Source organism: Eucalyptus grandis, chromosome 5 (assembly GCF_016545825.1).
Source record: "Eucalyptus grandis isolate ANBG69807.140 chromosome 5, ASM1654582v1, whole genome shotgun sequence".
Taxonomy (NCBI): Eukaryota; Viridiplantae; Streptophyta; class Magnoliopsida; order Myrtales; family Myrtaceae; genus Eucalyptus; species Eucalyptus grandis.
The window spans coordinates 53,184,336-53,255,114 of NC_052616.1; the positions used below are offsets into that span (position 1 = coordinate 53,184,336).

Consider the following 70,779-nt stretch of genomic DNA (forward strand, 5'->3'; position numbering starts at 1 on the left):
CCTTAGAGAATTTCGTCCTTGAAATTTAATATTACTTAAATCTCATTAAACAAATGAGGGTACTTTTCCTTTATCTCTTTTTCACTTTCCCAGGTGGCCTCTTCCACATCATGATGTCGACATAACACCTTAACTAGAGGAATTTTCTTCGTCCGAAGGACTTGTTCTTTTCAATCCAACACTCATACTTGCTCTTCCATGTATCTCACTTTCTCATCCACGTTGATGGCTTCATGATTGAGTATGTGACCAAGATCCGGCTTATACCTCCTCAGCATCAACACATGGAACACATCATGCAAATTTTCCAACTTAAGGGGTAATGCTAGTCGATAAGCTATGTCTCCTATCCTCTCGAGTATCTCAAAGAGTCCAACGAATCTGGGACTTAACTTCCCCTTTATTCAAAATCATGAAATTCCTTTCATCGGAATACATGGTCTCTTACATTAAACTCCAAAGGTCCTCTACGCTTATCTGCATAGTCTTTCTGACGGTTTTGGGCTGTTTTTAGTCCTTTCCTAATGATCTCTACAACCTCTGTGGTAACTTGTACCAGTTCAGGTCTTGTCAGTTTCCTTTCACCTACTTCATTCCAACAGACATGGGTCTTACATCTCTTCCCATACAATGCTTTATAGGGAGTCATGCCTATACTTTTCTAAAAACTATTGTTATAGGTGAATTCTATCAAGTTTAACTTTTCATTCCAACTTCCTTTAAAATCAACGACGCAAGCTCTCAACATGCCCTCTAGTGTTTGGATTACTCTCTCTGTTTGTCCATCCGTCTGTGGATGAAAAGCAGTACTAAACTAGAGCTTTAATCCCTAAGGTGGTTTGAAGACTTCGCCAAAGGTTTGGAAGTAAATCTCGAATCTCGAATCTCGATCAGACGTGATAGTTATAGGAACACCATGTATGCGTACCACTTGGCTTACATATATATCATCAAATTTATCCATCAGATAGTATACGCAGACTGCTAGGAAATGGACGGATTTAGTCAAGCGATCCACTATCACCCAGATAGAGTCGTGACCACTTCATGTCCTTGGTAATCCTTGCACAAAATCCATCATCACATAATCCCATTTCCATTCTGGTATACCTAATGGTCTTAACAGTCCTGCGGGTTTGCGTTGTTCCGCTTTTACTTGTTGGCATGTTAAACATTGAGACATGTGTTTAGCTATATCTGCTTTCATGCCATTCCACCAATACTGTTGGTGTAAATTTCTGTACATCTTTGTACCACCCGGATGAATACTATAATTACTCCTATGATTTTTTTGACAGAATTTCCTTTTTTTTTTTTTTTTACTTCTTTATTGTCGGGAACACAGAGTCGTCATTGACATCTTACCACTCCATCCTTAGAGACTTGAAATTCTGGCATTTTTCCTAAAGACACAGCATTTTGCACTTTCACTATTTCCAGATCGGATTTTTGCAAAATTCTAACTTTCTGGATAATCTCTGGTTCAATCCTTAATGCAGTAAGCATACCGGTGAGATAATCTATTTCCAACTTGAATTCTGAATCCGCCATTGATTCTAACAGATTCCATTCTTTTATTCTCATACTGGCCATGTCTATAGTTGACTTATGACTAAGAGTATCTGTCACCTTATTTACCTTTCCTGTATGGTATTGTATTTCACAATCATAATCTTTTAACAACTCCATCCACCTCTTCTGTCTCATGTTCAGTTCCCTTTGTGAAAACAAGTATTTCAAGCTCTTATGATCTATATAGATTTCAAATTTAAAGAATTCCACCTCTCGGCTCAATCGGACACACCATTTAGCCGAATTATTTCTCTACATTTGCCACCATCAATTCAAGCCTAGAACCATCAAAATCGACACCACCAATAACTCATCCGGTACAGTCCAATAGAGACATTCACTATGCCTTCACTGCAACATAAATTCAAGCCTAAAATATAGCACTATTCATTCGGTTCAAATATCGATAGTCCACCAAGACTTATTCAATTCAAAGATCGACAATCCACCAAGATACAACTTGTCTAGTTTCCATCGAGTATACCTTATGTCTCACCCTAAAAGATCATTACTTGGACTAATCACTCATCAAGTCCACAACTTGAACTTTCACCATTTTACCTTGGAAAGAGTTTAACCACAATTGATCATATTCACTAATTCCACAAACCCTTTTCAAACTGAGATCATCACCAAAAATTAAAAGTTGACTACCATCAATTAGACCTATTATTCCAACATATAAACCACAAGTAATTTGATGTCTCATATGACCACTCAAACTCATGACTTCCAAGATCATTCTATACATACTAAATGCTTCCATGTAATGCATCAAGACTTCCAATGAGATCCTTTAATAGGAAGTCACTACTTAGCTCAAATGATCATAACTTAATCCTCAAATTCATAACTCACTCTCCATAATTCACTTCTTAAGCTTTGCTTGCAGCACTATGCTTAGATGTTGGGCATGTTCTTTAGGTCCTTTAGAATATATCAGGATATCATCAATGAAAACAATCACATCATCAATGAAGACAATCACAATTTGATCCAAATATGGCTTAAATATCTTATTCATCATATCCGTGAATGCATCTAAGGCATTTGTCAATCCAAATAGCATAACTAGGAACTCGTATTGTCCATAGTGAGTCCTAGATACAGTCTTAGGATGTCTCTTTCTTAATCCTTAGCTGATGGTATCCTGACCTCAAGTCAATTTTAGAAAAGATCGAACTTCCTTGCAGTTGGTCAAATAGGTCATCAATTCTAGGTAATGAGTACTTACTCTTAACAATTACATGATTCAATTGCCTATTATCAATGCACAAACACATCGACTTGTCCTTCTTTTTCACAAATAAAAGTTCTATAAGCTTAACCATGCTTTCGCTGTGCCACTCTAATAAAATTATCCAAGAAGCACTGCCTTCCCAGTTCAGTTCATAGTTTGGTTCATTCATGCCCCCTTTTGCCATCCTAGAAGCTTGCCAGGAGCCGCTCATTGTTCAAGCCCTTTAACCTCAGCATCCACTCTCCGCCCTCATCGGACCGGGTTGTTACAAGTACACCATCTTTCGCCGGGTTCAAACCCAAACTACACATCCATTGGAGGGTCTCGTTTCGATAGGGACTAACTTACAGAGATATTATCTACTTTAGCCTATCCCATTCTTAGCCTCACGGTCTTATCCTTAGCACACGGGTAAGTACTATCTCAGGAGATCATCCATCCAAGTCCATTGCTTACGGAGCTAGTTCATTCTTACGATGACGTCAAAGTCATACATAACTATTACTATCAAGTCCATTTCCGATCTCATTCCCTAGGGTTATCTCACTCATCTCACATGCTAACGTAGATAACAACATGTCTTTCAGTGATGTAGAAATACGAATAGGCATATCTAAAGATTTGATTCCTACTTCTCACAATCATCTATACTTCTTAAACATAAATGAATGCGCGTCACTTATATCAAATAACGCATATGCCTTCTTATCCATCTATAGAAATCGTACATGAGATAACATTTTCGGAAGCTTCCGCTTCCTCTTGAGTGATCGCATACACCATTCCTCGTGCTGGTGGCCTCTGTGGATTCCTTGGTAGGTTTAGTCCACCGGTACTTTGTTGTACCTGTCGCACCGAGCCAACACTCAGCTGCGACCTCTCTTGTGGACAATTTCTCTTAAAATGCCCCATCTACCCACAGCCATAACATTTCGGTGGATTATTACAGAATCCCGGCCCATGCTATCCACCACACCTCTGACAGTTATTATCCTGATAGGGTACTCTCCCTTGAACCGGGCCACTTTTGGCTTTTCCAAAATTCCCAAAATAACTCCTCTTCTTAGATCCCCAGGGCTGACTCTGACCAGGATAGGGTCTCTTACCCTTTCGAATATCACTAAAGGTCGTATGTCTCTTAGATTTCAATTGATCTCTCACTAACTCTTGCTCCACCAACTATGCCCTTTAATATATTTTATTATAATCTCTTATATTTAGAGGCACAAGTTGTTTTCTGATATCAGTCCTTAGCCCTTTCAGATATTTCTTTGCCTTTTCCTCTCAATCCTCAACTAATCTAGGAGCATACCTAGACAATTCAGAAAATTTTGCCTCATACTGGTCTACTGTCAGCTCCTTCTGTTCCAACTAAACAAATTCAGTAATCTTCCTATCATTGGCACGATCAGAGAAATGCTTCCTATTGAAAGCTCTAACAAACTCATCCCAATTTATATCAGTACCTGGTGGAAAGATCGTATCTCTTGAAGCTCTCCACCAAAACTTTGCATTTCCCTCCAGCTGGTACTCTGCCAAAGTTATTTTCTCAGCATCATTACAGTCCAACAACTGGAAAATTCGTTCCATTCCATCTATCCATTGTTCCGCCTCCTCAGGACTTCCTGTTCCACTAAACTTAAGTAGCTTCAACTTCAGAAATTGTTCCACCAGTCCTTGAGGGCGACGTTCCACTCCAGGTTGTTGTTGCTCTTGCCTTTCCATCAAATTTCCAATATTGGCCAATGCCTGCAGGATATCTTCCATTCGGGGTTCAGCCCTTGCAGTAGAGGCTTTAGCCCTCGATGGATGAGCACTTCCAGCTCGCACCATGACTTTCCTGCAATTTCCAAGCATTGCCTCGGGAATAATTTGAGACTCACTGTCTCCATTTAAAAGCAACTACTACTATATAAGTAACATAAACATGTTACTGGCACCTAAAGACAACTCATGATAACTACTAGGGACCCGTTATTCAAAGTTAGTCAACTACTCTTAGTTAGTATCCTATGGTGTGCATCATTCTATCCTCAATTCCATTTGAGGCTCCTTATCACTCCATATAGACCATAGCTCTGATACCAATTACGGTTGTGTCACCCCTCGAACGGCCCCCGATTTGTCAGGGTCACCATAGTTCACTTACCTTTCTCTTTCGTGACCTGAAGGTCCATCAATCCTGGGGGGTTTATGTCTTTTAGGTTGGTCCCTCCGCAATTTATATGTCGGAAGCGTATCCAACAACTCCCTTCCCTATATTCAGAAAACAGTGCACACCAACTAAACATTTTATGTAAGTTAAAGCTGTACACTTTTATTTACATAACTTGATGGACATCATTCTTCGGTACATCAAAATGCCAAGTTTTTCTATACTCGGCTATATTTCAAAGATGACCCACATCTCTTCCAACAGTCATATACATAAAGTCCATCGATCAGTGTCAGCGTCCAAAAGTTCCTTCCTTTGCTGTCCTCCTCCTCGCGGCTATATCCAACCACTCGGTCTATTTGCTGGTGGCGATGGCGGCAGAGGTATCTTGTCTAGTCTGAAATGTTAGTCCCCAAACGGGGTGAGTACAACCACTCAGCAGAAAAAGATTCAACAAGCTATATCGAGCATAACAATCAGCATCTAACTTCATACAAGATAGACAAGGCAGGGAGACAAGGGATAAATGGATATCAATGTCATGGAATTCTTCAGTACTAAAACAATTGCAAATTCTATAAGAATCATATGCCACATAATAAGATCACAATCATGAAACCCTTCAATGTGATGACAATATATTTAGACCCCACACATTTATAGTCAAATCATTCATTTTATTTTTCAAAAGGTTTCATCCCCGGAGGACCAATGTTTGTGTCCCTCCGGCATTTGCATCCTTCCAGGCATCACGAAAGCCTCCGGCATTCAGCCATTTAAGGCCACCAGGCATCTGGAGCGAATCACGCCTCCCGGGCATCTCGTACCCACCTGGCATCACGAGGAACCTCGAGGGCCTCCCATGAAAATGATTACCCTGGCCATCCGGATTTACGTACCGACTAGCATACTACCGGGCATCCCGAAACTCCCAGGGAATAACCTCCGGCATTCAGCCATTTATGGCCACCGAGCATCCACAAGGCATCGACTCACTCGATCCTTTGGGCATCCCGACTCCTGGGGCATCATTAATCCGAGGGTTCAATGGGTAACAAATCGCATTTTAATTTCACAAATGCATCATCATAAGTCAAACAAGATATCTCATGAACCCTTTTATCAAACAAATTGCATTTTAATTCACAAATGCATCATCATATGTCAAACAAGATATCTCACAAACTTTTTATCAATCAAAATATCCTACCATCAGCATCATCAAGTCACAAACCTCCCACCATCAGCATCACTAAGTCACATGGCAATTCGAGAACTATACTTCATATAGGACAATTCTATAGAAATCTCGAAACAGTAACTTAATTTCTACAATTGCGCAGTTTTAGCAACAATTCTGAATTAATTACTAAACGGGATCAGAAAATTACGAAATTTTGACACGTTATCGATAAGACCTAGAGGAAAAAATCCCAAGCAGAACAGTAGGTCAGATTCCGTAGGCACCGAGGGTAAAAATTCGATTTTCTTCCTACCCAACATTCTGTAAAATTCCAGATTTTATATTTTTGTAGGAAAATTATTTCGAGCGTCATACTTTGTTCGTTTTCTCTGAATTTTGGATATGTTATTTATGAGGATGTGCTCTAAAACTTTCATCAACAGTTCAATATCGAATTGTGGTCAGATAATTAGAGAAAATTTAAAATGTCGCCTGAGGTCACACTGATTTTCACAAAAACAGTTCACAAGTTCACAAAACTCCTCCTATATATTAGATTTCGACCTCCCGTCATTATACTCTTTGTCCATACACACAATACACCTTACCGCAGCATGATTATCAACAAGATTCCTCATGGTCAGAATCTCAAATTCATTTGGTTTCACTTGCAAGTTCAAAAATCCAGCACTCACACTTCATGAAATTCGAAATCCAGCACATGCACCTCATCCACAACCAGTTTTCTTGATCTAACACCCTCCTACATATCAAAGACTCCACATGCAGCTCAAGTACTCCATTCTCCTCACCTATTTCACTTCTTTTCTAGGCAAAACAGCTTGCAACAACATAGATTGAAGAACAATTGCTTGCCTTAAACTCTCCCACTCGGTAGCTGTCCGAAAATGGAGGTTCGGGGTCGCGGCTTGGCCGGTCGGTGACGGGAACTAGTGGCGTCGACGGCGGCTGCACGGGCATGGCGAGAGGTGGCCCTTCCTTCTCTTTCCCTCTCTGCCTGCACCCACGATCGACCCTCCTTTTCTCCTTGTTTGGTTTCCTCTCAAACTCTCTCTCGGTCTCTCTCTCCTGTCTTCATACGAAACCCCCCCCCCCCCTTTGTTTTGTTCTTTTATTAATCAATAAGTTTAAAATGGACAGATGGCACGAGAGGAAGGACATATGTAGGTACAACAAGGACAAGTGTAATTGTGGAGGAGACAAGTGTTGGAGGGGGGCATGCAATTTCCTCCCCCTCCTCTTGCTTCGTATGACGCCCATGGGGTGTCCTTGGGCTTGCTTGGTTACGAATACTTGGGCCCAAGAGTCCATAAAATAAAGCCCAAATTTTCTCTCTTTTTTTTTTTTTACATATATATAGTATTTTATCTCTATCAAATTTAATTTAATAACAAAATTTCAGATTGCTTTATATACAAGTATATACACACATATAAATATACTCCAAATTCTTGTGGCCCGCTCAATATCCTCAAGTTCTAATTCTTTAAAGTTTTTAACGCATAAAATTCTTATGCAAGATCAAATCCCATCCTTTTGGTTCAAAGGATAAAATTGAAATACTATTCCAAATGAACAAATACAAATTAATGCCTATAAAATAAAGACAAAGTCATAGTTCGGTGATTATCACATATCCGAGGGTTGTCTAAAATTTTGGATGCCACAAGTCAGCCCTTTGAAGACCGCGAAGCAGCCCAAGCCCAAGACCAAGCCCAGCAATTATTGTGGGCTTGCAAGGCCTTTGGGCCTGGCCCATGTGTCCACTGATGCCGCCGAAAATTCGGAATTCAGCCGTTGTTGCGTCGTCGTCGCAGTGATCCAGTTTTCGCTTTTAATCAAGTGAGTTTTACTCACTAATGCTTTCTTAGTTTGTTGATTATGCTTAGGGATTGATTAGATTTAATTAAGTGCACTTATGTGGTTAGATTAGTTTAGAACAATTAAATTAGTGACTTGATGATGCATGTTAGGTGGTTAGACTTAGCCATTAGCGAGTAACTAGGCTCAAGAAATTATTGAGTGAACCTTGGAAATTTTTTAGGTCCGCCTTGGCCTCTAATTAGGCATTACGGGCTTAAATTAGATTTATTTCTATTGTATAATTATTTTCGAAATTATTTATTTATTTTTCTAGAAATTCAACTCGGATGGCCGGTGACCGGAATTTTATGTTGATTGTCGTGACGCAGTCCGTTTATTTAATTGAGCTTTATTTCATGCTGAATTGAATTATTTTTGAAAGTGTGAATGATTCTTTAATTGGATAATCATTGGTTATTAATTGAAAAATAACCGGACATCGGTTGATAATACCAAAAATATTTGAGTGGACTACAGAAAATGTGGGAGTTATGGAAAGGAAAATATTATATTTTAGCTAAGGCCGACTGTGTCCCCACACACGGCTACTTTATCGAGAATGATAAAAAGACGGAATTGGTTGTATGATTGGGATGGTATACTATATTGACTTACGGCTGATATGTCAACTTAGCAGAGAGCAGTATACTGATATATTATATCAGCCTACGGACAATATGTCAGCTTAGCAGAGAATAGTATACCTTATTAGTTTTGATGGAATATGTTGGTATACTATATCAGCCTAAGGGCGATATGGCATCTTAGCAGAGAGCAGTCCTGATATGAATGGACTTATAGATAATATGTGATGAGCCGACCAAGAAAGGGTCGAGATGACATGTAATCGACTAGGTCGATTGATCATTGCTTTAATATGATGTTGTGACTTGATTGATTGAATTGAAATGACCGATGAATGGTCCGATTGATAGGTAATCGACTAGATCGATTGATTGAAATATCAATCTGTGATGTGATTACTTGGGTGCCTATTGAACTGTGCTAATATGCAAGTGGAATCTGACCCGTGCGTGCATAGGCAGCCCGGTTAGCGCATTGATTTACTAATTGAGTCTTAGGGGGTAGAACTTATTGAGACATGGTCTCAATGGTTATTGTATAACCATTTCAGGCCCGTAGATGATCCTGAGAAGGAGGAACCAGGAGAGGACGATGAGCCAGAAAAAGATGAAGAGATTGAAGGAAACGAACTTAGTGAAGAAGAATGAGAGGAGGATCAAGATGATCTCGAGTACGACCTGGATGAGGACTGAGATCCCATCCTGTCTTGTCAAAAAATATACATTCTCTTGTTGTTGAACCTTGGAATAGCACTGCTGAGGCTGCTAATAATTAAATTTGCAAATGGCCTAAATTAAGGAGTGCATGTCTCCTAAAGCTAAATGATGATAATAATGATAATATGATTAGATATCTAAACTATACCAAAAACGTGTTGGATAAATTTAAATTAATAACCATAATTAAAATTCTATAAATATGAGGTGAACATGTGAATGTGACTCGGGAATGATGCAATAATGCAATGGGTTGTCCAAAACCGACCCTCCAGCCCATTAGGTTTGCTGGGCAGTTAGATAAATGTGCTCATTTGCCCACTAAACAGTTCCAAATAAACATGGAATCTTGGTGACAGGTGAATGATGATGTATGATTCCACTAAAATATGAGATTAAACAACGTAAGTGGCAAAAGAAATAAGGTTCATCACATCCAGGACCGATCCTTGGAGCCGGTTGACGCTGTGTCTCAAACTTCAAACATGACATCCAACATAGGAATCGACATTACATCTCAATCTATCATAGAATATAACACCGACATGAGTAAATGACGAAGAAAAATGAACTTGACACCCTAGGGCCCTCGGCCAAAGCATGGGGTGAGACACATTTACAAGGTTTTTCAACAAAAAAATCAAGGGAAACGGCTAGACAAAGCTAGTAGGGGTCACGGCCAAGGGAGGTGGAAATGGACCGGTTTAACAATGAACTTAAGTCTAACATAACCCAAAAGGTCAAATCATATGTACTAGATCCCATAACCGTGTCAATCCATCGGTAGACCAAGGTAGTGGATTTGTAATGCATGCAATGGCTATATGAGTTGCCATACCTCGGCTTTTAACTATAATCCGAAACTTGTTTATCTTTGAGAACGAGTTACAACTTGAAATGATAGAGGGATGAAAGTGTTTTACCTTGAATTTGTGAAGTAATGAGTCCTAGGCTCTCACTCAACTCACGATATTTAACAAAACCGACAAAGTTTGCTCTAGTTCCCTCAACCTTCACTTATTACTTAACGATTTTGGGTTCCTCAAATCATAGTTTTTTATTTATTTATGGTTTTTCAAGCCTAGAGAGAATTGAAGGAAATGAAGACTAGAGATGAGCTAGAGAAATGAAGGTGGAAATGAGAGGGATGAGTTTAGAGAGAGAAAAAAATGATCTTGAATCCCTTGGGATTATTGTCCAACAAGTCCTAAACCTATTGTACGGCAGTAAATGTAGTCCTTAACTTTTCGATTGTATCAATTCAGTCCTAAACTTATTGTAAGGCAACCGGTTTAGTTTTAAACTTTTTGCCATACTAAGTTTGTCCTAAACTTTTGGATAGTTTGTCAATTTATTCATAAATCTTTTAGTAATTTGCCAATATAATTCTTCCAGATAAGTTTGGTTGGAAATTGCCTAATGACTACACTAGCAAATCATTAAAAGGTTTAGGATTAAATTGATAAATCGTCAAAATTTTTAAGATTGAATTGGCATAAGTAAATGGTTTAGGACTAAATTGGTCATTGTATAATAAGTCTAAGAATTTTTGGACAAATTTTCTTCTGAATCCCTTAATCTGGTCATTGGCCAAGCCCATCCTTACCCAATGGTTTCTAACCAATATCCACTGGTTCAAAGCCCTAAAGTGCATTGGTTTTTGTCCAACATTTCAAGCTTGATCCATCGAGTCTTCGTCACTGAAATTAGTCAACTTGGGTCATCGGTCAGGCTTGGGCACACTATGCAGTCGCATGGAAAAGATGAGTATGTAGTCATTGTTCGTCCATTTTGACTGAAATTCGTAGTGAAGTGAGCTAATATGTAGATTACAATAATGTAAAATTTTCAGGCCAAACGGACATTAGAAACTCCCACTTTGATGCCCTCAGATCACTGCTTATGGACTGCCAGCCTCATGTAAGGATTAATCAATACCTTTGATTAATGCAAATTTGGGAAATTGTAACTTTTTGGAGTAAGCCATGGGCCATATACCATTAGAAGAGGGGCTCCTGCCATAAAAAGCAACATACCGGTACATTGATGCTCCATTTACCCCCACATTAATTTTTGTATAATAAAAGCTTTCAAAGTGGTAAATCAGTGTCACATTTATGATAAATTGATTTTTTTATGATAAAAAATCACAAATTAATATACTCATGTCATATTAACCTTAAATTGATGCACTCATGCCCCATTTACAAAAAAAAAAAAAAAAAATCCATATCTACCACAATTTGGAGTAAATATGATGCATGTATACTAGTTTGGGATGTGACATGACTGTACTAATTTAGAGTTTTTTTATGATACAAAATTAGTTTGGTGCTGAATATGGCACTTACATCAGTTTGAGAGTTTTTTATGAAACAAAAAATTCGTTTAAGGTATACCAGTTTAGAATTTTTGATGATATTAGCCAATAAAAAGTTAGAGTCAAAGATGTTCATTGCGATACTTAAGCTTGCAAATTTCCAAATTTTTTTTAGCCTTGAACCAAGCAGGAGAGGCTACAACAAATTAAAAAAGAAAAAGGTTGAGTCCTAGTGTGGGTTCGATTTTCTCGTGAACTCTAGCTCCTTTGTTGATAAAAGTTTTTGCCGCTGAGTCTAATATGATAAATTAGAATGCTCTATCATCGCATGCAAAAGAAATGCATTGAGAAATGTTAGTGCATGATGACACTAAGTTAGTGTTTTTAGTTAGGGGTCAAATTTTGCCATTGTTAGCGTATTAGATACTTAATCTTTATGAAATGCATATGTGATACCTATCTCTTGACATAGGGTTCAAGATACTAAGACTACAATGTTCCTAGTTTCTAATTGTAGAGATGTGTTGATAAAAATATCAATGCAAAATGGTGCACAATTGCAGTTTTTGCTAGGGGTCAAATTTTGCTATTTGATAGAGAATTTGATCTTTGAAAATTTCAAATGCATGAATAATCTTTGAGGTGAAAATTTAACTATCAAATCAACTTTAAAAAGAAGCTCTAACACTTTGCTTCTACTTACAGATGTTCTGAAACTTTTGTGCATCCTTGCCCACATAACATTGTTCTACCAGAGAGCTAGCAACTCATATTCCCTCACAATCCCTATGTTTACATCATATATCCACATAAACCTGCAACAAAATATTGCATATCCAAGCCGCTTAATTTGGTGAACACTGAACCCCTGGAAAGATGAATTGATAGTGAAAATGCATTTGAGAATTTTATCTTCCTTTTGTTGGATGTATGTCCTAAAGCTATTATGTAATAGTTACATATTAGGGATTTCAATTGTACTTTTATTATTATTATTTAATTAATGGCAATGACGTATTCATTCATTTGTTCAATTATTTTATATTTATGAATGATTCCATAAGATCGGTTGCAACTAGACCTATTCTTAAGACGTCAAGAATATATGTGACGGATTCATAGTTAGACTAAATATTTAAATTGATTATGGTCGATGGATTATTGAGTGGATATTAATAATCCTGTTGAGACCGATGTGTTCTTAATTTCGCCATTAAGTATTGGATACTTAATGATGAGTCACATGTCATTGGGTATTATGATGCTTAAGTTAGAACACAGGTGTTTGTATTAGACAAGTTCACTGAACGTGACACATATGGAACGATTAGCAATATGGAAGCTTTTAGCGTGGTCAATGTCTGATTGTTCATGCTTTGATCTTGTGTAAATAATCCTTAGACCTAAGGCACAGTGTTAACTTATGTATTGAACAACTATGGTTCACGGGTGCACATCACGCCAGATCATTGATCCGTCTTTATACTTGATGGTCATAGTTTGTTCATATACGAAGTTGCACGTGTGCGCAATATGGAATTGTCTTCTTGTTACATGCAAGGTATAATAATGATGTCCTATGCGATCTAATTATAACATTGCATTGAAATCCTCGGCCGGGGTTGTAACTGAGAATAAATTGTTTATGTCTCAAATAAAATACATGTCAATTAGATTTGTGCATATGATCGAATTAATGACTTGACAAATATTCCATGGTCTTTGTTTAATCGGGACATAGTAAGATAGAGGGATTGAATTACACTGTAGCCAAAGCTGACATGTTTATTATGTTCTTAAGATATTCATACTATCTGGGTAGTCATGACATATTGCTAGATGTCAATCATGGCTTGTAGGAACTAAAAGATTAATTGAGACAATTAATTCTTTTGGGAGTACCAAGTCTTATTACCAGCTTAGTGATGAACCTAGAGATGTCACATACCATAAATAATTAGGATAACGTGGAACAAGAGAGAAATATTGTTGCAAATGTGTTTGTAATTACTGCAATCAAATTGAGTCGATTTGAAATTAAATTAAATGAGATTTAATTTAATTTGTATTATAATCACAAGCCTACTTGCATATGATGCACACACATGCGCAAAGTAAATACATATTAATGTATTCCAAATGTACATATAAAGATTATGTTCTTTTTAGGGGGATTAATTAATTAATTAATTATTCATTTAATTAATTAATTAATTATTCATTTAATTAATTAATTAATTAAAGTTGAAATGGTCAGCAAGAATTGCTGACCATTTGGCACGAATAATCGTGCACATGCACGATCGTGCATGATCGTGCACGAATCAGAAACGGTTCCGCAACCGTTGCTGATTTCGTGAAAGTGTGCTTTTTAATAAATGCCGCAACAAGGAAAAGTGTGGGCTGCTTGCTGAAGATAGAGAGAAAAACCGTGTATGTGTGTTAGTGTGGTTTGTGTGTGTTCTTGTGTCCTTGAGACGCGAGAAAGAAAACAATTCTCTCTCATTCGGGCCGTGGCTAAATACGTAAAGGATACGGAGAATTGCTTCACAAGATTGCTAGCACAATCAAAGAGGTGATTATCCGAAAGTTCTCTCTTATGTTCAATGTCTATTGTTGGTGTGTCTGAACTAGAGGTCCGACGCTTGTGGGACTCGAACTGAAGAACATCCGAACCAATTCATTTTAAAGTGCACTTTGAAAGGTAATTCGTTTAACCCCCTTTTATATTGTGATTATTGATTAAAACGCACGAACAACGCATTTGAAGAATCATGTATAAAATATATCTTTGTTTTCGCTGCGTTTTTTTTTTTTTTTTTTTGTTAATTTTACCTATACATGATTCATGAAACCCTAACACCTTCAACCGTAGTAATGGTGATGGTATTCATGGACCGGATGCTTTCTTCTTGTGATGGGACTTTGTGAGCCAGCGAGCGTGAAAATGTATAGGTCGGTTGCTTTGGCTGTGAAAGATTAGAATCCCCATTCAGCATTAGGACCCCGGCCAACATGTTGGGTCTATCTGTGGCATGGTCTTGCGTACAGAGAAGCACTAACTGAATGCATAAAAGTTTACGCTTTTTCCACCCACTTTTTGACTTCCGATGTCCCATTTTACTTTAAATTGACCACGATATCTTTTACAGGTCCAGATTTTAATTTATTTCATACCCTTTTTTCTTCTCTTTCTTTGGAAATTCTAATGCATTTAGAATTGACAAAAATATGTATTTGCCAAAGGCTTGATTTGATTATCTTATAATGTAATTACAATTGTCATAATTTTCTTGTCAATAACTAATTATTCCACTTAATTAGTTATACTTTTCAGTTTTGCCAATATAATTCTAAACTTTCGTGCCATATTTCAATGTAGTATTCCTACCAATTGCCACCGAAAATTGTTAATGTGGTGTCTAATTATTGCCGACCGTCCTAAGTGGCATTCTGGCATGGGCAATTTCTACATCACAATTTGCGACGACAATTAGCAAGAAAGACTGTATTTAAATATTGTGCAAATGTGTAGAACTATGTTGACAAAATTGGAAAATTAAAATTGAATTAATATCTATGCTATAGGTATAAGACTAAATTGATAATTTTCCTAAATATTTAAATAACCACTCCTTCAATGCACAAGTACAAGCAGTTTTTGGATAAATACACCATAAGTGTCATAACTTTTCTGCCACTCACTTGAGTGCTATAGATTTGAAAAGTTGATTACTTAAGTGTCACTAGCACTTTGCCTTGATATGGACCTCGATTGTTCTATATGACATTGCTAATGCTAATGTGGAAAATTAATAAAAATTTCCAAAATTAAAAAATCCACATTGAAATGGAAATTAATAATAAAAAAAAATTATGTAGGACGATTTGCTTAAGTGAAATTCAAATTATCAATTTTACTCCAATGTGGTATTTAAGTGAGTGAAAGAAAATCATGGTACTCAAATGAGTGCTATACGAAAATTATAATGCTCTTGCTATTCTTATCCCCTAAAATTTAGAGCACAATAATGGAGGAAAAGAGATTTGCGCACCTAATTTGGAATCCATTTTTTTTTTCATAAGGTATATTGCCAATCCAAATATCAAGTGCTTCTCATTTATTGTCCTCTGTATCACCGACTTAATGAGACTGTCTCTTAGTTTCAGCATTCAATAAACACTCATTATGTGAGGTTATTTGTACATTATAATTATAAGAAAGACTTGAACACAATTTGTAGAGTTCTAGGTAACAAGTCCTCTGACCTCAGGGTGAGCTTTATTCAGCCCATATTAACCAGTCGAATATCTGACTCATTAAGAATCTTTAAATCTCACCTTAATGGATCAATCCCATAAAACATTGAATTACAATTTTAATTGATGTAGCCCACATCAGAAAAACAATTACAACAAATGCAAGCATGGTCGTGCCTACTAGAATCACAGTATTAACCTAATCAATTGGGAATTGACATATAGCAAAATATATTTATCATGGTGCATTGTTAATAATATCGTAGAAAAGTAACAAAATATAGACTCGTTCTACTAATGGTATGTGGTAAGAATTTATATTTGTTATGTGGGACTCATTATTCTTACTGTTCTTTAATATATGATTGATATAATTTATTAGATTAAGTCTACACAATAACTTGTTGTGTATCATGTAGTCTATAGAACTATATGTAAATTATTGTGGAAAACGAGCGATCGAATAATAAAATAGATAGAACAAGAAAATAAATCGACACTAGATTTATGTTATTTAGTTGTAGTGATCTACGTTCGCAGGGAGAGTAGCAACGAATTTTACTATAGATCAAGTGTATAACATAAATTACTTACTTGAATCATTCAAAAACTCTTAATGTTTCTCAAACCCTAATTACACCTAATAATGCATGCATTGATTAGTCATGCAATTTCTCACTAAATAATCTTTCAATCTCATGAAGAAATTACATACATATCTTGACCTCACAAGATTTAATTGAATTGAACCCTTGTATGTTCTTGGATGTAATTCACAAATAAAACCAACGCCAAGCACCCGCTTGAATAACCGCGCTTCAAGATCAACAACGGCGGCTTGCGTTTGTAACCGTTTCTTTTCTCGACCAAGCCACTCTTAAGTCAATAATCCTTTTGAAATATACATATCCACCGCCTGAAGGAAGTCCCTGTATTGGTCGGTCAAGGTCGAAGTCCACACCGAGTTGGAGAAGGAATCAGAATCCAATTTGGATTCGGTCAACGAAGTCCAACTTGGACTTTTTCAATTTTGAACCATGATTTCCACCGCTTGGATTTTATTTCCTTCTCTTTTTAACTTCTTTTCAATTATCTTTCCTTGGCCAACCCCAACTCGTCAAACGACGTTACCGAATTCTGATTTGCTCGATTTCGAACGCTCATAATAAATCCAATTAGGAATATTTAAACTTTCGCATTGGACTTAAATTCGAGATATATATTAATATAATTAGTGGATAGGATTTTATATAGTTGATTACTAGACTAAGGGCACCAAAGCGAAATCTAAGCAATTTTATGCTCAACAGCATAACTGAAAACTTGAAAGCTGAAATATCACATTTCTGAATATTTTATACAAAGCACATTATTGCAAATTGATATTTGAGGGTCAAGTTTTGAATTTTGTGACAGTTAAAGAATCTTGTGATTCAAGTCAAAAGCGATATAGCAAAATTATCAAAGAAATTAATGACGAATTGTAATGACACTTAATATTTATGTGGTTTAGTTGAGTGTGAATATTTATTCCACTAAGAGAGCTCACCACTTTTACTATGAATTTGCATAATACTAAGTATGCAATAGCTTGATACTTAAATTATTTCTCAGTCCCCAATTACTCCCAAAGTAAATATACAAATATTATCTCATAATCCCTTACAAAGAACTCATTTATAAAACTCACAAACATAAAATCTTAGCAATCTTCTTGTTTACTCTTATATGTGTGTCCATATAAAAAGGAGAAACTCCTTTTCAAAAACCTACTCAAACTAGAAAATCACTCAAACAAAAGACCGATTCAAAGTAGGAAATCTACTTATATTGGGCTCCTTGATAAACTCAAATAATATTATAAAATTCTTCTCCTTGGATCATTTGTAGCCAAGTCGTAGTGCTCGTGATTTATGCAGACTCTCTTAATGCCCCGATGAGTGCTCATTCTCTACACATGCTAATTGAGCTCCAGCAAAGCTTGAGCTTTGCCAAAGCAATGAGCTTCATCATCATGTTTGTTGGGTTCTCCACTGTCGCAATCCTTTTCACAGCCACCTTGCCATTTGCCATGAAATCTTGGATGAAATAGTACGTGATATCAATATACTTTGTCTGTATGGGATAAATTGAGTCAAAAGGGAGATTATTCCACTTTGTTTGTCATAGTGTATAGCAACATGTTTTCTTCCACACAAAGTTCAAGTGCCAGCTTCTTAGTCATATTGCCTCTTTTGCTATGAAGGTCAATGCATGCACTTTTCATCATTCGAATACCAACCAACATTATCCTATAAGAGCACTTTCCAACTCATTGCACCACCTACTGGCGCATATATGTACCCCACCGAAGACCTTCACTCATCCAAGTCACTGGCATGACCCGAATCCATGTTACCCCTAGCCACTCTATTATTGTTGTCCCTCCTAAACACTATACCAATGTTTGTTGTCTTCTCTAAACTTCTAAGGATCTACTTCACAGCTTCTCTAGCACCTTTGTTGATCAAAGTTCTTGCCGCCGAGTCTAGTATTATAAATTAGAATGCTCTTTCTATTATGTGCAAAAGAAGTGCAATGAGAAATGTAATTGCATGATCAGGCAATGTAGGTGAATTTTTCCCTTACCAATATTCAATCGCATTCAATCGCTAACATTTATGAAATGCATATTTGATACATGACTCTTGACATAGGATCCAAGATACTAAGACCACAATGTCCCAAGTTTCTAATTGTAGAGATGTGCCTATTGAAATGCCAATGCAAGATGGTAGAAGATCGCAGATTTTTCTTAGGGAGAAATTTTGTTGTTTGATAGCGAATTTGATCCCAAAAAGTTTCAAATACATGAATAATCTTTTAGGCAAAAATTTAACTATCGGCAGCCATCCCACTTTAAAAGGAAGCTCATAGAGGTTCCCTTTTCAAATACAAGTGAAACTTAAATTCCACTAAAAGACTGCAATGGATGCAAATGAAAATGTTGAGAGAAAACACTTCTATATGCAGAAGGGGTAGAAATCCCCATGCATACAAATGTTGTGAACTTTTGTGCAACCTTGCCCACATAAAACTATCCTACTAGAGAGCTAGCAATTCATATTTCCTCACAATCTCTATGTTTACATCATATATCCACATAAAAGTGCCACAAAACATTGCATATTCAAGCCGTTTAATTTGGTGAACACTGAATCTTTGAAAAGATGAATTGATAGTGAAATGCATTTGAGAATTTTATCTTCCTTCAACTGTAGTAATGGTGATGGTATTCATGGACCGGATGCTTCCTTCTTGTGATTGGACTTGGTGGGCCAACAGCCTTTGAAATATATATGCCGGTTGCTTCGGCGGTGAAAGTTCGGACTCCCCATTCAGCATTAGAACCACGATTGACATGTTGGGTCTATCTATGGTGTGGTCTTGCGTACAGAGAAGCCCTACTTGAATGCATCTCATTACTTCTAATGCCGAAAATGCATTAGCAGTGGCTGCATCCATCAGGTCCAATCCTCTTCCTTCACACCACAAGTGCCAAGCCTGTAACAACTAGTCAATTGTTAGATTATTTCAAGGACTACCTATGGTTGAACACTGATTTGGAGGTATAATAGTTTGAAATTAGATCTCACACTTACATAAGCAAGGAGATTAAGATGCTGCCCGGGGTAATCTAAATTTGTATTCTTCTTGCTGCTGATAATCTCCAATAATAGTACTCCAAAGCTATAAACATCGGATTTCTCTAAAAATGTCCCACCCATAGCATACTCGGGAGACATGTAACCTCTATAAACTAAATAATATAAGTGGAGGGTTTCCGAAGTACAATTCAAACAAAAAATCATAGACTTAAGAACGATGACACGAGAGGTGAGAAAATTAGAGGATGATAAACTTTAAACTCAGTGAATACTGTATATCTCATAACTTATAGCACATCGCTGGTCTATAATTACCTCGAAGCGAACTCACATATTGGAACCATTGGATGTACATAGAAGAGTTTTCTCGGTAATAGTATAGCAACAGTAGGAACATGTAAGAAGAGAAAGGTGAGCGCATTATATTGCTAATCTGCTTTCAAGGTGATATATTGTCTCATGAAATAAGTACTCCTAAGAATGATGTAGAAAGCTTACAGTGTCCCCACAACTTTGTGAGTATTGACCAAAACTTGACTGCTTTCGAACATCCGCGCCAACCCAAAATCAGAAATCTTGGGATTCATCTTTTCGTCCAAGAGAATGTTGCTCACTTTCAAATCTCGATGTATGACCCTAAAGCAAGAATCACGGTGGAGGTAGAGTAGCCCTCTTGCAACCCCCTGGATTATGTGGAATCATACGGCCCAGCTAAGTTTCGCCTTCTTTTCTGAATCTAAACAAGGTAGCAAACAGAAAAGCTGTCAAGTTTCAGTACTGAATTATTGTTGAAAGCAGAAATATGTCCTTCAAAGAGTGAGACAAACCAAAAAGGAAGGCGTCCAAGCTATTGTTCGGCAAGTACTCATACACTAGAATCTTTTCTTCTCTTTCGGTGCAGTAACCGAGTTTGACCAGATTTCGGTGTTGAAGTTTGGATATTAGAAGTATCTCATTCTTGAACTCTGCTATGCCTTGGCCTGAGCTACTCGAAAGTCTCTTTGCTGCTATCTCCTTACCATCGCTCATTTTTCCCTGTTTCAAACGAACAGCACTATGAGATCTTGCATGATCTCTTTATTCCCCTTGGAGAAGGCTTTTCTCTTACCTTATAAACTGGGCCAAACCCTCCCTGCCTGAGTTTGTTTTTTGCATCGAAGTTGTCTGTCGCTAGGCGTATGCTATCAAAATCATAAACCACCGCTTCCGATGCATAATCTTCCTTCATTTGCTCTTTTCATGCAGTTTCCCTTGGTAGTTTTTCTGATCTGATGGTTGCAGTCACTGACCTAAAGAGACTTGGGATTGTCATTTTCCTAAGCTTTCCTGCATTTTACGGATGGGATGAAATCAACTCAAGATAAGCATGAGAACATCGGAAGCAGAGAAGTGTTTCTATAATAGTAACTGCTTAGCTTCTAAAGCCATGGTTTTACCAATAATTCAAGATTCATATATTTCGGTTAGCGCAAAATCATCCTTAAAAAGAAACAAATTGTACATCTTTTATTACCTCTCCAGTTTGAAAGAGCACAGAGTCAAAAACCGGCTCCAAATAAGATGATTCCAGATATAGTACTGAGACTGATGATAAGTTTTGTCCGTGTAGGTACACCTGAACATGGAAAAATATTTAATATGAACCACAGGCAGTGCAAAACCAAATGCATATTAATTCAACCATTTCAACCCGTGTCCGTAACCATACCCGCAGCACCTGCACTCGTGTCCACAAGTCGAATAAACAGATCTTCGCCACCTGTGGGGAGTTGCAGAGTATCTAGGAGGTCTTTACTCCAAGTCATACATCCTATAGCATTCACATAAGAATAGGCCAAGCAAGAGCAGTTTTCTAGGCACCAACTTCGACATCTTTCCTCATCATTTATCAACAAATAATCAGCGGAATCAGGTAACTTCATCTCACTAATTTTCCTGAACATATCTTTTTGACAGTCGTTGAAGCAGCTGTGCTTGCAGATTTCTGACAATTCAATTCCAATTCCCTAAGGCATCCTTTGGTCCAGTTTCCTCTGTTCCATTCTTCATCTGATATTGGTTTGAAACCTTCTAAGCATCGACAAATAGGTGAACTAGACTGGTTGCAAACTCCAAAGGGCCCACATTTTCCATAAATTTCACAAGGTTTAGTTGGTGCCGGTGCCTCCCAGTATGTTGACCAGTGATTGGCCCACCAAACCGCCTTTAAAGTTCCTTCAAAAGAGATGAAAGTATATCCAAAGATGGAGTTGTTGTGATTATTGTTGGTATAATTTGATGTTCCCTGGACAATATCTTGCTGGACATCATAGTATGTGTTGTCCATGGTGGGTATTCCGATGAACCTGGTTTTATCCCATTGTCCACTTCTCCAGTAACGACTCAATCCATTCCAAGTGAAAAGCTGAGGTGGTGTCTCCGATGTCACTCCTACGACAAAGCTTCCGAAGGAGGGATCATCTTCGCCTTTCCAGGAAATCAAGTTTCGTTTCTTTCCTGTTTTCATGTTTACTCCAATCGTCATGTTTGGCAGGAGAGTGTCAGTTGGCTCATCAAAGCTTTCCCACAATATATTCGCATTCCTGTCTTGAAGAACAAAGTTTCCATAGTCTGAAAGGAGGGCTGCAGAATAATTTGACTTTGCCATGACATTAGTCGACCACACAGTGTTTTTTTGCCCATCAAGAAGCTTCAGATTTCCATCGTTGCCAATTATTAAACTCGCAGATTTATCTGTGTGTCCAATTGGCTTGTTCCTGTTGGCCACCCAGACTTTTTTGGAGGGAGTCATGTTCTTGTACCATATTCCTAGGTACTGCTTTGCTGATCCATTAGGCGTGAAGAATCCAAGCTCAAAGATTTGACTACTAGAGACCAGGGTTTGGTTCTGAACCAGTGGACTTGATGCAGTTATGTTGTAAATTGTGCTGCTTTGAAGTGTTTGAAGAAGGAAGATGACAAGCAAAGAACACAAGTGCAGAGTTATTGGAATAATGTGGAATAGAATCAAGAAGTATTTGCGAAAAAATGCCTTGTGAAACTTCACCTCTCATAAGAGATCAAAATGGATAAACAGGAAATGGTGAAAATGACATGACCAGTACAATAACTTTTGGACCACGCTCACATTGGTATCTTAAATTTTAGGTTGATCGCTTGAATGTTTTTTTTTTTTTTTTTTTGGGTAAAGGTAAGAATATATTGAAAAGCTAAGGACCAATGTACACAAACGGCACCAAAACTTACACTCTCAATGCGAACAAAAGAGTGGAAGGGAAGCCGCGCAAAAGCCTCAAGAGGCAAGGACAGAAAGAGAGCAAACAACAGACACAACACGACCACCAGATTCAGCCACCAGACCTCCATGGACGCCTGGGAATCCGAGAGCCAGAACAACCGCACCGGAGACGACCGAGCAAGATCAAATGTTATTACTTTAAAAAACATCAAGTTTATTTGAGTATTGCCAGAACATCCGACATGACTTTAGTATAAAACCATCTGACGTGGCAGAGAAGAGAAATGATGTCATTTGAAGTGTTTAGAGACAACATCGTTTAGCCATTCCTTGACCCAAATTGACGAGTTAAGGCTAAGTCCAACTCAAACTCTAATCCCAAATTAGGTCCAATGGTGGTGACTCTTTATCCGTGGGGTGCTGCCAAAGGAAGCCCTAGGAGCGAGGGCATTAGAGGTGGCACTGCTGCTGATTCTGAAGGGCTGCCACAATGGCAATCCTTCCAATTTGTGGTACTATAGCTTTCTTACCTTGGGCTTTAGACTGGAATTTTGGATCTGATATCGGAAATTGTCCCTTTGAGGCCGGTAGCACTCAGAGCCTTTGGTAATAGGGTTTGCAGTTAATGACCAGAAGTAAAATAGTTCCGCAGGTAACATTTGGATCTCCTAACCAATAGAAGCATTTGCAGCTTTTTTCCTCTCTTTTTTTTCCTTATAGAAAATGCGGACATGGAGACACTGAGGAATTAGGAAATTAAAGTCACATACTGAAATTGAATGTGTCCACTCTTACTGTTGTATACAAGAATAGGGTAATGACTGGCTATATGGCCCTTAATATTCGTCCTAAGCCAACAAAGCTAAAACCCATGATATTATGTTGTAAGTGTGTGTCCCTATACACACACAAGTTTGTAATATTGTAGAATTGGCTACATAAAATTGCTAAGGACTTACACGGAGGAAAACAATCATCCGTATCATTGAAGTTCTTCATTCTTCTGAATCTGTTCATCCATATTTAAAATGCTTAGATTTGGGATTGGTTTGATAATTCACAAATTTTGCTGATTCTGTTTGACTGAAAGTAAGGTTATTTCGAAATTATATTTTCATTTCAATTACTTTTTTTTTTTTGGCTCAAATCATTTTAATTACTTCGACAACTGCCTTTCTTTCTTTCTTATTACTGTTTAACTTGAAAATTACTTGTAGATTATTGCAGGCTCATCTCAATAAGAGGTATCATCTAAAATATGGAAAATTGTATTACAAGTGCCATGAATTTTCAATCCATCATTTGAATGTCATAATATTTTTAAAAGATGTGGCTCACTGGGTAATTAATATCATTAAAAGGGTGCAGAAAGAACGTCGTTTAACCCTTTCCTTGCAATTGACAAAAAAAGAAAAAAAAAAAAAAACCTTTCCTTGCGTCAAATTCACAAGCAACCGATTGCTCGAGAAATTGAAATGAAAGACATTGCCACGAGCGCACTGCACACCCTATTCCGCATGGCCCTGAGTGCTGCTACTCGAGCGCGCACCCTCAAAGGAAAATCTCCAATGTCACTACACATTATACCGGTCCATCCAACGAAGAGAAAGCTATGTTACCACAAATCAAAATGATTTCCATCGTGGCGAGCCTTGAGGACCCATAACGGCGCCTTCGCCCCAGGGATGTCCTTTGGCGGGAGTTGCAGGACAAAGACTGGTCGCCATTGGACCTAATTTCGGGATAGGATTCGGGTTTGAGTTGGACTTAGCCCCAATTCATTAATTTGGAGCAAGAAATGGCTTAATGACTAGTTTCTACATCCTTTTGATAACATCATTTCACCGGCGAGCATAATGGATAGTTTTTTTATGAAATTATTGACATGTTAGATTTTTCGACTAGTAAAATCGTTGATATTACTCAAGTGAAATTCTTGTAAAGTTATGATACTTAAGTGATCAATTAAACATTTATGGCACCGTGTACAATGGTATTTATGATGTTTTCTTCCCTTATTTTTAAAAGGTTCTCTCCACTTATTTGAACTATAAAGCAGGATAAGTAGTTCACCAAAAAAAAGAAATGGACAGATCTTTCTGTTATAGAAGTAAAATAACAAAAACAAACATATACCTTTACGTCTGGTCACGGGAGCAGGAGGAGAATGAAGGTAGGACGGCGGAGGCACCAGGGCTGCCATGGCCGAGGCATTATAAAATGGGTACAGCTCGAACCTCATGCTGCAGCTCGGAGTGAACAACCTCCCACCTTGCTTCCCCTGTGGGAGGCCCGCGATTGCCGCCCGGAGGCATGTGTTGCACTCGGACACCATCAAGTCCGGTGTGCACTGTGCGAGCGTGTACAGCTTCTGCAAACTCGTAAAGTTTGCCTCCGCAACAGCAAGTTTCTTCCCCGACTTGCCGACTGAAGCCCTCGCAGCGATGTCGTCCATGGTCTCTCCCAGGACTAGCATGAACTGTGTTGGATTGGTGATGTTCCTGGTGCGGTACGTCTTGAAAGAAGGCACTTGTTCCATGACCGAGTAGATGGACCCATCGGAGTACCTCAACATACACTCATCGTACCAGATCACGGAGACTCGCTGGTTGGGGCATCTTTGGAGTATATCCTTTTTTCCAGTGGCCATGCAGTCGCCGCATGTGGAGGTGTCGATGTCGCCACGGCAGAGGAAGAGCCCGTAGACCTGGTCGGGATGGTTTTGGCCAACAGTACCATTGGCGAAGCCATCAGCGCCATCGGCGGCAGCAGAGGCGAGGGAAGAGAGGAGGGTGTTCAGGTTGGACTGGTAGGCGGAGTTGGGAGTGAAGAGGGTGGTGTTTGGGCAGTAATGCCGTAGAAACGTGGGTGCTGATTCAGTACCTACAAAATTGATGAAGAAGAAGAGAAGAGAGAGGGAGATAGTGAAGCAAGAACTCATTTTTATGTTGATGAATCCCTAGGTCTTGCTGCACAGGCACGGAATTATGGGAAGAAGAGCCACGGTCTGCTCTCCTATATATCTTTGTCGTGGGAACTATTTGGAAAACTAAGTACGTGTATTAAATGGAATTTAACCCAGACCGCGAAATCTGTTAAATAATTATGGGGTTAGACATTCATGCCCTGAATATTTACACCCGTTGGATTGTCATTATATCTTTGTGACTGATGTTGAAATGGTTGTAATCCAATGGCTACAAATGCAAGCAAAGTCCAGCCTAGTGGTATCCCAGTGGTAAAGCTAATTAATGGGAAATTGACATGTAACAAATTCTATTTATCATAGTACATTCTTAATAATATCGTAGAGAAGTATCAGAATCTAGACTTGTTCTACTAATGGCATGTGGTAAGAATGTTTTTTTTTTTCTACTCGGGACTTGTTGTTCTTGCTGTTATTTAATATATGATTGATACAATTAATTAGATTAAGTCTACGCAATAACTTATTGTGTATCATGTAGATGATTACTAGACTAGGGGTACCAAAGTGATAGAGCAAAATTATCAAAGAAATGTTGTTTAGTTTGAGTGTCAATATTTATTCCACTAGGAAAGTGCGCCACTTCCATTATGAATTCGCATAGTACCGAGTATACAATTGCTCAATAGCTCAAGAATTTCTTAGCCCCCAACTACTCCCAAAGTAAATGTACTAGTGTTATCTCATAATCTCATATAGAGATCTCATTTGGAAATCTCTCAAACATAAAATTTTAACAATCTTCTTGTTAACTCTAATGTGTGCTCTATATATACATGATATTTATGTCCAAAACAAGAAACTCATTTTATGAAACCTACTCAAACTAGGAAATCACTCAAACTAAAAAACCTATTCGTTGTAGGAAATTTACTTAAATTGGGTTTCTTGAGACACTCAAAGTATTCTAATAAATCTCCACCTTGGATCAATTTTTGTAGCTTAGTTGTAGTGTTCATCATCTATGCCGGCTCTCCTAATGCCCCAACGAGCAATCATTCTCTACAGACCCTAATTGAGCTCCAACAAAGCTTGAGCTTTGCTAGAGGAATGAGCTTCATCACTGTGACATCTTGATTTTTGACCCTATTTCGATTAAATAAAATTGGCTTTTTATCGACACGCCTATAGTCTTTTTTTTTTTCTGAGTTAGTTACTCACAAAATAAAAAATCTATCAGGTGAAGCTATTAAGGAATATAAACACAACCACCTTGAGAATTCGATCAGAAATCGATTGCTTGACTATGCTAATCTGTAAGGGTCAATACGGCACCATTATAATCGATTAGAGACCGGAGATAGGTCGATTCGTAGGTTGATTCGACAGAGGCACGTAATTAAAGTTTGCAAAATTCTTGTCGAACGGCACTAAACCAATTTTTCTGTCGATTCTATACCCGGTACCCGTAATAGAAACTTTGAGGTTTTTAAGACAACCGAGAGTTGCCAATGAGTTGAAGATGCATAATGTGGATCGAAAATAATCAACCACGGGTCAAACGCATTAAAAATTTCTAAAAGTTACCCCGTAGGTTAGGTCGCGCTAAAATCACGTTCGATCGAAATTAACCATGAAATTGAACTCGGTTTCAGGAATCGAAAATTCCAATGTGTCACGATTTATTTTTAGGACATTGTCTCATCCTTTGAAGAATTTTTGGTGAGCCCGAATTTTGGTGAAAATTCAAAATTTTGCAATTTAAATTCAAGAAATTCGGATGACCATTCTTTGGTGGATTTTTGGCCTTCAAGTTGGATCAAATGGTGAGGGAAATTGTGGAAATTTGTGTGGGCTGCTACCTTGGCACTTTGGCCACCAAATTGGATTGAGCTGGTGAAGATTTGTGAAGAAATTGAAGATGGAACTCAGCAAATTTGTAGGGCTGTGGGGCTGCAAAATTTGGACCTCAAAAGTGGCTCATTAGAGAAGTTTTGGGAGGGAAATCGGCGGCTGGTCATGGCTGAAGACTTATGGGGTTACTCTTAAGTGTTTTAGATATTTAATCTTGACTTTTGAGGCCCCTTGTTCCTCTACTAGCAGCAGCTTCTTCTTCTTCTTTCTCAGATTCTCCTTCATTGTCATGCCCTGAACCTCGAGTGCGCGCATATCTCTCGGTGGTCGATCAAATTGCAATGTTCTCAGGTGCATCGCCGACCCATTCATTTTATTGCACATGCGGAAGCAAAATAAATAATCTTCAGACAACAAACAAATATGGGATAGAAAAACGGGATAATCAATTTAATCAAAACGCACTTTATAAACACATTTGGTTTATACACAAGAGGTCTGACTCAAAAAGAAACCTCTAGGCTATTTACACTCTGGACCCTTCAGCCTCGGGCTCTAGATCCTCCACGCCACGGTCCTGAAATTGGTAACTCACAACGGGGTGAGATAAAAATCTCAGAGAGTACACCCTAAACCCCAATTAGGAGGATAATACACCTAGATGAGGCCTAATTTTAATTTTGTTAATTTAAGAAGATTATCATTCGAGAAAAATAACTTTCCTATTATGGATATTATAAATCCTATCTATATTTATTTGACCTCCTCTATAAGATATTTTTATCCGGTTTATATTGTCCTTATATTCGACTTTATCCTATCTTGAGCAGACACCAAATGCAAGATAGGATAAATTTTATCCTAACTGTTAAACGTATCCTAAAAGAAAACAGCATTCAAAAAATCATATATTAAAACCCTAAATATTTATTCAATTTTGAATCCAATTTTCATTAACAGATTTTCATATTTTTTTATGTTAAACTAATTATAAACTAGAATTAATACTAAAATCAAGTAAAACTACTCAAAATCTATTATCTAAATTTTTCCTAAATTTCTGAATATTTATTTATTTATTTATTAATTTTATTCCAAAAGGGGACTCGATAGAATCGGGAGACCAGACCTTGTGTTGTTTGTGTGAAGACGAGTATTAGGTTTCTAAAATGATCTTACTTCTCTTTTTGTTTCTCGAAATAAAGAAGTAATTTTTTTTATTTCTTATTTTTGTTCCAAATTTATTTCTTAACCATTAATATATTCTAAAGAATTGAAAAATTAATTGACGTTACCAAACGGATTTTTATTTTTTATTTCAAAAAAAAAATAACAAAAAAAAAAAAAAGCGAAACTACCATTGCCCGCAGCGCGTAGCTGGCTTGGGCTCTCTCTCTCTCTCACGAAGAGGAGGAGTTCGAATCCCATAAGGGAATATATGAGATTCTTACTTGGTATACTGTGGTTGTGGGTCCTGCAGTTGCTCCCCCAAGGTTTGCTAGCCAGCCATTGGCTTACGGGATTCGTTGGTTTATCAAAAAAAAAAAAAAAATTAGCGAAACAGTATTACCAAACATGGCCTTAGAATTTGAAGTTTTATTTCATAAGGCATAGCTAAAAGTTTTAAAACATATAGAGTTGATAAAAGACAAAATTATCAAAAATCCCAAATTATACTCCGCAAATTTATCTTAATTTTTTTTTGTGACATAAAAAATCTTAAAGTATGCGTATTTTGACAAATTTATTCTAAACTTAACTGATATTTATGTGACATATTTAATCTTTATGAAAATTTTGTTGGATGATTTTTCAATTAAAACAATATTATTATTCATTTGGGCATCATGTCGATATCATTTGCATTCCGATACCCACAGAGATAGATTTTTAATTAGTATCTAATCATAAAGTCTCAACGAATAATAAATATATCGTATCAATACAAATTGAAAATTTCTTGGTACTTTTCCACGGTCTTGAACAGTGAAAAGACTAGTATACAGCTTTTGTCAGGTCAAAAAAGACTTTTGACAAGCCAAGACAAACCGTGTGGAATTTTAAAGACTTTTGACAAGCCAAGACAAACCGTGTGGAATTTTCCCTGAAGTGACTGGAGTTGTTGTTAGGTGGTAGACAGAAGAGTAAGACAGACAGTGAGGGTGGAAGATAGCATTTGGCATTTGCCGAGAAAATATTGGGTGGTCCGAGACCGCCACGTTAGCGTGGTCCCGGACCACTCACGTGGCGCCACGTGCAAGGGGAGGGAACCAAAGGACTTGCCCCTATCCCATCTCTCTGACACTCTCTCTCCTCTTTCTCTTCTTTGTCTCCCTCCCCTCACACATGGCGCCGCATGAATGGTCCGGGACCACACTGACGTGGCGGTCCCGGACCACCCAATATTTTCTCGGCATTTGCCCATCGTACAAGGTCGTTGACTGAAGTCAATTGCGTGGCTTGCACTCTAATTTGGCTCCACATGGAGACTGGAAGAAAGAAAAGTCGAAACATGTATCTCAGTGATGTCGTTGTAGAGAGAGAGAGAGAGAGGGATGATATGAAAGTGATTCTGGTGGCAACCATGAATCATCGTAAGTAATGATCAAACCTAAACCCCTCCGAAACGTTTCGTTAGAGTCATGCCTATTTTATTTGGGAGATACACTGCGACTGATTTCTTCTTTTAGGCAACTGTGTAACATAATAACTTAATTCACTTAAGATATTGGTGTTTTGTCTATCATATATTGACTTAAAATTGATAATATTTCTCAATCAAGTATTGTCTAATATTGCAATTTCTGATATTAAATTGTATCACTCTTTTAAAAGCACATCTTGTAAGTTAGATTCAAATCCACATACATTATTTAATGACACTATCATACCCTCGATAGGCGAGTCCATTTACTCCTACATCCATTGTCGTTCTAGAAGTCTAGCAAAGAAATCATTATGTAAATATGATATAAATATAGGGGTGAGCTCATAAAAAAAAAAAATTACCGAATTTGATGGTATGAATTTATTATAATATAGATACTAAATTAACATAATAATTATATTCACATGAGCATTGATGTTAGTGGTCACGAGACTCGTGGCATGGATTGAATTCGACTAACGCTGCCGTGGGTTCTCGAAAGCTAAATGATGTGGAGTGAGCTTGGATCGTTTCATCGCCAAAGTCGAGCGGAGACTTGGAAAGACGTGCGAACCCCTCAAGTGCCTTAACTTTGCCCAAAGGGACACTTAAGTGCCATAACTTATGAAAGGTACACTTAAGTGCCAAAATCGGAGCAAAAGGGATCACTTGAGTGCCAATCCTGCCAAAATCCGGCCAAATTGCATACGTGGCATTTTTCGGCGATTTTCGGCGACTTCTTTTACTGATGTGGCAAATGTTTTTTTTTTAAAAAAGCCGACGTGGACGACAAAAACGACGTCGTCCATCCACATTGAGTGCGCTGAACTAAACGACGTCGTTTAGGTCATTGTGCAATGACCTAAATGCCATTCCTCCCCGTCCGCGTTGACAATCGATCTCAGGCCCTTCTCTTCGTCGCCGTTCATGCCCAGAGCTGGTCATCGGTCGCCGTCGTCAGTCGCCGCTGTTGGTCGCCGTCACCGCTCACCACTCACCATCGTTGGTCGTCGTCACCGCTCACCATCGTCGCTCATCCAGATTCGACCCCTTCTCCCCCTCCCCTGTGATGAAATTTGGGCTTGATTATTTAATTAGGGCTTGCTCGATTATTTAATTAGGGTTGGTTGACCTAAACGCCGTTCCTCGCCGTCCGCGTTCACAGTAGATCACAGGCCCTTCTCTCCGTCGCCATTCACGCCCAGAGCTGGTCATTGGTCGCCGTCGTCAGTCGCCATTGTTGGTTGCCGTCACCGCTCACCGCTCACCATCCTTGGTCGTCGTCACTGCTCACCATTGTCGGTCGTCCAGGTTTGGCCCCTTCTCCCCCTCCCCTGTGATGAAATTAGGGCTCGATTATTTAATTAGGGCTCAATTATTTTATTACAGTTCTGATGGAATTTGTGTTGATACACTTCAACTGAAACTTGCTGACATTACACAAAGAGACCAAATTTCTCATTATTTTGGTGAATTTGTCTTTCAAGCCAATGTCAGAGTATGTGATTGTTAGATCACTGTCTATGCATCTCCTTAAGAGCATCCTAGTAAAGCAGGTGACCAATGTCATTCCGAGAAAAAAACTAAGTTCTTGAACCACCCTGCTTGTGAGAGTATATAGAGTATGTCCTTGAACCATCTTGTTTGTGAGGCTGTATAGGGTATGTCCTTGAATCACCCTACTGTGATTGTTGTATAGGGTATGTTTATCAATCCAAAACCCTGCTATGATTGCTATATAGGGTATGTTTTTCAATCCAAAATCCTGAATAAGAACATAATCCTACTGTGATTTGATTAAGTTGATGTCAGAGTATGCTATGCTTTGATTTGCTTAAGTTAATGTACATTCTCTCACATCGCACATTTAGTGCAGTAGACATGCTTGGGCTGTGATTCTTGTGGGGGACCTCTTTTTTGGTTAATATTTTAAGGGAAGGGAATGCAAATAATTAAAGTGCCGACCTCTTTTTTGGCTTTTTTGTTGTCATGTAGGGGCATATTGTCAGTGTGGGGACCTTTATTTACTAAAGTCCATGAGAGTGGGGGGACTCCCATGTGCAATTGTCTAGTGGTCCCAAAAACTAATGATTCTTTTTCTTGTTCTTGGTGCAGTAATGACGCATGACAAGAATTATGTCATTGTTATAGCTTGCTACAATGGGGAATTTGTGATTGGGGAGGATGAGTGGGAGTATGAGGGTGGAAATGAGGTAACCATCTTTGTGGATATAAAGAAGGCATCTTATATAGGATTTCTTACGGATATAAATACTTATTTGCTTTGTAAAGTTCAGAAGCTGCTGTATTGTATTCCTAGGAAACACTTAAGAGATGGTTTGAGATGCTTAGAAGATAATAATGGTCTTAGGGATGTTCTATACCATTATCTTCATGGTGAAGAGGTAAAAATATTTGTTGAGTACAATAGTGAAAGTAAGGATGAAGATGATGATGGAGAGAGCGTCGAAGTAGGACAAGAAGGAGATGGTATTCAAGGTAGTACTGACGTTAGGGTTGAAGGAGGGCAAGATAGATATGATGGACATGAGAGAAGTGCAGATGCAGTTCACCAAAGTGATGATGACATAGGTGATGTCACAATCTCTAGATTAGATAGGGAAGTAGCTGAATCAACTAATGATGATGATGGAGGGTTGCCTGCTGAAAATTTTATAAGTGATGACAACGACGAGGAGCTTGTACAGTCAAGAATACAGCGAAGGGATTTTTTGACAGCTAAGTTTGAAGCTTTGCAAGTAGCCGAGGAAGTTCCAAACAGACCCGAAGGCCCTACAGATGCTGGTGCTGCTGGCGAGGAGATTGACTATGAAGAAATCGTTGAGAATGCTACTTCCCATGACGAGCTTGAAGAAGATGAAGGACCTGTGCATAGAAGGAAAAGGAAAAGTAAGTTTCCTTCTTATGATCCATTTGTTGCATCTCCTACTTTGTCGGTAGGCATGAAATTTCATGATGCTAAACAATTTAGGGAAGCTATACTGAAGATCTCCATTGCTGCACAAAGGAACATTAACTTCATTAGAAACACTAAGACCTTTGTAAGAGCTAGGTGTTTATAGCAAAATTGTCCATGGAAGATCTATGGCGCATTTGTTAGGAGAACTGGATCTTTCTAGATTAGAGCCTACCAAGAGGAACATACTTGTTCCATTAATTTTGAGAATAAAAGGGTAACAAGTGCATGGTTATCGAAGCACTACTTTGAATTGATTAAGCCGATGCCTTAGATGAATACTACTCAGTTCAGGATGCTGGTGAAGGAGTAGGTAGGCATCAATATATCTAGGATTCAATGTAAAAGATCGAAGCAAAAGGTGATGAAGACACTCATTGGTTAGTACAACGGTGAATATGGACAGTTGTGGGATTATGCTTGGGAGTGTAGGCTGCAAAATCCTAGAAGTAGAGTGTATCTCAAGGTCGTGGAGAGACCACTTCCTGATATTGGGACAAAGTTCGATAAATTCTATGTTTGTTTCGATGCATGCAAACAAGGTTTTTTTATCTGGTTGTAGACGGATTATAGGATTGGACGTGTGTTTTTTGAAGGGCTTGTGCAAGGGAGAATTGCTGGCCGCAATTGGAAGAGATGCAAACAACCAAATGGTTCCCCTGGCTTGGGCTATTGTGAAAGTAGAGAACAAGGACAATTGGTCCTGGTTCCTAAAAAAATTTGATGACTGATTTGGAGATAAGAAATGGGGCAGGGTGGGCGTTCATGAGCGACCAACAAAAGGTAATGTTTGCTTTTTAAAAAATTTGGTCACTTGTTTACTTTTTGATATCAACATGTCATTTGCTTACATTTTTTTATATTTTCAATTATTGTAGGGACTTGTTCTAGCAATAGCTGAGCTGTTGCCTTATGCTGAACATCAAATGTGTGCGTGACACATATACACAAATTGGGCAAAGACCTATAAAGGGGACAAGTTGCAGTCGCAATGTTGGCAGCTAGCAAAGAGCACGAATATGGCTGACTTTAAGATGGCCAAAGAAGAGATGCTTCAATTGACAAAGGATGGTTATGATGCCTTTGTTCCAAACAGACCCGAAGCATTGGTGTAGGGCGTTCTTCAGCGAGGAATTCAAGTGCGATAACAATGATAACAACATCTGCAAAGCATTCTGTGGGAGGATAATAGATGCTAGATATAAACCAATTATCTTGATGCTTGAAGACATACGGGTTTTGGTCATGACTCAGCTACATAGACAAAGAGATGACACTGCAAAGTGGACTAAGCAATATGGTCCTAGGATTGCTAAGAAATTGGATGACAACTTGGCTGCAAGTAGGTATTGTCATCCCATTTGGAATGGGGATGAAGGATAATGAGATAATGAAGGGTTCCGATAAGTATGTTGTCCATTTAGGTATGATGAAGTGTTCATGTAGAGCATGACAACTTAGTGGAATTCCTTGTGCACATGCCATATGTGCAATTCAATTGAAGGGCCACAACACATAATACTACCTTGATGATTGGTACAAGAAACCGAAATATCTTGCTTCATATCAATTCATGTTGCAACCAATTAGAAGTAGCAAGTTCTGGGAGCCAACAGATCGCGAAGCACCTCAACCTTTGCCACTAAAGAAGAGAATGGGAAGACCAAAGAAAAAAAGAAAAATGACGGAGGGAGAGGACTCATGTCACCGTAGGATAAATAGGATGGGTGTACCGATAAAGTGCTATTTTTGCCACATAGCAGGGAACAATATTAAGGGTTGTCAATTAAAGAAGCAGCAGGAACAATTGAGGCCAGCCGAAGGGCCTAGTGAAGGGACAGTTGGAGAAGGAGAAACAGAAAGGCGAAGTGAGTCGACTGTTCTTTAGTCGATGACAATAAACCCAGTAAGTCATGACAATTGTGTTTATGTTGCTTTATGGTTTGTTATGAATATGTACATAGATATAAGTGACATGTATGTAATGTTTTTTTCTTTGTCAGGTCATGGTGACACGTGAAGAATTGGCCGAAGCCCCTGCTATACCTGAAAATGAAGGGCCTGTTTAAAGAACCAAAGGTGGAAGACAGCCAGCTGCAGGATTGGCTAAAACAACTGAAGGGCCAGTTCAGTCGACTGTTCTTTAGCAGCAACAGAGAAAAAAATACCCGGTCAGTTAAATGATTTGAGTTTACTTTTCATTTACGTTCTAATATGGCCTGATGTTATATTTATGATGTCCTTTGCCTTTTTCTCGGTTCGAAGAAGACAAGCTAGAGCTCAACTGCCAATAGAGGGCCCAACTGAAGGGCCACCACAAGATCCATCACCAAAGTCACCACAAAGGCCACTAGAAGGGTCATCACAAGGGCCACCACCAAAGCCTACCGGAGGTGTCACCTGGCAAGGCGTAACTAGAAAAACAACCGAGAAGAAAGCCAAAGCCAAATCAAGAGCCACCTATAAGAAGGCCATCTACAAGACGCCTAGCTGAAGAATTGGCCGAAGAAGCCCCTTCTGTAGCTGAACAGCCACAAGAGCCAAAGAAATCACATGCGAGAAGAAGAGGCAACCAATTACAAGTACCTGAAAGTGACGCTCCCCTTCGAACAATATGGGCTATTGGGAAGAGGCTTAAACAATATGGTTATGACCTTTATACAGATGACCGTTCTGGAACAGTTATTCTTAATATAAGTTTTATAGGTTGCATTTAATTTAATTTATAGTGCAAACTTTTGTTGATAATTGAGTTTTCTTTTTGAAGCCTGGGAGAAGTTCATAGGTTCTTATCTCTCAAGGCCGAACTCAAGAATCAACGGCTGCACCAACAAAGAAGAAGACATTGCCTGTGCCAACAAGAAAGAAGAGTAAGAAGAACCCAATTGCAGGTCCATCCGAATCAGTTCAGCCTACAACAGTTGCAGCTCCTTCTGAATCAGTTCAACCTAGGACAATTGCAGCTCCATCAGACTCAACGCATCCCAAGACAGCTGAAGAAGAAGTCTCACGTCCAGTTAGAAAAAGTGCAAGGATTATGAATCAAGTGCAAAGTCTATTAAAACGAGCACGAACAAGAGGCATTGTGCACATTGATTGATGAAATGGGATGTGATATGGTTTGTGAGGCCGAGGAGTCGTTGTAAACATTTGTGGATGTTTGTTTTTTTATTTATTTATTTATAATAGTTTGTCATTGAGTTAGTTGAGTTTGTGAGACTTCATTTGTCATTGAGTTTGTGAGACATATGTTCAAAATCAATGGAATAACCGTTGTTGCTTATCATTTTTGGCATGCCTTTCTTTTTTTTTTTTTTGATTTTGTTTTTCTTTTTTACTTATTGCTACTTACGGTGGTGGATATGTGGTGGTGATTGGGGTGCTCGTGTGGCTGGTGGTGGCGGTTGGTGAAGCCCGGTGGTGGATATGTGGTGGTGACTAGGGTGCTTGTGTGGCTGGTGGTGGCTACTAGTGAGAAAAGGCTGGTGGTGGTGGGTTGGGTTGGAGGTTTTTGCTGCACCTGGTGCAAGATGTATGTGCAATATGCACAGCTTGCACCAGGTAGTGCTGGTGCAAGCTGGTGTAAGACACCTTACACTTGCAACTTATGCAGCAACATACTACCAGCATAGTGGTGGCTGGAGGTGGCTCAAGTGGATGCTTGGGGTGCCTGGTGGTGATGATGGTTGGAGATGGTGGCCAATGGTGGGCAGTAGTGGTGGCTGGTAGTAGCCGATGTGTACAAAAAAAAATGCCACTTAACTCGATCACATTCTAAAAAACCTAACACTTAAGTGTTCATTTTTAACAACAAGTGGCACTTAAGTGATCATTTTAATAATAACTTGACACTTAAATGACTCTTTGTCTATAATGACTGGCACTTAAGTGATCACTAGATACAACTTATAGTACTCGAGTAATCACTCGTGTCTGTTCTATGTATATGGTGGTTTGCAGCAAAACAGAGAAGTTGCTGGTTTACACCTGCTGGTTTACACATTTCCTGCTGGTTTACATTCAATTCGAGTAAAATAGTCACCACAACACATCGACCTAATATACATTCCATCATCACTGATTTATATTTGAGAATAAGCAAAAACTGTCGAAATCATTCATTCATTCATTCAAAACAAGTACATTTCCCCACACATTTACAACTATGGCAATTGGAGAAACTTCTTCTCATCTTCTAGTCCTTTACATTTCACCATAAAGTAGGATAGACAAAAAAACAACAACACAATAAACGCTTGGTAACACTTTCGTTCAATTTTCATTTTTGAAACTTCGTTCTTTAAATGGTTAACAAAAGATGCTTGAGCTTGAGCTTGCATTGAGTCAACATCGTCCAAGTCGTCCACAAGCGTAGATGGAGGTTGATGACATCCATCAAGTAGGTCCAATATCACCTTTGTGGCTCGGTGAGAGAATTTCGCATCGACCCATCTGAAGTATTTGCACTTCGAGCCTTCTTTGTATCGGGCACATCCATAGAATCTTTTCCCGAGATTTGTTCGAGTCCACGATGTTCTTTTTGGACTTGGTAACCCATAGAAACAGAAATGCTCGCCTTCTCCTTCCCTTCGGCGAGAGAAATTTGAGCCGCTGCTGAAAGTCTTGCTCTCCATTTCCAATATTCGGTGGTAGAATTTGAGGCAAATCGAATTAGGGCTCCAGAGCTTCAATAGCATTTTGCCCGATTTAGGGTTTTAGATTTATGGCAAATGGGGAAGACAATGGCGTTTTCGCTGATTTAAGGGGTCTATTTTGGGCGAACACCCGGAACGACGTCATTTAAGGTTAATTCGAGCTGACTTAGCTCTCCGGCGAGACACATCGGCGAGAGATATTAATATTTTAATGCCACGTATGATTTCCGGCCAGCTTCGCCGGAGATGGCACTCAGGTGTCCCACTTTTCTTAAAATGTGGCACTTAAGAGTACCTTTCGTAAGTTATGGCATTTAAGTGTTCATTTGGGCAAAGTTATGGCACTTGAAGCGTTATTTTGCCCTAAATTAACATAATAATTATATTCACATGAGCGTTGATGTTAGTGGTCACGAGACTCGCGGCATGGATTGAATTCGACTAACGCTGCCGTGGGTTCTCGAAAACTGAATGATGTGGAGTGAGCTTAGATCGTTTCATCGTCAAAGTCGAGCAGAGACTTGGAAAGATTAGTCAAGGATAGGGATGTAGGCCCAAGTGATTTGCAAACGACGACAGATTTGACTTCACTCCACTTAGTATTTTCGTCCTTCCCCTTCATATACAAGTTTACATTTGATAATACGTTTAATCAACGTTAACATGATCGAAGTGCAATATGTACATAGTTCTTTTTTTTTTTTTTCCTTTTTGGTCTAATCAAAAGTAGGAACCACTTTTTTTCATGACATAATAGATAAATAGATACATAAACGCCGTTATTATCTCAACACCTCGGTTATTTCTCGATAAATTCATAATTAATTAGTTATTTGTAAGGAGGTCAACGACTTTTGTGCTGAAAAAGAATCATAATATTATTAGATTTGATCTTTGTGGCGACCTAAATTTCAGGTGCACTACCTAAAACTAGGTTAATGGATTACTAAGTCTTTAACCTAGCTCGGATTCTCCCAAGCTCATATCAATTCGTGACTTAAGGTTCAAGTTTTTTAACATGCAAAAGATTATCATCTAGTAATTGCCACTAATCGATTTATGGTAGGTCGATTAGACACCTAATTAAAATAAAGGGAGATTTATTTTACTCCTACGAATCAAAGACTAAGGGTACAGGGACTTGGTTACACTAGAATTTTCTAATGTCATTTTGGTACCATTTCTTTTATTTTCAATTTTTTTTTGCAAGCAACTTGGATTTATTTTAACCTAAATTACTACCATGCAAAAATGACCACACGGATGCTCAAACATTTAATAAATAAATTGCATCACATGAAGCAAACAATTTTTTTGGGTTATCTTGAAAATTAGAATTCTTTTATGAAAATGCATTTCTTAACTAAATGAATTAATCCTATTAATATGCAAATTCTAATTAAATGAGCTTATTATGCAAACTAATTAACCTGCACCTCATGACCTAATTTCACTAATGAACAAATTCTAATTAAATGATCCTGTTATGCAAACTAGTTAACATGCATCTAGTATTTTAGCATTTTTTTATTTAAGTTTAGAATTTATGAAAACTCTAATTAATCTATCTAAAAGGGATAATTTTCTAATTTATTCTAGGGATTAAATTAACTTAAACCCTATCCTATCTTAGAAACTATTTTTTTTAAATGAGATAATTAAAATGTGCGAACATTATTTAAAACCCTAAAAAAAATTAAATAGGTTCAACTCTAACTTATTTTTTTAAAAAAAATGCAATCCTAAAAATATAATCCTTAAAAATTATTTTAATTATTTTAGTCTTTTTAAAAAGATGAGTAATTATTAAATAAATATTAAATCTAAACTATCAACAAAATAAAGGATTAAAATAATCGAAAAAAAATAACATGTTGTCTCACAGTCAAATTAACAATTATTCTAGCCCTAATTATCACGACAAAGAGATCAAAATAATTAAAAATCTAATCCAAAGTCTTACGGATCAAATTAATAATTATAATGATTTAAAATTCTACCATAAAGCCCAAAAATTAATATAATTAAAAAATAATCCGATGTCTCTCGGATTAAATTAATAATTACAATAATTCCGGAAAAAATCCTAGATGATAATGCCTACAAAATGCACAAATATTAACATTGACAAACCATATTCTAACTCAAACAATAATAATAAAATTTAAAATGAATAAATAAATGACAATAAAATAAAATAAATGAAAATAAACTACCTAATGAAGGAGAGCAGCAGAGTCGACACGGGCGCGGGACAACCAACAGAGCTAGGCGTGGGATTCGGGCAGCAGGTTGGTCGGCGCCGGGCGGAGGGTGGCGCGATGTCGGCGACTGGCGAGTAGCAGCTGGATCGCGGGTTGCTGCGGTGGTAGTGAGTAGTGGCGTCGGGGCAAGCTCGCGGGTGGAAGTGCAGCGGGCAAGATCGTTGGGAAACAGAGATGCGGAGGTGCTACTGTGGGTTCACCGGAAGGAAGTGAGGCAGACACAGCGACAATTGGAGCAAGGAGAGCGGCAAAAGTGGCGCGGGTTGCTACAGATGTTGGCTGGGCGGCACTCAGGCGAAGGGCAGCGCGATCGGGGGGTTGTTAGGCGTCGGAGGGCAGCACGACGACCTGCAAAGGGAACAGAGGTAGAAACAACGGCGGAGGAGTTGGGCGTCTGGTGGTGTTGCAAGGCGTCGTGCACTAGGTCACCGGAAGGAGGACGGTGCCAAGTGGGCTGATGGAACGGTGGTGCTACTTGAGACCGGCGGTGCAGCTCGCAGAGGTGATGACCGGCGCAGCTCAAGTGCCGCGGGGGCGTCGTGGAGGACTCGGGTGCAGCTGCTGGCGTTGCGGGCGTGACGGTGGCTGGCGGTGCTGCGCAACGGCCGGTAGGTTTGGCGACAGGAGCCCCGCGAAGAAGAAGAACTTCCTTCTTTTCTCTTTTTAATACTTTATTATTATTATTATTCACTCTCACGTCCCCTTGCAGGTCTTCTCTTCCCGCTCCCTCTCTGCAAACTTTTGGCTGACTTTTCTTTTTTTGTCGGAGAGAGAAAAGAGAAGTGCTTTTCTCTTTGCCCAATATAGACGAAGACCTTTTCTCACACGAATTTTCTCTCGAAATTTTTTTGCTTTTTGAATCCCCCCATTTCTCACGAACTGTAGCCCTTTTATAGTGAAAACCTCTATTGATCTTTAGAAAGTTGTGCTTCCTTGATTGCAGGAATTACATAATTTCAACCCCGATTTGCCATCGCAAATTAACATTTCAGTTTTTCACTCACTTACCAAAAACGCATCCAAGTTCATTTTGATTTTTGCGAATAGCTCACCTGATGAGTATACTTTTTGATACTTTCATTTTGATTTATCAATCTGATCATTATCCTCATGGATTTTGGGTTTGGCTTCCATTTTCTTTCATTTTTTCCTTTTATTTGTTCAAAATGCAATTTTTATTTTCCCTATTTCCCTAGGTTTGCTAAAAATTAGATGTCAACAATCTCGTAGTTGGAATGAGAGGCAAATATCTGTTAAATGTAGAAACTTACATAGATAGCTAGATAAAAGACGTCTCCAATAGACTAACTGTTAAATGGAATCTACCTAACGTCTTAGAAGATAATGACGAATAAGTACTAAAAACTTAATTTGAGAAACTTAATTTGCCAGAAGGATGATGATCCCCACTTGCCTTTTGCAAGTGTGTATATTATTTTCTGTGAAGACTAGATCAAAAGATGAACCAACCGTACAAGCAAGAATAATTAAAGTTGATCTTTCAATGGGAATGGTCTTTATAAAATGTTGAAGTTGCCGGGTCAAATTAAGGTTTTCTAGAAAAAGGTTGTGAGAAATTCTGTGGCTATATATCGTGGGCCAACTTTAGCTGTAATTACTACTTGGCAAAACTTGATGGTTTATCATACACGTGGTAAATAATTTGCTAGATTAACTTAGTTGCAGTGATAGGATGGCCTAGAAAGCCATAAGGCCCACGACCATGGCGTCGAGGAATCCAAGCATGAGACCTTAGTTTGCCACTCCCCCGGTGGCGACCATGGTGGCTCAAGCTTCGGCGAGCTTGATGAGTGATGAGACGCAATAAATAAGCTTCGGCTAGGGTTATTGTGATGAAATCCACAATCTAGCTATATCCAGAGATGATAAAGATCAAAAATTGGCGGAGTGGACCTCGCCGAATGTCGGTGGTAAGCAGCAGAGGCCGCAACCATTAGGAGGTGATAGGGAGATACCAAAAAAACAAGTGAACCCAAAGCCAAAATAATGTCCAAACTCGTTCTACTAGTTTCAACACGGTGAACACTGATTAACACAAGTAAAAAATCGAAATCATGTCTATAGGCGCACATCACAAAGAAGTGCAATGGAGAAGATCCCCTCAAAAGTGTGTAACTCTTCTGCAACAAGGGGATTGCTTGTCATACTAAACAAAACAAACTAAGACTCCTGAGCGGCTACAGGTGGACATGTTTTGAACCCTGAAAAATGGGAGATCGAGGTATCGGGACGATTTTGAAACAAAACACCCACCCCCCAACCTTCCCTCCCAACAAAAAAGGAAAAAAAAAGAAAAGAAAAAAAGGAGGGGCGATTTTGATTTTAGGACAAAAGTAGGGCCCGTTTAGTTCAGCTTTAGGGAAAACCCCATTACCTTGTTTTCCAAAATACTAGATTATTTGGTAAATTATAACGGAAAAGTGCTTTAGGGAAATGCAAGACTGTTTGGTAAACATATATTTGAAAAGCCTTTTAGTGTGACCAAATTAAATTTTTTAATTTTAATATTTTTAAAATTGCAAAAAGAAACAATGACTATATAAAATTTTACATTTTTATGTTGAGAGTAATGTAAAAGATATTTATTACTACATTTATTTAAAAGTTATATTAAAAGAATTTGATTATAGATTAGATGCAAAACTCAACTTTTGGCCTGTTCTTTTAGGTTTGTTTTCAACTTTAAATATTTTTTTAATTATTTTAGTATTAATCATCTTCGTTACTTAATGATCATTCTAGTGTATTAATAAAAAGTTAGGCTATTGATTATCAAAAGATAAATATGACAAAAAAAGGTGAACCCAACATTTGCAAAGGGTTTTTATTATTTTAAAAAAGAATAAAAATCAAATCAAATGAAACTCGTCGCCGATCAACGGCGGTTGGGGTGTGGGGAAGATGATCAGTTTAAAAAAATAATAATTAACAGATGAATAGTAGAGGTGGACTTGCATTTCGAAGGCCAGCATTTGGCTAAGCACACCTCCAAATGCTAAACCAAACACCTAATTCTTTTTTTCAATGAGCTTTCAGCCCTAAAAGCCTCTTGGGAATGCTGAACCAAACATGGTCATAGAGGGATTGGTGATGACATTTCACCAGTAAAGAAATAATAAAAAAGGATAAAAATTGTCTAAAAAGGCCCAACAGAAACCCCTAAAACTTATCCAATTAAAGTTAAATGAGATTTAGGATGATTCTGACTGAACTCAACATACTTTTTCAACACATGCTATTAGCAACATTAGGAATAATAAAAGTTGCTTGCTAAATTCACTTGTTAAGTGATGTGGTAAATTTTGCATATCTAAATTAATTCGCTCGTATAAGCAAGCAACTTTTATTACGTCCTGGTGAAATGTGCAGATCTCACTTCTTCAACAGTGAGATCTGCACATTATTTAAATTTAATAGATGAGTCTTGGTATATTTCCAGCATACTCTCCTACCATGGAGGATTGCATCCCCTCATCTTGTCCTCAAACGAGTCACATTCAAGAACTGTAGGTACTCACAAACTTTTTCCCATTATTCCGTCCTCAATTATTACACTGAACAGAAAGTAACTCTACTTCAACAACCCCAGCTTATCGTCACCCTCAAAAAGGAAAAAGGAAAAACACTACGCCGGCGGTACAAAGAACCCCGGAAGACATAACTCCGGCTCCTTTAGATCTCACTGTTGAAGAAGGAGGAGCAGCTACAATCGCCGCAGGAGGCGAAGCAAGAGTTGGCGCCGGTGCCGGTGCTTCATGGAAGACAGTCTCATTATAGAACTGGTAAAGCTCAGACCTAACATTGTAGCTCGGGGCTAAGACTCTTCCTCCTTCCTTATCTATGGGCAGATTCTTGATGGCCCCTTGCAAGAACGCCTTGCACTCCACCGATGTCAAGTCCGGCGTGCACTGAGCGAGCGTGTATAGCGGCTTCGAGCTCGAGATGTCGGTGTCCTTGACAGCAAACCTCTTCCCAGACCCATCGCTCGCCGCACTCTCCGCCAATTCATCGGTTGTGTCCTTTAGCAACTGGGCAAAGCTGCTAGGGCTTGCTGCCGAGTCTAATATGACAAATTAGAATGCTCTATTACTGCGTGCAAAAGAAATGCAATGAGAAATGTAAATGCATGATGACGCTATGTCAGTATTTTTAGTTAGGGGTTGAATTTTGCCATTATTAACATATTCGATACTTAATCTTTATGAAATGTATATGTGATACCTATCTCTTGACATAGGGTCCAAGATACTAAGACTACGATGTCCCTAGTTTCTAAACGTAGAGATGTGCTGATAAAAATGTCAATGCAAAATGGCGCGCAATCGCAGTTTTTGCTGGGGGTCAAATTTTGTCGTTTGACAGAGAATTTGATCCTTGAAAATTTCAAATGCATGAATAATCTTTTAGAAGAAAATTTAACTATCAAATCCTCTTCAAAAAGAAGCTCTAACACCTTGCTTCTACTTACAGATGTTCTGAACTCTTGTGCGTCCATGCCCACTTAACACTGTTCTACCAGAGAGCTAGCAACTCAGATTCCCTCACAATCAATATGTTTACATCATATATCCACGTAAAAGTGCAACAAAATATTGCATATCCAAGCTGCTTAATTTGGTGAACACTGAACCCCTGGAAAGATGAATTGATAGTGAAAATGCATTTGAGAATTTTATCTTCCTTCAACCGTAGTAATGGTGATGGTATTCATGGACCGGATCCTTTCTTCTTGTGATGGGACTCCGTGAGCCAGCGAGCGTGAAAATGCATATGTCGGTTGCTTTGGCTGTGAAAGATTGGACTCCCCATTCAGCATTAGAACCACAGCCAACATGTTGGGTCTATCTGTGGCATGGTCTTGCGTATAGAGAAGCCCTAACTGAATGCATCTCATCACTTCTGACACCAAAAATGCATTGGCAATGCCTTCATCCCTTAGATCCAATACTCTGTCTTCACACCACAAGTGCCAAGCCTGTAACAAATAGTGGATTGTCAGAGTGTTTCAAGGACTACCAATGGTTGGAAACTGAATTGGAGGTGTAGTAGTTCGAAGTTAGATCTTGCTCTTACATAAGCGAGGAGATTGAGATGCTGCCCTGGGTAATCTGAACTTGTGTTCTTCTTGCTACTGATAATCTCCAATAGCAGTACTCCAAAGCTATAAACATCATATTTCTCAGAAAATATCCCACCCATGGCATACTCTGGAGACATGTAGCCTCTGTAGAGAAAATAATATAGGTGGAGCATTCTTGAAGTACAGTTCAACAAAAAAAAAAAATCATAGGCTAAAGGATGATGACATGAGAGATGAGAAAATTGGAGGGTAAACATCCAACTTGACGAGCACTGTATTTCTCATAACTTTTAGCATTTGCATTGCGACGCTGGTCTATAATTGCCTCGGAGTGAATTGACATATTGGAACCATTGGATGTACATGGAAGAGTTTTCTCTGTAATAGTAAAGCAACAGTTGGGACATGTATGAAGGGAAAGCTGAGCGCATTATATTGCTAATCTACTTTTTGAGATAGCTAGTACGAGTACCTAGAGGGGGGTGAATAGGTATACAAAAAAATTTCTCGATGTTTGCACGATATTTAAACAATTAGAGACTTTGCAACAGTTGAAAATTCAATCGCAAGACTGAGTAAGGGAAAGAGAGAATTGAACACTCGCTTTATAGTGGTTCGGCTTGATTCAAGCCTACGTCCACTCTTTCGCACCGACAGCCGATTGGCTGGATTCCACTATGATCAAAGAGATGTTACGTGTTGATCTTCCTTGATTTCTAGGTGTAGATGATCTACCACACTTGCTCAAGGCGTCACCAAGTATAAACACTCTCGCATACAATTTCGCTCGCCTCAACTAACAATCAAAGGATCTTCGACTGGAATTTTTCTATCGATCACACACTTAAAACAACTAGAACGTCTTCCTTTTATACTCCTTCATGCCATCATAGCCGTTGGCACTTACCAAAGGAATTCCTCCAATCTACCCGTTGGACGGAATCAATCAAGAAGATCATCCGAGCTATATAAGGAATCGATGATAGCCCATCAATCCCGTTCGCCCATACAATCGATCTCGGTTTCCAAGAATAGAATAATCCAAGATTATTTCGTCGACCATCGGATCTTCAATCGTTCTTAGATAAGATATAAAGAATCCGAAATGATTATCCAACCAAAGAATCTATCCCGAGGATAGGATCAAATCCTCAATCATAAACCTCGACTTTGGATTTCCTTCAACACTTTGGATTAGAAAGACTCGGTGAGAATAACTTTGAGTCTTGAGTCTTGAGTCTTGAGTCTTGAGTCTTGAGATAACGAGTCTTGAGACTATAAAGTCTTGAGACTTTAACTATCGATATCCAGACTTAGACGATAGAAATGTTTTGTCGCTTCAAAATATTCGGAAAGATTTCTCCAACAATCTCCCCTTTTTGATGGTGACAAAACTTTCTTGAAGATTTGAACAACTTTGACCTGCAAAACATTTCTCAAGCAATATGGCTAACTCATAAAGATTAATAAACAACCAGACTCGCATCCACAAATTGGTTAGTCTTTCATGAGTAATACCATGTAACAATACTTGATATAAATGCAACCAGTCAAGCATCAAAATCCACAACCAATTCAGTCTAACACTCAAGTTCAAGTTCTCAAGTCATACTCAAAAATAAACATAACCACAAAAGTCAAATAAATAATGTTTGTTCAAATTGGTTCTCCCCCTTTTTGTCATCATTAAAAAGAGGGTGAGAAAGGAGTCATGTCTGCTTGGGAATGCGCACGATCTGGAAATCCCCAATGGACTGGACTACTCCTTCGAGCTTCTTCAGATCTTCTCGATGAGCTACCTCTTCTCTCTTGGCATTGGCTTGAAGTTGTAGAGCGAGGTCTTTGTATTTTTCTTCCGAGAGACTGAAGATGCTTGTCCAAAGATGCTTCAAGACTTGGATTTCACAATCCGAATATATATCTGGTTACGCATTTCCAGAAGAATATTCATGATACTACGAAGATCTACGAATCATCCGTCCGTCGTACCGGCATTGGCTTTCTCGGATGGTGTGTGTGCGATGGCGCTTCGAACGGTCTTGCAGATTTGGAATCGTCGTATCATCTTCTTCGAGCAATTGAGAGACCCGAGCTTCTTCCGGGTCTTCGGAGATTTTCTTTGATCTTCAGACGGCATGAGGTGGAGACCTCTCTTGCTCGCTAACTCCCCCTCGTCTCTAGGACATCGAAAGGGGAAGAGTGATGATCAATCTCTTGATTTCCCTTCTCTCCATTTATCAGCGGATCGATCTTTTACTTCTTCTTTTCTTCCTCAACTTCTTTCTCCTTCTCTCTCTCTTCTTCTTCTTCTCTCTGCTCCGCTGAAGTTACGTCGAATAAGACACGTAACGTCTTGTTCTTGTCGATCTGGAATAGTGGGATCTTCATCATCTTCATCTTCATCCTCATCCTCCGGATAAGAGTTCTTTTCCTCTTTTTCGAAGAAGCACTAAATGCCTTCTTTCCTTTTCCTTTTGAAGGGCATCGACTGGAGATTTCACTTTGAATTTCTCCATTGCCTTAGAAAGTTCTTGCAGACGCATCTTCATTAACATTTTCAACCCTACCACCATCTTATCACACGGTCTAACACAAAAGTATGTGGCGGTTCAATATTCGATGTCGAAGATCTTGGTCACCGCATCAGATAAGGCAATTGTCCTTTGTCTTTTGACACGGTTACGTACATATGGAAAAGAATAGTGTGCGGGAGAGAGAACTTCCGTCCCGAGTTGATCGCATACATCAACTTTGCTTCGAAAGAGACACGAAGTCTTTGAAGTAGACTTAGGTCTTAGACAATTGATCACAATCTTGTGAAGCACAATGTTGATAGCGTTCATTCTTGAATAGATAATTTTCTTATCTACATCCCTATCTTTGACAAGATCCGAGTAGTTCGAGCGGTGAGACTTTAATTGGGAGATAGCGTCCCGTTCAACTCCAACTATGTCTCGCCAACATATTCACATCTACCACATAGACTTTGTCTCGAACACCGAATGAAATTCTATTCGCATCCAAAAGCTAAGATTTGAATAGAAATAAGCAGTCGATGATCATACCCGTCTCAGAGTCGAGCGAGAAAGTCTCAAGTTGAAGCAAATTCAACTTCTCTCTTAGGTTCAAGTTGATGGAATCCAGAAGTCAAAATCGACACTTCTAGGGTTGATTACCCCTCTTTCAACGGACCGTAATACACTTTTTCTTGATCCTTGGATTTAAACAAATCCATCCGATTTCCTTTCGCCTTTGCCGCCACACCCATTCTAGGTTCAAATTCAAGGAACATTTTGTCATCATCATTCGCGTCAATCGATTTTGTCTCGGCATACGAGGATCTCTTGGAATGTTCGCAAGAGCTTCCTCTCGCTTTTCCTTTTGGGGCAATTCCCCATTCCTCCATTTTCTTCAGAAAAGATACTCATTCCCATAATTTTTGTCCTTAAGGAAGTCATCTATGTAGTTCAATGGAGTACTGTGCTTTTCAATGCACAATAAAGTTTATACAAAAAGGAAGGCTTTTGAACTCTTACTGGCCGGCATCCTCGATTATCTCTTCTTCCAGATTATGACTTTCACTTTGTGGGGCAGGAGATGCTGAATGACGTGGAGGAGAGCGAATCGGACTTTGTCGCTGACCGATAAGTCTTCTTCCTCGGTGAGATCGAAATGAGTCGGTCCCTTCTTCATTCTTTGTGGTCCCCTGTTCGCGATTCTTGATGATTTCCTTGAAGACGACATCTTTCTTTGTCTATTGGAGGATTCCTTCACTTGCTTTCCCAAGAAAATGACCACTTTCTCGACGATGAACAAAGAGTAGAAACAAGATCGAGAGAAGAGTGCTTTTTAGGGTTTTGAAGATTTGGGGAAAGAAAACTGTATATATATATATAACTTAGTTTTTGAAAAGGGAAGTTCAATCGGTGCAATGGAAAGTGAACGATTACTTCTTTTCAAAATCTATAACTGCCAAAATTATTAAACAAAAGATCGTACCTTTTCGACTAAATGACAATTAGTACCTTTAGAAGAAATACAACTTACGCTTTATCCACGAATGTCTCGAGTCTCGGGACTTAGAGTCTAAGAGATCGAGTCTTTAGAGTTGGTGAGTCTCTAGACTTTAACTTCTTCAAGCTTCAAAATGTTGAGTCTTGAGCGGATAAAGTCAAACTGATTCTTCTCCAAAGGCTTTGTGAATATGTCTGCTAGTTGACTTTTTGAATCAACAAATTGAATCGAGATTTCTCCATTTTGAATATGATCTCTAATAAAGTGATGTCGAATCTCAATATGCTTTGCTCTTGAATGAAGGATTGGATTTTTGGTGAGATTTATAGCACTTTGGTGTTGTCACATCTGATTTCGTGCATGAGTCTTCAATGCCAAAGTCTTGTAGCTGTTGTTTTATCCATAGAATTTGCGAACAGCAGCTTCCAAGAGCTACATACTCGCTTCGTTGTTGAAAGAGCTACAGTGCTTTGTTTCCTCGAGAACCAAGACACCGTTCTGTTTCCAAGTAGTTGACAAGTTCCAGAAGTGCTCTTTCTATCGATTCTGCAACCGGCCAGATCTGCATCTGAGTATCCTAGAAGATTAAAGTCTCCTTCTTTGGATACCAAAGACCGATGCTTGAAGATGAAGCAACGTATTTGATAATTCGTTTCACGGCACCGAGATGTGATTCTCTAGGATCTGATTGAAACCTAGCACGATACAAACACTAAACAAAATATCGAGGTCTAGAAGCGGTAAGATAAAGAAGTGAACCGATCATGCTTCATGCAGCTTTTGATCTATTTTCTTCCCTTCTTCATCCTTGTCTATCTTCCGAGAACATGACATTGGTATGTCGATCTTTTTGCATTTTTCCAATCCAAACCTTTTGACAAGATCATTCGCATATTTTTCTTGATGGATGAAAGTTCCTTCCTTCATTTGTTTCACTTGGAGTCCAAGAAAGAATGTTAATTCTCCCATCATACTCATTTCAAATTCATCCCGCATAGACTTAGAAAATTTCTTGCAAAGACTTTCATTAGAAGATCCAAAAATAATGTCATCAACATATATTTGAACAAGTAAAAAGTTTTTGTTTTCCTTTTTGATAAACAAAGTAGTATCTACTTTACCTTTGACAAAACCATTTTGTAATAAAAACTTACTTAATCTGTCGTACCAAGCTCGAGGTGCTTGCTTTAGACCATACAGAGCCTTTTCAGTCTGAAGACTGAGTCTGGCTTCTTTGGGTCTTCAAATCCAGGCGGTTGTTCCACATAAACTTCCTCATGGATAAATCCATTTAGGAAAGCACTTTTGACGTCCATTTGGAATAATCTGAAATTTTTGTAACAAGCAAACGCAAGTAATAGACGAATAGCTTCTAACCTTGCAACGGGTGCGTAAGTCTCGTCATAGTCTATTCCTTCTTCTTGCGTATACCCTTTGGCCACGAGCCTTGCTTTGTTTCGTACGACTTTTCCTTTTTCGTTCATTTTGTTCCCGAATACCCATTTGGTTCCAATAATGCTTTTACCTTTTGGTTTAGATGTCAATTCCCGGACATCATTGATGTTGAACTGTCTAAGCTCTTCTTGCATAGCTTCGATCCAGCTTTCATCGATAAAGCTTCTTCTAAGCTTTTTGGTTCAATTTCGAGATGAGAGCCACAAAGACTAGATTCTTCATGCCTTTTGATCTCGGTGCGGATTCCTTCATTAAGTTCGCCAATAATAAGATCTTTGGGATGACCGGATTTGTGTTTCCAGTTGCCGGGTTGATGATCTCTTTCTTTATTTGATTCTCCATGAGCGTCTTGATGATGGACTTCCGAATCCGAGATGCTTCTTGAGATGTAGACATTTGAAGATCTAGAGCGGATTCGGTCTCATCGTACCGAGTCCGGCTGGATTCATCTTGCACCGAGTCTTGGAATTTGACATTCATTGATTCTTCCACAGATCGGCTTTTTTATTGTAGACTCGTAGGCTTTGCTTGATGTAGAATATCCAAGGAAGATGCCTTCATCCGATCTTTCTTCAAACTTACCAACTCGATCATTTGCATTTTTCAAAATAAAGCATTTGCAACCGAACACATGAAAGTATGAAACAATAGGCTTCTTACCTTTGAACAATTCATAGGGGTTTTATCAAGAATAGGTCTTAAAAAGACTCTATTTATAATATAGCAAGCAAATTGAAACAAATTGACCCAAAATCGTGAAGAAATTTTACTTTCAATTAAAAGTGTTCTAGCCATTTCTTGAAGAGATCTATTCTTTCTTTCCACAACTCCATTTTGCTCTGGAGTATACGGAGAGGAGAACATGTGATTAACACCAGATTTATCACAGAATCTCGTAAAATCTTGATTTTCAAATTCACTTCCATGATCTGTTCTTATACTAGAAATAGCACATCCTTTTTCATTTTGAATCTTTTTAGCAAACTTTTCAAAGTACGAAAAGGTTTCTGATTTGTTTGCTAGAAAATATACCCAGGTAAAACGAGAGTAATCATCTACAATTACTAGACAATATTTCTTACCTCCAATGCTCTGGGTTCTTGTTGGTCCGAAGAGATCCATATGAAGCAACCGTATTACATGATTAGTAGATACATGATTTATTTGTTTAAATGAATTTCTTACCTGCTTTCCTGAATGCATGGAGTACATAAGTCGACTTTTGGTATGGCAGTTTAGGTAGACCTCTAACAAGCCGCTTTGAAGAGATTTTGGCTAATTGCTTCTTGTTGATATGGCCAAGCTTTCTATGCCATAGAATTGCTTCATCTTGAATTGAAATTAAGCATTGTTCTTCATTTGGCTTTACATCAAGGAGGTAGATGTTTCCATGCCTTCGACCCATGAAAGACGAGTCGAATCTTTGCTAATTCCAGAACAAATGCCTTCTTGAAAGAAGATCTTGTAACCAGTATCACACAATTGGCTAATGCTTGAGTAGATTGTAGTTGAGTCCTTCCACTAGAGAGACATTGCTTATTGTGAGATTTCCAATTTTCGCAATTCCGAATCCCACAATACTTCCTTTGCTATTTCCTCCGAATGAAACTTTTCCACCATTCACTTTAATAAGCTTTATGAAACACTCGAGTCTCCCATGTGTCTTGAACATCCGCTGTCAAGATACCACTTTACCTTCTTTTTGACAGAGACCTGCATTCAAAAAAGAGTCTCAAGCTTTCTTTGGTACCCAAATTTTCTTGGGTCCTTTCGTGTTAGTAGGATAAGCATTATTAGGCCATACTCTCTTCACAGGCTTCCAAACCATAGGACACTCTTTTTCAAAATGATCCCGATGTTACACTTAGAACACCTTAAAGCATTTCGACCTACAGGCTTTACAAAGACCTTTTGAAATGATTTTTATAAGCCTCTCTCGATGGTCTTTTCTTAATTCTTTCTTTTACTTTTGGAAAATCAATCAAAGGGATTGTTTCTTCTGTCATACCTAGACCCGACTTATTAAAGTAAGGTCTTTGGATTGAAAGAACTTTTTCAAGTTTTTCGGACCCTATTGAAAATTTCTTTGAAATATTTGATAAATCAGTTTTTAAGAAAGCATTTTCTTTTGAAAGATTGTCTTCACTCTCTTTAAGAGTAGAAACATTCAAGTCTAAATTTTTACCTTTTCTTCTAAAATGATTTCCTTTTGTTTTAAAAATGAGTTTTCCTTTTTAAGTTCGGAAATCCTTTTAAGAGAAGTCTTAAGACTAAAACATAACTCATTAATATATTTAGAGACTTTGACAGGGATTTTATAATTACTTACCTCAAATTCACTGTCTGAGTCTGATCCAGAGTCTGAGTCTGATTGCGCCATTAGACACAGGTTGGCATATTCCTCATCACTCTCTTCACACTCGTATCGCTCCAGTTTCGGCTTTAAGAGCTTTTCGAAATTTCTCAGCTTTTCCTCTTTTCTTTTTCAGAAGAGGACAAGTTGGGTCGATGTGTCCCTTCTTTTTACATTCGAAGCAAACTACTTCTTTGTTTGGTTCCTCATCATCAACAGACTTGGTCTGCTGTCTCGAGAATTTTGTTTCCTTGGGATAAACCTTCGCCTTTTCTATTCAGTTTTCTGAATCTTCTTATCATGAGGGCGAGCTCCTCATCATTCATATCATCTTCGAATCTGCATCATCGAATCATCATTTGATTTTAGTGCAATAGATTTCTTACCTCTTGGATCTTCGTCTTCATTAATTCGTTCCACTTCGTAAGATCAAGAGTTCCAATCGCCGTCTACACGATAATGGCATGATTCTTTGCGTCTCTCTTATTGAAGTCTTTATATGATTCCAATCCTTGGAGAGTCCACGTAGAAGCTTGTTCACCTTCATGGGATCAGAAATTTTTGTCCTTGGTTCTCAAGACCATTGACAATATCTGTAAAACGACTAAACATGTCGCTTATAGATTCTCCTGGTTTCATTTTGAAGGATTCATATTGACCAAGAAGAATGTTAATTCTGGTCTCCTTCACTCGACTGTTCCTTCATAAGTGATATGTAACCTGTCCCAGACTTCTTTTGCTGTGACACAAGAAGATATTCTGTTATATTCAGTTGGTGACAAAGCACAATATAAAGAATAAATTGCTTTAGCATCAAGTGCTTGTCTCTTGTTTATTTCTTCTTGAGACATTCCGCTGGTTTCAACGGTTTCTTTTCCTCTTTCGGTGTTTGATGCAGCAGCAATAGTGATTCCTTTTTCCACTACGTCCCATTCCGTAGGATCCTTTGATCGTAGGAAAGCTTTCATCTTGTTCTTCCGGATGTTGTAATCCTTTCCATCGAAGTAGGGAGGTCTGGTATTGCTTTGCCCCTCCATCGCCCCGGTGCTAGCATACTAGCCATGGATCTTTTACTCAAGTAAAACACTTCAAACAAAGTAAGAACACAGGCTCGATACCAATTGAGATAGCTAGTACGAGTACCTAGAGGGGGTGAATAGGTATACAAAAAAATTTCTCGATGTTTGCACGATATTTAAACAATTAGAGACTTTGCAACAGTTGAAAATTCAATCGCAAGACTCGAGTAAGGGAAAGAGAGAATTGAACACTCGCTTATAGTGGTTCGGCTTGATTCAAGCCTACGTCCACTCTTCTGCACTGACAGCCGATTGGCTGGATTCCACTATGATCAAAGAGATGTTACAGTGTTGATCTTCCTTGATTTCTAGGTGTAGATGATCTACCACACTTGCTCAAGGCGTCACCAAGTATAAACACTCTCGCATACAATTTCGCTCGTCTCAACTAACAATCAAAGGATCTTCGAGACTCGGAATTTTTCTATCGATCACACACTTAAAACAACTAGAACGTCTTCCTTTTATACTCCTTCATGCCATCATAGCCGTTGGCACTTACCAAAGGAATTCCTCCAATCTACCCGTTGGACGGAATCAATCAAGAAGATCATCCGAGCTATATAAGGAATCTGATGATAGCCCATCAATCCTGTTCGCCCATACAATCAGGATCTCGGTTTCCAAGAATAGAATAATCCAAGATTATTTCGTCGACCATCGGATCTTCAATCGTTCTTAGATAAGATATAAAGAATCCGAAATGATTATCCAACCAAAGAATCTATCCCGAGAGGATAGGATCAAATCCTCAATCATAAACCTCGACTTTGGATTTCCTTCAACACTGGATTAGAAAGACTGTCGGTGAGAATAACTTTGAGTCTTGAGTCTTGAGTCTTGAGTCTTGAGTCTTGAGATAACGAGTCTTGAGACTATAAAGTCTTGAGACTTTAACTATCGATATCCAGACTTAGACTGATAGAAATGTTTTGTCAGCTTCAAAATATTCTGGAAAGATTTCTCCAACACTTTTTAAGGTGATATATCGCCTCATGAGTAAGTACTCCTAATAGTGATGATAGAAAGCTTATAGTGTCCCCACAACTTTGTGAGTATTTACCAAAACTTGAGTGCCTTCAAACATCCGTGACAGCCCAAAATCTGAAATCTTGGGATTCATCTTTTCATCCAAGAGAATGTTGCTCACTTTCAAATCCCGATGTATGACTCTAAGGCAAGAATCGTGGTGGAGGTAAAGCAGCCCTCTGGCGACCCCCTGAATAATGTGGAAGCGTACACTCCAGCTAAGTTTTGCCTTCTCTTTTGAATCTGAACAAGGTCGCAAACAGAAGAAATATCTAGTTTCAATACCGGATTTTGTTGAAAGTAGGAATAAGTTCTTCAATGAGTGAGACTAACCAAAGAGGAAGGTGTCCAAGCTCTTGTTGGGCAAGTACTCATACACTAGAATCTTTTCCTCTTCTTCAATGCAGCAACCAAGGAGTCTCACCAGATTTCGGTGTTGAAGTTTGGATATTAGAAGGATCTCATTCTTGAACTCCGCTATGCCTTGGCTTGAGCTGCTTGAAAGTCTCTTTGCTGCTATCTCCTTACCATCGTTCAGTTTTCCCTGTTTCAAAATGAACAGCACTATCAGATCTTGGATAATCTCCTTATTTCCCTCACAGAAGGCTTTTCTTTTACCTTATAAACCGGGCCAAACCCTCCCTGCCCAAGTTTGTTTTTCACGTTGAAGTTGTCTGTTGCGAGGCGTATGCTATCGAAGTCATAAACGACCAAATTTGATGTATCATCTTCCTTCATTTGGTCTTTCCAAGCAGTGTCCCTTAGTAGTTCTTCTGACGTAAAGAGCCTTGGGATTGTCATTTTCCTAAACTTCCCTGCATTTTACGGATAGAACGAAATCAACTCAAGATAAGCATGAGAACATCAGTAGCAGAGCAGGCTACTGAAGCCGTGGTTCCACCAATAATTCAAGATTCTGATATTGCAGTTAGGGCAAAATCACCCTTAAAACAGCAACAAACTGTACATCTTTTATTACCTCTCCACTTTGAAAGACTACAGACTGAAATACCAGCTCCAAATAAGATGATGCCGGAAATAGTACTTAGGCTGATGATAAGTTTTGTCAGCGTAGGTACACCTGAACCATAGAAAATATATTATAAGAAGCACAGGAAGTGCAAAACCAAAAGCGTATTGATTCAACCATTTCAGCCTGTATCCGCACCCGCACTCGCATCCGCAAGTCGAATAAATAGATCTTCGCCACCCATGGAGAATTGCTGAGTATCTAGAAGGTCTTTACTCCAAGCCATACATCCTATAGCATTCACATAAGAAAAGGCCAAGCACGAGCAGTTTTCTAGGCACCAACTTTGACATCCTTCCACATTATCTATCAACAAATGATCAGCGGAATCAGGCAATTTTATTTGTCTCATTTGCCAGAACATATCTTTTTCCACAGTTGTTGAAGTTGCTGCGCTTGCAGATTTCTGACAATTCAATTCCATTTTCCTAAGGCACCCTCTGGTCCAGTTTCCTCTGTTCCATTCTTCATCTGATCTAGGTTTAAAACCTTTTAAGCATCTGCACATGGGTGAACTAAACGGGTTGCAAACTCCAAAGGGGCCACATATTCCATAAATTTCACAAGGGTTCGTTGGTGCCGGTGCCTTCCAGTATGTTAACCAGCCATTGGTCCAACAAACTGACTTTACAGATCCTTGAGAAGAGATGAAAGTATATCCAAAGATGGAGTTGTTGTAATTATTGAGGTAATAATATGAGGTTCCCTGGACATTATCTTGTTGGAGATCGTAGTATGTGTTGGTCATGTTCGGTATTCCGATGAACTTGGTTTTATCCCACTGTCCACTTCTCCAGTAAGGACTTGATCCATTCCAAGTGAAAAGCTGAGGTGGTGTCTCCGATGTCACTCCCATGACAAAGCTTCCGAGTGAGGGATCATCTTCGCCTTTCCAGGAAGTCAAGTTTAGTTTCTTTCCTTTTTTCACATTTACTCCAATCTTCATGTTTGGCAAGAGAGTGTCGGTTGGCTCATCAAAGCTTTCCCACATTATATTCTCGTTCCTGTCTTGAAGAACAAAGTTTCCAAAGTCTGAAAGCAGTGCTTCAGAATAATTCGACTTTGCCATGACATTAGTAGACCACACAGTGTTTTGTCGCCCATCAAGAAGCTTCAGATTTCCATCTTCCCCAATTGTTAAACTAGCAGATTGATCTGTATGTCCAAGTGGCTTGTCCCTGTTGGCCACCCAGACGACTCTGGAGGGAGTCATCTTCTTGTACCATATTCCTACGTACTGCTTTGCTGATCCTTTAGGCGTGAAGAACCCGAGCTCAAAGATTTGACTACTAGAGACAAGGGTTTGGTTCTGAACCAGTGGACTTGATGCAGTTATGCTGTCAATTGTGCTGCTTTGAAGTGCTTGAGGGAGGGAGAAGACAAGCAAAGAACACAAGTGCAGAGTCATTGGAATTATTTGGAACTGATTCAACAAAGTATATGTGAAAAAATGCCTCGGGAAACTTCACCTCTTATAAGCATATCAAAATGGATAGAGACTGAATCGTAATGATGACATGATCGGTACTATAATTTTTGTATCAGGCTTACCTTGGCATCGTAAATTTTAAGTCGATCGCTTGAGAATGTCAAGTTTATATGAGTATTGCCAAAACATCTAACATGACTTCAATTTAATATAAAACCATTTGACGTGGCACACTAGGGAAATAATGTCTTCTAGAGTGTCCATAAACAGTATCATTTAGCCATTCCTTGACCCAAATTGACAAAATTAAGGCTAAATTCAACTTAAACCCTAAACCCAAATTAGGTCCAATGGTGGTGAGTCTTTATCCTGCGGGTGCCACCAAAGGATACCCTCGGAGCGAAGGCGCTAGAGGTGGGACTGCTGCTGATTCTGAAGGGCCACTTCAATGGCAATCCTTCCAATTTGTGGTAATGTAACTTTCTTCCCATGGGTTTGCTCAAAAAAAAAAAAAAAAAAACTTTCTTTCCATGGGCACTGGAATTTCGGATGTGATATCAGAGATTATCCCTTTGAGGCCAGTAGCACTCAGGGCCATGGGTAATACCATGTCAAATTTGTTATTCTCTTGAATTGGTTCTGCCATATTCAAGATGCTTAGATTTGGGATGGGGTTCATAATTCACAAATTTTGCCGATTCGTTTTTAATCAAAGTAAGGTTCTTGTGGAATTATATTTTCAAATTAGTAACTTTAATAGCTACCCTTCTCTCTTTCTCTCTCTCTCTCTCTTTTAAATCGTTTAACTTGAAAATGACCTATTGATTATCATAGGCTCATCTCAGTAAGAGGTATCATTAGAAAGAGGGAAAATGATATTATACATATCATAACTTTTTAATCAATCGTTTGAATGTAATAATATTTTATAAGATATTCATTTAAGTGATTCCGGTAATTTCTTTTGTCAAAAAATTTGACATAGGATTAATTTGATATAAAATTATGTGACGTGGCTTGCTGGATAAGTAGAGGTGTTAAACGGGTGGGTCGGGTTGGGTTTGGGTCGGGTCATTAATGATCCGATCCAAATTGACCCATTAACCCATTTATGACCAATTTATGTTTAATGTAAATTTTCCAACCCATACCCGACCCATTTAACTAAACTTAAAAAGCTTATTTCTTATATATATACTAAAAAAATGGTATTGCTAAAATATTTTTATATAATAAAATAAAATAAATTATATAACACAAATTTAATGGACGATTGTTATAATTTTTAAAATAATTTTAAAAAATTGAATTCTAATTTTTTTATTTTTTTAAAATATAATTTTTAATTTTCTTTTTCTTTTTCTTTGTTCTTCTTCTTCTTCTTTGCCGATCGCCGGTCATGACGACAGCCAATGGCTGGCCACGGGCGAGCCTCGAGCTAGCCGGATCGACGAGCCTTGAGCCTCGCCGGCCGTCGGCAAGGCCTTCGCCTCGCCAAATCTGGCGAGCTCGAGGCTCGCCGGCATTGGGCGAGTTCGAGCTCGCTCCTTACCGGATCTGGTGAGGCTCGAGCCTCGCCGGACGTTGGCGAGGTGGATCTGGCAAGCTCAAGGCTTGCCTGGCCAATAGCCGGCCATCGCCGTGTCGTGTGACCGGAGGAAGAAGAAAGAAAAAAAGAAGAAAAAGAAAAGAAAATTATAATTAAAAAATAATTATAATTTCGGTTTTTATAAAAAAAATATTTTTAAAGTTAAAAAGAAAAGAGAGAGTCTCCATGTAAATGGGTTCTTTTTTAATGGGTTGATAAATGTATCATAAATGGGTCCGAGAGTAGACCCATTTAAGACCCATATGTTTCAATCTCTTTATTTTTAAAACCTATCATGAGTGCTTTGGGAAATAAGGCTTAACCCATTAACGACCCATTTAACTATAAATGGGTACATAAATGGGTCAATGACCCATTTTGACACCTCTATGGATAAGTAATATCATCAAAAGTGTGTAGAAAGGATGTCATTTAACCCTTTCTATGCACCAAATTGACAAGCAACTGATTGCTCAAGAAATTGAGAAGAAAGACATCGACACGAGCCCATTGCATACCCTATCACACATGGCCACTGTTGGACCTAACTTGGGGATAGGGTTAGGATTTGAGTTCAATAAGCCCCACTTCATCAATTTGGGGTACGAAAGGACTACTGACTCATTTCTGCATGCTTTTGATAACATCATTTCCCTGGTGAGCCGTATCCGATAATTTTATATTAAATTATTGACATGTCGTAATTTTGATTAATGAAATCGTTGTTGTCACTTAAGTAAATTTCCTTCAAATTTATGATACTTAAGTGATCAATTAAACATTTATAGCACGATGTATAAGGATTATGGCACTTATGATGTTTTCTTCCCTTTTCATTAAAAGGTTCATTCCACATATTCGAACTATAAAGTAGGATTTGACCAAAAAAAAAAAAAAAAAACTATAAAGTAGGATAAGCAGTTCGCTGGAAAATAAAAATAAAATTGGACAGATCTTTCTGTCTTAACAGAGGACAAATATCAAAAACAAACATGTACCTTTACGTCTGGTCACGGGAGCAGGAGGAGAACGAAGGAAGGACGGGGGAGGCACCAGCACCGCCATGGCCGAGGCATTGTAAAATGGGTACAGCTCGAACCTCATGCTGCAGCTCGGAGTGAACAACCTCCCACCTTGCTTCCCCGTGGAAGACCCGCGATTGTTGCCCGGAGGCACGTGTTGCACTCCAACACCGTCAAGTCCGGTGTGCACTGTGCGAGCGTGTACAGCTTCTGCAAACTCGTAAAGCTTGCCTCCGCAACGGCAAGTTTCTTCCCGACTTGCCGACTGAAGCCCTCGCAGTGATGTCGTCCACGGTCTCTCTCAGGACTTGCATGAACTGGGTTGGATTGGTGATTTTCCTGGTGTGGTACATCGTGATAGAAGGCATTTGTTCCATGACTGAGTGGATGGAGCCATCGGAGTACCTCAACATACACTCATCATACCAGATCACGGAGACTCGCCGGTTGGGGCATCTTTGGAGGATATCCTGTTTTCCAGTGGCCACGCAGTTGCTGCACGTGGCGGAGTCGACGTCACCGCGGCAGAGGAAGAGCCCGTAGACCTGGTCGGGAGGGTTTTGGCCGACGACAGCATTGGCAAAGTCGTCAGCGGTGTCGGTGGCGGCAGAGGAGAGAGAAGAGAGGAGGGTGTTGAGGTTGGATTGGTAGATGGAGTTGGGAGTGAAGAGTGTGGCATTTGGGCAGTAATGCCGTAGAAACGTAGGTGCTGATTCAGTACCTACAAAATTTATGAAGAAGAAGAGGAGAGAGAGGGAGATGGTGAAGCAAGAACTCATTTCTACGTTGATGAATCCCTTGGTCTTCTTGCTGCGCAGGCATGGAATTAGAGGAAGAAGAAGGAAGAGCCATGGTCTGCTGTCCTATATATTTTGGTCGTGGGAACTATTCGGAAAATTTATTACGTGCATTAAATGGAACCTAACCCAGACCGCCAAAACAGGTAAATAATTACAAGACAAGAAGCAAAAAGGACTGTATTAGTGCAAACGATCTAAATTATGGGGTTAGGCTATCATACCCCTAATATTTATACCCGTTGGATTGCTATTGTTTCATTGTTACCGGTATTCAGATGGTTGTAATCCAATGGCTGCAAATGTAAGCCTTCAAAACTGCATGTGAGGTCTGCATAGCTAGAATCTAGGGTAAGTATATTACGAGTATCATAACTTTCATACGAATTGATTAATTAAGTGTCATTAGCAAACCGCCTCACTAGAAAATCTAACGTGGATGCTAGTTATCCTAAGTGATAGTATTGACGTGGAAAATTAATAAAAAATTCAAGAATAAAAAAATCCACATCAAAATGGAAAATCAATAAAAAAATAAAATCCACATAGGATGATTTGCTAGGAATGACACTCAAATAATTGATTTTACTTTGATGTGGTACTTAAGTGAGCGAAAAAAATCGTGATGGTACTTAAGTCGGCTCCATACAAAAGTAATAGCACTCTTGTTGTCCTTGTTCTAGCATTTTATTTATTAATGAAAAGAGTCAATGTCGTTATCACTATGAACAATTGACTTGCAATTGACTTGCATTAATTAATTTTTCTAAAACATATTAATAGAAGGTGGCCCCATATATATAAAATTAGGTCCTTCTCATGATTAAGGCCCATTGCATATAAAGTCCAAAATATATTAAATTTAATTTTCAACAACGATCAAAATTAAAATATCATCAAAACAATTATCATGTATTAACATATAAGTAGTATTAATTATAAATTACCTTCTTCGCCTCTCCTTTTTCCCAACCACTATACAGCCCATGACTCTAGAAATCCATCATACACTCCTCTCCTTATTTTAATCGCATCAACTCAAATATAAATAAGTAGGTTGGGTTTAGCATTTAAATGAGCATTCATGTGGAAAATGATAAACGCATAAACTTTTTCCACCCATTTTTTGACTTTCGATGTCCCATTTTACTTTAAATTGACCACAATATCTTTTACAGGTCCAGATTGTAATTTATTTCATACCTTTTTTTCTTCTCTTTCTTGGAAATTCTAATGCATTTAGGATTGACAAAAATATGTATTTACCAAAATAATGTAATTACAATTGTCATAATTTTCTTGTCAATAACTAATTATTCCACTTAATTAGTCATACTTTTCAGTTTTGTCAATATAATCCTAAACTTTTGGGCCATATGTCAATGTAGTATTTCTTGCCAATTGCCACCGAAAAATCGTTAATGTGGTGTCTAATTATTGCCGACCATCTTAAGTGGCATTATGGCATGGGCAATTTGTGATTTTCACATCACAATTTGTGATGACAATTAGTAGGAAAGACTATATTTAAATATTGTGCAAATGTGTAGAACTATATTGACAAAATTGGAAAATTAAAATTGAATTAATATCTGTACTATAGGTAACAGACTAAATTGATAATTTTCCTAAATATTTAAATAACCACTCCTTCAATGCACAAGTACAAGTAGTTTTTGGATAAGTACACTATAAGTGTCATAACTTTTGTGTCGCTCACTTGAGTGCCATAGATTTGAAAAACTGATTACTTAAGTGCCATTGGCACTTTGCCATGATATGGACGACGGTAGTTCTATATGACATTGTTAATGCTGATGTGGACAATTAATAAAAAATTCCAAAATTAAAAAATCCACATTGGAATGGAAATTAATAAAAAAAAATTACGTAGGATGATTTGCTAGAAGTGAAATTCAAATTATCAATTTTACTCCAATGTTGTATTTAAGTGAGTGAAAAAAAGTTATGGTACTCAAGTGAGTGTTGTACGAAAATTATAATGCTCTTGCTATTCTTATTCCCTAAAATTTAGAGCGCAATAACAGAGGAAAAAAGATTTGCACACCTAATTTGGAATGTATTTTCTTTTTAATAAGGTATATTGCCAATCCAAATATCAAGTACTTCTCATTTATTGTCCTTTGTATCATTGACTCAACGAGACTGTTTCTTAGTTTTAGCATTCTGTATACGCTCCTTACGTAAGGTTATTTGTACATTATAATTATTTGAACATTATTTGTAGAGTTCTAAGTAACAAGTCCTCTCATCACAGGCTGGGCTTTATTCAGCCCATATTAGCCAACCGAATATTAGACTCATTAAGAATCTTTAAATCTCACCTTAATAGATCAATCCTGCAAAACACTGAATTACAATTTTAATTGACGTAGCCCACATTAGAAAAATTATTACAACAAATGCAAGCATGGTCGTGCCTACTAGAATCATAGTATTAAGCTAATCAATTGGGAATTGACATATAGCAAAATATATTTGTCATGGTGCATTATTAATAATATCGTAGAAAAGTATCGGAGTATAGACTCGTTCTACTATTGGTATGTGGTAAGAATTTCTATTTGTTATGCGGGACTCGTTATTCTTACTATTTCTTAATATATGATTGATATAATTTATTAGATTAAGTCTACGCAATAACTTGTTGTGTATCATGTAGTCTACAGAACTATATGTAAATTATTGTGGAAAACGAGCGATTGAATAATAAAATAGAAATAACAAGAAAATAAATCGAATACTAGATTTATATTGTTTAGTCATAGTGACATGCGTCCACGGGGGGAGTAGCAACGAATTTTACTATAAATCAAGCGTATAATGGAAATTACGTACTCGAATCATTAAAAAACTCTCAATGTTTCTTCTTACCAAAAAAAAAAAAACTCTCAATGTTTCTCAAATCCTAATTACACCTAATAATGCATGCATCGATTAGCCCCACAATTTATCACTAAACAATCTTTCAACCTCATGATAAAATTACATGCACATCTTGACCTCACAAAGATTTAATTGAATTGAACACTTGTATGTTCTTGGATGTAATTCATGAATAAAACCAACGCCAAGCACCCGCTTGAATAAACGCTCTTCAAGATCAACAACGGCGGCTTGCGTTTGTAATCGTTTCTTTTCTCGACCAAGCCACTCTTAAGTCAATAATCCTTTTGAAATATACATATCCACCGCCTGAAGGAAGTCCCTGTATTGGTCGGTCAAGGTCGAAGTCCACGCCGACTTGGAGAAGGAATCAGAATCCAATTTGGATTCGGTCAACGAAGTCCAACTTGGACTTTTCCAATTTTGAATCATGATTTCCACCGCTTGGATTTTATTTCCTTCTCTTTTTAACTCCTTTTCAATTATCTTTCCTTGGCCAACCCCAACTCGTCAAAGGACGTTACCGAATTCTGATTTGCTCGATTACGAACGCTCGTAATAAATCCAATTCGGAATTTTTAAATTTTTTCAAATTGACTCAAATTCGATATATATTTTAATATAAATAGTAGATATGATATTATATAGTTGATTACTAGACTAAGGGCACCAAAGTGAAATCTGAGCAATTTTATGGCCAAATATGTTTTTATAGGAAAAATGCAATTGAAACTAGCTTCAACAGCACAACTGAACACTTCTATATGCCGAAGGGGTAGAAATCCCCATGCATACAAATATTGTGAACTTTTGTGCAACCTTGCCAGCATAAACTATCCTACTAGAGAGCTAGCAATTCAGTTTTCCTCACGATCTCTATGTTTACATCATATTGTTGACGCCTAAAATTCCTTTTAATTAGTTAGTTTTATTTTATTTTAGTTTAGTTTATTTTATTTTATCTTATCTTTTTCGGATAATAAATAAACAAATAACAAAAAAAAAAAAGAAGCAGCCTCCGCATGGGCCCTCGGCCCATTTCCGCCTCAGCCCGGCCCAGCCAGGTCTTCTTCTTCCTCGCGTCGTTGCAGCACACACGCCGGAGCAAGCGGAATGAACAACAACGCACGTGGAGCAGAGGGCAGCTGGCGTTGGATGGGACGCCGGTTCGGCCGGCGAAGGCCGTGGCAACCGACGATCGAGCTCCGTCGACCGGCCACCCCTCGACCTATAAATAGGCCCTCCATCCCCGACGAAGAGGAGACCCGAGAGAGAGAGAGAGAGAGAGAGAGGCCACCGGAGCTCGGGGTCCCCTGAGAGACTTCGGGGAGCTCGAGTGCAGGCCGGCCGTGGTGTGGTGAGCTCGAGGGGTCCCCGAGAGACTTCGGGAGCTTGATGAGCGAACCCGAGGGAGAGAGAGAGTGTTCCGGCCAGATTTGACCGAACCCAGGTCTCGCCATCGCCGTCGTCGCTCGCCGTTTCTTCACCGTCGCGAACCGCCCTCCTGCCGTCGCCGTCCCCGTTCGAGAGAAGGTAAAAAGCGTCGTCGTTCATCGTGGCCGTTTTCCGTTGACCTAGCCATCGCCGCCGTCGCCGTTGTCGCCTTTGTCGTCGCCGCCGTAGTCGCCTTAGCCGCTGAACACCCGGTTCCCCCTTCGGGCGCGCGGATTCGCAAACCCTAGGGTTTGCGATTTTCCGGCCGTCGAATCGGATCTGGGTCTCGAACCGGGTAGGGTTTCGCAAGATTTCGAGGAGGCGGGAAGCCGGGTCGCGAGGTCGGGTCGGACCCGGGTAGGGTTTCATGGGGAGCCGGGTTGTCGGGCCGGGCCGGGCCGGGCATCCCTAAACGCCCGGCCACGGCGTCGTTTTGTTAAAAAAAAAAAGTCCGGCTAGCGTAGCGGGCCCGTTTGCGTTTGGCTGGCTCGGGTCGGACCCAACCCGCAGATCCGACCCGGCTTGGTTTTATTTTGTTTTATTATTTTAATATGAAATAATATTCTAATAAATAATAAATAAATGGTTTATTTTTTAAAAATCAAAAATGTTTTAATTTCCAGAAAATCGAAAAATATGTAAAAATGTTGAAAAATGTTTTATTTTCAAAAAAATCGAGAAAAATCAAAAATAATTTATTTTCGAAAATATTTTGAAAAATATTAAAAAATATTTTATTTTCCAAAATGCCAAAAATCCAAAAAAATGCCAAAATCCAAAAATGCCAAAAATTCATGAAAAAGCCAAAAAAATTCAGAAAAAGCCAAAAAGACTTGTATTTTTCCAAAAAAAAAAAACCAAAAAATCCAAAAAATCCCTTTTATGTCCAAAAATGAGAAAAAGACTCAAAAATGCTTTTCCTCCCAAAAAAACGCATGGAAAATCCCCCCGAACATCCAAAAAACCTTAGGGTTTAAACAAGATTAGGTACCGAAAGGGCATTAGTGATTAACTAGTGTAATCAAGTCCCCGATCCTAATTTCTCTTGTTGCGCAGTGAGTATTTCTCCCGATACTTCACTTGGGTTTCTAATCAACCCACCCCAAATCGATTAGTGGCAACTCCATTTTAAAAATTGATTTACAGGTTAAAAACTTGAACCATTAAGTCGTGAATTGGTGGACTTGGGAGAGTCCGGGCTTAATAAATTCAGCCGAGCCATTAGCCTCCTTAGGTGCTCGTACCCGATTGCGGGCGCCAGAAAAAAAGAGGTCGCGACACATATATACACATAAAAGTGCCACAAAACATTGCATATTCAAGCCGTTTAATTTGGTGAACATTGAATCCTTGAAAAGATGAATTGATAGTGAAAATGCATTTGAGAATTTTATCTTCCTTCAACTCGTAGTAATAGTGATGGTATTCATGGACCGGATGCTTCCTTCTTGTGATTGGACTTGCTGAGCCAGCAGCCTTTGAAATGTATATGCCGGCTGCTTTGGTTGTGAAAGTTCGGACTCTCCATTCAGCATTAGAACTACGGCTGACATGTTGGGTCTATCTGTGGCGTGGTCTTGCATACAGAGAAGCCCTACCTGAATGCATCTCATTACTTCTAACGCTGAAAATGCGTTAGCAATGGCTGCATCCATCAGGTCCAAACCTCTCCCTTCACACCACAAGTGCCAAGCTTGTAGCAATTGGTCGATTGTTAGATATTTCAAGGACTACCCATGGTTGAAAACTGAAATGGAGGCATAATAGTTTGAAGTTAGATCTTGCACTTACATAAGCAAGGAGATTGAGATGCTGCCTAGGGTAATCTAAACTTGTGTTCTTCTTGCTGCCGATAATCTCCAATAGCAAGTACTCCAAAGCTATAAACATCGGATTTCTCGAAAATGCCCCACCCATAGCATACTCGGGAGACATGTAGCCGCTGTAGACTAAATAATATAAGTGGAAGTTTTCTGAAGTACAGTTCAACAAAAAATCATAGACTTAAAGAACGATGACGTGAGAGGTGAGAAGATTAGAGAATGATAAACTTCTAACTCAATGAGTACTGTATATCTCATGACTACAGCGCTGGTCTATAATTACCTCGAAGCGAACTCACATATTGGAACCATTGGATGTACATGGAAGAGTTTTCTCGGTAATAGGAAAGCAACAAAGGGGAACGTGTAAGAAGGGAAAGGTGAGCTCATTATACTGCTAATCTGCTTTCAAGGTGATATATTGCCTCATGAAATAAGTACTCCTAAGAGTGATGATAGAAAGCTTACGGTGTCCCCACAACTTTGTGAGTATTGACCAAAACTTGACTGCTTTCAAACATCCACGCCAACCCAAAATCAGAAATCTTTGGATTCATCTTTTCATCCAAGAGAATGTTGCTCACTTTCAAATCTCGATGGAGGTAGAGCAGCCCTCTCGCAACCCCCTCGATAATGCGGAATCGTACGGCCCAACTAAGTTTCGCCTTCTTTTCTGAATCTAAACAAGGTAGCAAATAGAAAAGCAACTAAGTTTCAGTACTGAATTTTGTTGAAAGCAGAAATAAATTCTTCAAAGAGCGAGACAAACCAAAAGGAAGGCGTCCAAGCTCTTGTTCGGCAAGTACTCATACACTAGAATCTTTTCTTCTTTTCGGTGCAGCAACCGAGGAGTCTCACCAGATTTTGGTGTTGAAGTTTAGATATTAGAAGGATCTCATTCTTGAACTCTGCTATGCCTTGGCCTGAGCTGCTCGAAAGTCTCTTTGCTGCTATCTCCTTACCATCGCTCAGTTTTCCCTGTTTCAAAACGAACGGCACTATGATATCTTGCATGATCTCTTTATTCCCCTTGAGAAGGCTTTTCTCTTACCTTATAAACTGGGCCAAACCCTCCTGCCCGAGTTTGTTTTTTGCGTCGAAGTTGTCTGTTGCTAGGCGTATGCTATCAAAATCATAAACCACCACTTTCGATGCATCATCTTCCTTCATTTGCTCTTTCCTTGCAGTTTCCCTTAGTAGTTTTTCTGATCTGATGGCTGCAGCCACTGACCTAAAGAGCCTTGGGATTGTCATTTTCCTAAGCTTTCCTGGATTTTACGGATGGAATGAAATCAACTCAAGATAAGCATGAGAACATCGGAAGTGCATAAGTGTTTCTATAATAGTAACTACTTAGCTTCTGAAGCCACGTTTTACCAATAATTCAAGATTCATATATTGCGGTTAGCGCAAAATCACCCTTAAAAAGCAACAAATTGTACATCTTTTATTACCTCTCCACTTTGAAAGACAACAGACTGAAATACTAGCTCCAAATAAGATGATTCCAGATATAGTACTGAGACTGATGATAAGTTTTGTCCGTGTAGGTACACCTGAACATGGAAAAATATTTAATATGAGCCACAGGCAGTGCAGAACCAAATGCATGTTAATTCAACCATTTCAACCTGTATCTGCAACCACACCCGCATCCGCACCCGCACTTGTGTCCGCAGATCTTTTCCACCTGTGGAGAGTTGCAGGGTATCTAGGAGGTCTTTACTCCAAGTCATACATCCTATAGCATTCACAAAAGAATAGGCCAAGCATGTGCAGTTTTCGAGGCACCAACTTTGACATCTTTCTGCATCATTTATCAAAGAATAATCAGCGGAATCAGGTAACTTCATCTGTGTTATTTTCCAGAACCTATCTTTTTTGACAGTCGTTGAAGCAGCTGTGCTGGCAGATTTCTGACAATTCAATTCCAATTCCCTAAGGCATCCTCTGGTCCAGTTTCCTCTGTTCCATTCTTCATCTGATATTGGTTTGAAACCTTCTAAGCATCTGCAAATAGGTGAACTAATGTTGTTGCAAACTCCAAAGGGCCCACATTTTCCATAAATTTCACAGGGGTTAGTTGGTGCCGGTGCCTTCCAGTATGTTAACCAGCCACTATTGGCCCACAAAACCCCCTTTAAAGTTCCTTCAGAAGAGATGAAAGTATATCCAAAGAAGGAGTTGTTGTGATTATTGCTGGTATAATATGATGGTCCCCGGACAATATTTTGCCGGGCATCAAAATATGTGTTATCCATGGTGGGTATTCGGACATCAAAGTATGTGCTGTCCATGGCGGGTATTCCGATGAACCTGGTGTTATCCCACTGTCCACTTCTCCAGTAAGGGCTCAATCCATTCCAAGTGAAAAGTTGAGGTGGTCTCTCTGATGTCATTCCTACGACAAAGCTTCCGAACGAGGGATCATCTTCGCTGTTGACACCTAAATTTTGATTAGGTTTTTAAATTAGGCCTTAGCCTCTTTTAATTTTTGTTTTTCCTTCGGATAATAATAAATAATAAAAACAACAAAAAATAGTAAAAACAACAAAAACAAGAAAAAAAAAAAAAGCAGCCCATTGGGTGGGCCTTCGCGCCTTGACCTCCCTCCTTTTCTTTTCCACGCAAGCCCTTAGGGCCCATCCCTCTTTTTCCCAAATCCGGCCCGGCCCCTTCTCTTCTTCTTCTTCTTCTTCTTCTTCTTCTTCTTCTTCTTCTTCTTCCTTCTTCCATCTTCGCCTACGCCTCGCAGCTCACGCGCACAGAGGACACCAACGCGCGAAGGACGACCTACGGCAGAGGAGTGTAGGCCGACGTCGGCCGGAAGAGACAGATCTCAAGCGCCATCATGGGCTTCCTTCAATGCCAAGCACGCCTTGTTGGAGGAGCGAGGATGGGACGCCGGTTCAGCCGCGGGCGTCCGGTCGGTAAGCCAAAGACCGGCGGCCGAGCCCCTCCGTCGACCGGACCTCCTCGCCTATAAATAGCGGGGCACCACCTCCGTCGAAGGACACACAAAAAGCCAGCAAGCTCAGAGGGGTTCCCGAGAGACTTCGGGAAGCTCAAAGAGCGAGCAAGGCGGAAATCGGGTCGTGAGCTCAAACCGACCTCCCTCCGAGAGACTTCGGGGGAGGCCGGCGGCAAGCGAACCCAAGGGGGAGAGATCCGGAGTGGAAGAAGCCGAGGCCGTAGAAGGTCGAAGCCGGATTGAGTAGGTTCCGGAGGACCAGATCTGGGGAGCCGAAGCCTCGCCTTCGCCGACGCTGCTGCTGCTCCGCCACCGTTCCAACGCCGTTGCCGCGACCGATTCGCCCAAGCCGCACCAGATCCAAAGCTGAGGAGCTGCTGTCGCTACCCCGCCGTCGTCACCTGCACCTACAGCCCCCTGTCGCCGCCACCGTTCACCGCCTTATCGTGCCGTTGCTGCAAACAAAAAATGCAGACGCCGCCACCGCCCTGATGCATCGTCGCCGTTGCTCGAAACCCTGGCCGCCTCCCCTGTCTGTCGTCGTCATCGCCATTGTCCCCTCCGCGAAACCCTAACCCCTGACCGAGGAGACCTGCTACGTCGCCGTAGAATGCCGCACCGCCG

At 39.1% G+C, this 70,779-nt stretch overlaps 8 protein-coding genes and 1 non-coding gene across 9 annotated transcripts; all 9 read right to left on the reverse strand.

Moving 5' to 3' along the window:
* Positions 1-18,899: 18,899 nt before the first annotated feature.
* On the reverse strand, positions 18,900-19,700 carry LOC120286323 (G-type lectin S-receptor-like serine/threonine-protein kinase SD1-13). The gene is made up of 2 exons (XM_018873578.2): positions 19,557-19,700; positions 18,900-19,458 (listed from the first exon to the last, which is right to left on the reverse strand). The coding sequence occupies exons 1-2, from the start codon at positions 19,698-19,700 to the stop codon at positions 19,156-19,158; spliced, it is 447 nt and encodes a 148-aa protein (XP_018729123.2). The 3' UTR covers positions 18,900-19,155.
* Positions 19,701-20,816: 1,116 nt separating this feature from the next.
* Positions 20,817-21,507, reverse strand: LOC104447636. Its single transcript, XR_005551007.1, has 3 exons — positions 21,271-21,507; positions 21,076-21,177; positions 20,817-20,888 (listed from the first exon to the last, which is right to left on the reverse strand). It is a non-coding gene; the product is annotated as an uncharacterized LOC104447636 (transcript).
* Positions 21,508-21,513: 6 nt separating this feature from the next.
* On the reverse strand, positions 21,514-22,928 carry LOC120294016 (G-type lectin S-receptor-like serine/threonine-protein kinase At1g61390; the record flags this gene model as incomplete). The annotated part of the gene is made up of 2 exons (XM_039313879.1): positions 22,809-22,928; positions 21,514-22,608 (listed from the first exon to the last, which is right to left on the reverse strand). Coding segments are annotated over exons 1-2 (1,215 nt in total), but the record flags the coding sequence as incomplete, so codon positions are not given.
* Positions 22,929-23,250: 322 nt separating this feature from the next.
* LOC120294017 (putative cysteine-rich receptor-like protein kinase 9) lies at positions 23,251-25,764 on the reverse strand. Its single transcript, XM_039313880.1, has 2 exons — positions 24,937-25,764; positions 23,251-23,357 (listed from the first exon to the last, which is right to left on the reverse strand). The coding sequence occupies exons 1-2, from the start codon at positions 25,739-25,741 to the stop codon at positions 23,251-23,253; spliced, it is 912 nt and encodes a 303-aa protein (XP_039169814.1). The 5' UTR covers positions 25,742-25,764.
* Positions 25,765-43,746: 17,982 nt separating this feature from the next.
* On the reverse strand, positions 43,747-57,668 carry LOC104447632 (G-type lectin S-receptor-like serine/threonine-protein kinase At1g61500). Its single transcript, XM_039313881.1, has 8 exons — positions 56,134-57,668; positions 55,773-55,969; positions 55,488-55,698; positions 55,160-55,397; positions 45,218-45,305; positions 44,832-45,119; positions 44,613-44,667; positions 43,747-44,204 (listed from the first exon to the last, which is right to left on the reverse strand). The coding sequence occupies exons 2-8, from the start codon at positions 55,953-55,955 to the stop codon at positions 43,747-43,749; spliced, it is 1,521 nt and encodes a 506-aa protein (XP_039169815.1). The 5' UTR covers positions 55,956-55,969; positions 56,134-57,668.
* On the reverse strand, positions 56,306-57,592 carry LOC108956928 (G-type lectin S-receptor-like serine/threonine-protein kinase At1g61370). Its single transcript, XM_018867037.2, has one exon. It carries the CDS (start codon positions 57,590-57,592, stop codon positions 56,306-56,308), a length of 1,287 nt encoding a protein of 428 aa, XP_018722582.2.
* Positions 57,669-60,301: 2,633 nt separating the features above from the next.
* LOC120294018 (cysteine-rich receptor-like protein kinase 25) lies at positions 60,302-61,002 on the reverse strand. Its single transcript, XM_039313882.1, has 2 exons — positions 60,650-61,002; positions 60,302-60,602 (listed from the first exon to the last, which is right to left on the reverse strand). Exons 1-2 carry the CDS (start codon positions 61,000-61,002, stop codon positions 60,302-60,304), a joined length of 654 nt encoding a protein of 217 aa, XP_039169816.1.
* A 7,020-nt stretch (positions 61,003-68,022) lies between these two features.
* On the reverse strand, positions 68,023-68,832 carry LOC120293429. Its single transcript, XM_039312696.1, has 3 exons — positions 68,639-68,832; positions 68,236-68,452; positions 68,023-68,162 (listed from the first exon to the last, which is right to left on the reverse strand). Exons 1-3 carry the CDS (start codon positions 68,793-68,795, stop codon positions 68,153-68,155), a joined length of 384 nt encoding a protein of 127 aa, XP_039168630.1. The 5' UTR covers positions 68,796-68,832; the 3' UTR covers positions 68,023-68,152.
* LOC120294019 (G-type lectin S-receptor-like serine/threonine-protein kinase At1g61370) lies at positions 68,811-69,583 on the reverse strand. Its single transcript, XM_039313883.1, has 2 exons — positions 68,976-69,583; positions 68,811-68,874 (listed from the first exon to the last, which is right to left on the reverse strand). The coding sequence occupies exons 1-2, from the start codon at positions 69,581-69,583 to the stop codon at positions 68,811-68,813; spliced, it is 672 nt and encodes a 223-aa protein (XP_039169817.1).
* Between the last annotated feature and the right edge of the window lie 1,196 nt (positions 69,584-70,779).

Excerpts from the sequence above, each read along its gene's own strand:
- LOC120286323 (XM_018873578.2), bottom strand. The coding sequence starts at position 19,700 with ATGTCTCCCGAGTATGCTATGGGTGGGACATTTTTAGAGAAATCCGAT. Across the intron at positions 19,459-19,556 it reads ATCTTAATCTCCTTGCTTAT|GCTTGGCACTTGTGGTGTGA; the intron begins GTAAGTGTGAGA and ends TAGTTGTTACAG.
- LOC120294017 (XM_039313880.1), bottom strand. The coding sequence starts at position 25,741 with ATGAGTTCTTGCTTCACTATCTCCCTCTCTCTTCTCTTCTTCTTCATC. Across the intron at positions 23,358-24,936 it reads TCCCGTGACCAGACGTAAAG|ATCCAAAATTCCAGTCTAAA; the intron begins GTATATGTTTGT and ends TTCCGATATCAG.
- LOC104447632 (XM_039313881.1), bottom strand. The coding sequence starts at position 55,955 with ATGACAATCCCAAGGCTCTTTACGTCAGAAGAACTACTAAGGGACACT. Across the intron at positions 55,699-55,772 it reads GGTTTGGCCCGGTTTATAAG|GGAAAACTGAACGATGGTAA; the intron begins GTAAAAGAAAAG and ends ATTTTGAAACAG. Across the intron at positions 55,398-55,487 it reads CTTGGACACCTTCCTCTTTG|ATTCAAAAGAGAAGGCAAAA; the intron begins GTTAGTCTCACT and ends GACCTTGTTCAG.
- LOC108956928 (XM_018867037.2), bottom strand. The coding sequence starts at position 57,592 with ATGACTCTGCACTTGTGTTCTTTGCTTGTCTTCTCCCTCCCTCAAGCA.
- LOC120294018 (XM_039313882.1), bottom strand. The coding sequence starts at position 61,002 with ATGAGTTCTTGCTTCACCATCTCCCTCTCTCTCCTCTTCTTCTTCATA. Across the intron at positions 60,603-60,649 it reads CGGCGAGTCTCCGTGATCTG|TCATGGAACAAATGCCTTCT; the intron begins GTATGATGAGTG and ends CCATCCACTCAG.
- LOC120293429 (XM_039312696.1), bottom strand. The coding sequence starts at position 68,795 with ATGCATTTGGTTCTGCACTGCCTGTGGCTCATATTAAATATTTTTCCA. Across the intron at positions 68,453-68,638 it reads TTGTCTTTCAAAGTGGAGAG|GAAAGCTTAGGAAAATGACA; the intron begins GTAATAAAAGAT and ends CGTAAAATCCAG.
- LOC120294019 (XM_039313883.1), bottom strand. The coding sequence starts at position 69,583 with ATGACATCAGAGAGACCACCTCAACTTTTCACTTGGAATGGATTGAGC. Across the intron at positions 68,875-68,975 it reads GCAGAAAGATGTCAAAGTTG|GTGGAAAAGATCTGCGGACA; the intron begins GTGCCTCGAAAA and ends AACTCTCCACAG.